Source organism: Euphorbia lathyris, chromosome 2 (genome assembly GCF_963576675.1).
Source record: "Euphorbia lathyris chromosome 2, ddEupLath1.1, whole genome shotgun sequence".
Lineage (NCBI taxonomy): Eukaryota > Viridiplantae > Streptophyta > Magnoliopsida > Malpighiales > Euphorbiaceae > Euphorbia > Euphorbia lathyris.
The window spans coordinates 36,729,925-36,788,136 of NC_088911.1; the positions used below are offsets into that span (position 1 = coordinate 36,729,925).

At 36.3% G+C, this 58,212-nt stretch overlaps 2 protein-coding genes across 2 annotated transcripts; both read left to right on the forward strand.

Annotated features, from left to right (window-relative positions):
* Positions 1-28,338: 28,338 nt before the first annotated feature.
* Positions 28,339-29,644, forward strand: LOC136220576 (CASP-like protein 1B1). The gene is made up of 3 exons (XM_066008391.1): positions 28,339-28,594; positions 28,857-28,980; positions 29,340-29,644. Exons 1-3 carry the CDS (start codon positions 28,344-28,346, stop codon positions 29,544-29,546), a joined length of 582 nt encoding a protein of 193 aa, XP_065864463.1. The 5' UTR covers positions 28,339-28,343; the 3' UTR covers positions 29,547-29,644.
* Positions 29,645-51,516: 21,872 nt separating this feature from the next.
* On the forward strand, positions 51,517-54,550 carry LOC136217793 (cell division topological specificity factor homolog, chloroplastic). Its single transcript, XM_066004450.1, has 2 exons — positions 51,517-51,752; positions 53,788-54,550. Exons 1-2 carry the CDS (start codon positions 51,660-51,662, stop codon positions 54,388-54,390), a joined length of 696 nt encoding a protein of 231 aa, XP_065860522.1. The 5' UTR covers positions 51,517-51,659; the 3' UTR covers positions 54,391-54,550.
* The last annotated feature ends 3,662 nt before the right edge of the window (positions 54,551-58,212 follow it).

Here is a 58,212-nt window from a genome sequence, read left to right on the forward strand (position 1 = left end):
CTGATATAACTGCACATGGTAAAGGGCCTCCATCCTTTTCTCGTCCACCAATGCTAACTGTTCATGCCGCTTCTTTACCCATTCCGTCTCGGGAATCTTTGCTTCTACTGCGATTCTCAACAATCGTTTTTCAATCTCAATTGGTAGGACTGCTTCTGCCCCATACACTAAGGAGAACGGCGTTGCCCCAGTTGATGTTCTAACCATCGTGCGATAAGCCCATAAAGCGAGCGGAAGCTGCTCGTGCCAATTCCGGTGCGATTCTGCTGTCTTTTCGAGAATCCTTTTAAGGTTCTTATTAGCGGCTTCTACTGCCCCATTAGCTTGCGGTCGATAAGGAGAAGATCTATGATGCTCAATACCGTACTCCTGGAAGAGACTTCTTACTTCCCCCTGAAACTGGACCCCGTTATCCGTAATCATGTGATGAGGCACTCCGAACCTGGTGATCAAATGTTTCTCAATGAACTTTCTCATCTGCTTGGATCCCAATTTGCTAAACGACTCTGCCTCTACCTACTTGGTGAAGTAATCAATGGCGACTGCAATAAATTTGTGCCCGTTCGAAGCATTAGGCCTCACCTCTCCGATGATATCAACGCCCCAAGCCGCAAACGGCCAAATGGGTGCCAATACGTGCAGTTCCATAGCTGGTAAATGATTATAATCTCCATGGATTAGACAATCATGGCATTTCTTCGCATATTCGTTACAATCTCTTTCCATGGTGAGCCAATAGAAGCCTTGCCTTATAATTTTCTTTGCTAACACCGCTCCTCCCATATGGGCTCCACAAATTCCCGAGTGTACTGATTCCATTGCCTCGCGGGCTTCTCCCGCATCCAAGCACCTTAGTTGTAACCCATCGATGTGCCTTTTGTAAAGCAAGTCGTTGTGAATGACGAACTGCTGAGCTAACCTTCTAATCACCGCCTGATCCCTGAGTTCTGACTCTGTCGGGTATGTTCCACTCTTCATGAAGTTCATGATATCGAAATACCACGGCTTTTCATCTGCCCCTAATAGCATTACGTCTTCGTAGCATGGTTTGTGAGATCTCCTCAATACCAAAGGCTTCGAGGCCAAGTTCCGAGGGTTGTCCCAAACGGACACCAAAGTGGCCAAAGCATCCGCTGCCTGGTTCTGTGCTCGAGGAATGTGATAAAAACGACATTCATTGAATCTTTGTGCCAACCCTTCTAGCTGGTCTAGATATGGACGTAATCTTTCTTCCCTCACTTCCCAGTTTCCTTGTGCCTGTTCGATGATCAGCTTTGAGTCACCCCAAATTTCAACATATGATGCTCCTAGTGCTGCTAATGACTCCAACCCATAGATGCACGCTTCGTATTCGGCCATATTATTAGTGAGAGGGAAGGACAACTTCTTTGCCATCGGGATCCTTTCTCCCTCTGGTGAGATAAGTAGCACTCCTACACCGGCTCCATTTGAATTAACCGCTCCATCGAAGAACATTTTCCACGGTATAACTTCTATTGCGTTCAAGTGCTCATCGGGGAAATCATAATTTATCTCTTCCTCTTCTGCGTTCAGAGGTTGGTTGGCCAGGAATTCTGCTACGGCCCTCCCTTTGATGACCTTCTTCGTTACATATTCAATATCAAATTCAGACAAAAGCAACAACCATCGGGCTAGCTTCCCTGTTAAGGACGGGATTCGATACAGATACTTCACGGGGTCCATCCGGGAAATAATGATCACTTTATACGATTGGAAATAGTGCCGTAGTTTCTTTGTCAACCATACTACTGCCACACACGTCTTTTCGATCATGTTATACTTAAGCTCGTATTCCAGGAACTTCTTACTCAGATAATATATCGCGTGCTCTACACCGGTGTCCCCTTCTTGGGCCAACATCGCCCCAATAGATCGCTCCTCGATCGCCACATAGAGGAGAAGCGGTTTTCCCAGTTTAGGCGGTCTCAGAACTGGCGGATTAGACAAGTAGTTCCGGACGTTCTCTAAAGCTTGCTGACACTTATCATTCCAAATGGTGGGTTGATCTTTCCGTAGCAACTTAAAGATTGGCTCGCAAATTGCGGTGAGTCTTGCTATGAACCGACTGATATACTGAACCTGTCCCAAAAATCCTCTCACTTCTTTCTCATTCTTTGGTGCCGACATTTCCCGTATGGCCTTCACTTTGTCGGGATCTACCTCGATTCCCTTGTTACTGATCACATAGCCTAAGATTTTCCCCGATGAAATGCCAAAGAAGCACTTCTTCGGGTTCAACCTCAGCTTGAATTCGGCAATTCGGGCCAAAAACTTCTCGAGTGCAGCGAAATGCCCCTCTCTTGTCTCCGACTTGACCATCATGTCATCCACATAAACTTCTACTTCCTTGTGTATCATATCATGGAACAGTGCTGTAGCCATTCCCTGGTAAGTTGCCCCGACATTTTTCAAACCAAACGGCATCACCCTATAGCAGTATGTTCCCCACTCAGTTGTGAACGAGGTTTTCGCTTTGTGTTTCTCAGCCATCTGAACTTGCATGTAGCCCATAAAACCGTTCACATTTGTGTGTAAGACGCTTGATGCTGCACTGTCGATCAACACGTCAATATGAGGCAACGCGAATTCATCTTTGGGGCACGCCTTGTTAAGATCTCTATAATCGACGCACATTCTCACTTTGCCGTCCTTCTTTGCGATGGGCACTACATTTGCGACCCAAGGGGGATAGTCGATTACTTCGATGAACCCTGCTTCTAACTGCTTCTTCACTTCCTCTCTGATCTTATCTGCCCATCCCGGTCTCATGCGTCGGAGTTTCTGCTTCACGGGCTTCGAGTCGGGGTATGTTGGAATACGGTGAGTTACGATTGATTGATCAATTCCTGGCATGTCTTCGTATGTCCAAGCAAACACTATTTCGTATTTTTTAATTATTCTCTCAAATTCTTTCCTCTCTTCAATAGTTAATTCTTGAGCAATTTGTATAAGTTTAGGATTTTCATCAGTGCCAAGATTGAAAGTCGACATTTCTATTGTCTTGATTTCAAATGTAGGCATGTTATATGAATGAGAATGCATGGAATGATCATGATCAACATCAATCAAGTAAGCAAAATCAGAATTCATTTCATTGATAGTGTTGGCGAGTACATCGTCAGATTCAAATAAAGCAGTAATACAATTTTCATCATCGGGGTTCTCGGGTTTCTCATAAGCTTTGGAGGTACTGGGCTCGTCCACCGCTCCCGCAGTTGCTTCAATAGTAATGACCTACTCCTCGGCATTCAAATCTAACATCATAATCTCCTCGACGAAGCAGCTTGCCTTTCCTTTGCCCCAGTCGGCAACATCATTGAAGATCTCAAAACCTGGCAGAATCTTTACTTCGGTGCTAGTCCATGACTCGGGAGTCCCTGAATAAGCCTTTCCGTGCCCCTCATTCACAAAATACTTCTTTAGGCCCACTTTTCCTTCACCCCCTGTGTTGGACGGACCTCCCAGCTCATATCCTAAACCCCTCCGGGTTTTTTGGCTCTTGAAATCCGGAAATTCTGGCAACCCTTGATGGTGTGCTCCCAAGCCCATACCGGGAATGAAACCCCCCTTCATCATCTTCACCACATCGGTGGTCATGCTAGACTCGTAAATCCCAGAAACTTGGAATCCGGAGAAAAGCTGAGGCTCAATTCCCAATGCCGCCACCGAGCTCAATTTTTCTGCTCTGATCGTCACTATCTCCTCCCCGAAGGGGAATTTGATCATTTGGTGGAGCGTGGAGGGCACACCTCCCAACTTGTGGAACCATGGGCATCCCAACAATACAGCAAAGGTTACCGGGATATCCAGCACCGTGAACTCTGTTTCTTCTTCATGCGGCCCCACTTTCAGCTTGGCCTTAAAAACTCCTTCGATGTGCCTACGGCTATCATCATAAGCCCTGATCACAGTTTCCGAGTCCGTCAGGTCTCCTCTTTCTACTCCCAATTTAGACAAGAGTTTCAGCGGGCAAACATTAGGCCGATCCATCATCGACCATCACACAGCTAGTCTTCTTCCCGTTAATCTCAGCTCGGATGTACAAAGGCTTGTTGTGAGCCTTCCCCTCTTCTGGGAGATCCTCGTCAGTAAACGTGATTTCGGTTTTCTTTCGAGCCATAATTGCCCCCACTAACGCTGCCGGCTCAGTATCGGTAGAAATAACCAAATTCTGCAGTTCTTTCATCAGATTTTCACGGTGGTACCTGGAATGGCATAGGACTTCCCACACCGTGGACTTAGCTTGTGTTTTCTTCAACTGCTCGAGGACTTGGTCATCTGGCTTGGGAGCCGATCCTTCTCCTATCTCAGTGTCCACCATAGGTGCCTTTCCCTCGGCCACTCGACCTGATCTTGTCATGACGGCGATTTTCGGCTCATCATCAGATTCATCCCAAATATTGATAGGAATCCTCCGATTAGCATCCTCCTCGTCCGAAGAACTTTCCCAAATGTCTACAATCATTAGATCCATTACGTGTGGGACGTTCGGATTCAAATAGAAGGGATCCGCTGATCCATACAAAGCCCAGCCTATCAAATCATCATAATCCCGGAGGGACACTCTACTCATCCTTCTTGTCGCCAACGGAATAGCGCCTCTCTGTATGCACATAAGTTGCACCTTATCACTCATTGTTTCATGACACTGCTCATAGTGGTGCCTCCACCTCCTAATATAATCCACGAATGGTTCCTCGGGGAATTGCCTGATCCTATCCAGATCCTCCAAGGATCCCGTCCATGGAACATACATCTCATATCTCGCCACAAAAGCATCCCTAAGCGGTATCCAATGACCCATTTCCTCCTCTGATAGCCCTTGGTGCCATAACAAGGCTTCTCCCATGAGGGTTCCCAGGAAATGTTCATGTAATTCACATTGAGGGAACCCGGCATCGTACATATGGTTGCGGAATATCCTCGCATGCTCAATAGGATCACGGTATCCCCCATACCTAGGCATTGCTAACACTGCCTCAGGTGTTTCATAAGAGGGTGAGTTCGGGGTTTGCTCTGCCAGCATCCATACCGTATACTCTTTGATAAACCTCTTTGTCATTGCCGCCCAATCGGTCTTGACATGCATCGGAAGTGACATATACCACATCAACGGCTCACCCATCAATGAATTACAGAACAAACTGGTGATCTCTTCTTCCTTAAAGCCCAAAGGCCCTATGGCCGACAAGTAGAAGTGAAGGTGTTCCATGGGATCTTTGTTGCCATTGTACTTACTGACCCTCGGTAGCGGACGCTTGATAGGTCCGATCTGCATCGCGAAGCACTCTACAGTCCTGTCTTCAGCTCTTTGGTACTTTTCTAGAAATAAATCTGACAATCGATCCCAATCATGCTTGCAAGAGTCGGGTAATGATTGGAACCACCCCAAAGGCTCGCCTATCAGCGAATGATGGAACCACTGAGCAATCTCGTCCACCCCGAAGGATTCAACAAACATATCACGCATATATTCACGCAAGTGCACATCGGGATTCTCCCCGCCACTAAACAGACCCAATTCTGGCACAATAGTTCGAGACGACCCTTCTCCGGTCTCTTCGGCACTATCTTCATCATACGGTGCTCCACCGTCCAAACCTTCATCCATCGGTTCACCTTCCTGTTCCTCACCAAGGAAGGACACATATAGACCATTTCCTACATTGCTCTTTTCGTCGGAGTCCAACAACTCCTCTTCGTTTTCCTCGAAGGATTCCATCACTACACTTTCTTTCAGACCGACTCCGATCATGCTCACCCTATGATTAGGCAATGGATTACGCCTAGTGGAAGGGTTTGCTGACGAAGGATCAGCTATCTTCTTCTCCTCAATCAAATCTTGGATCTCGTGCTTCAACCTCTCACAGTTCTCAATAGTATGCCCATAACTGCTGTGGAATTCACAGTATCCCCTAGTTTGTATCTGTGGAGAAGGTGGAGCTTTGTTATAAGGAGTAAGAGCTTTCAGCAACCCCTTTTTCTGCAATCGTTCGAAGACTTTTCCGTAGGTCTGATCAAATTTGGCGAACTGCCTCTTTTCGATAGCATTAAGATCAAGCACTTTCACTGCTGCAGATTCTGCACTCGCACTTGGCCCTCCGGCACTATATCCCGACTTCGTCCACTTGGTATACGCCTTTTTCGGTTCTCCATCCCCCTCAACTGTCAAGGCGCAGCTATACATTTGGTTGAAATCGGTAAAAGGCATGTACCACAGCTCATTCTTAATATACGGCAATGTGTTACCGACTACCATTCGGATCTGATCCTGCTCAAGCGGCTTCTGCTTCATAACCGCGGCCTTGGCCCTCCATCTTCTTACAAAATCGGAAAAAGATTCCTCAGTCTGCTGCTTAGTGCTCTCAAGTTCCTTCAAAGTGACCTCAAGCATGGTGTTGAAGCTATACTGAGCGATGAATGACTTCGCTAACTCTTTCCAATCCCTCTTCGTCACCATTCGCAACGCGTGAAACCATGTGAGGGCAGCCCCCTCCAGATAAGTGTTAAACAGCCCCAGGACTTGATCCTCAGTCAGGATCGTGTGCTTCATCACAGCAACATACTGATTCATGTGGGCAGTGGGATCCCCAGTTCCGTCGAACTTTTTCATGTCAGGGAGCCGGAATTTCAAAGGCAAAGCCGTTGCCGATAAACAATTCTTCAAGTTATAAAAGTCCTGACTCCCGGAACTTCCCCCACGTAGATCCTGCACCTCCTGAGTGATGTGTTGCTTCCACTCCTCCTCTTTAGCTTTCTCTTTCTCCAGCTGCTTTCGGATATAATCCTGATAGTCATCCTCATTCCCAAAGCGAGGACCATCGTTCACCTCATTCTCAGCGTGCTTACTGCCACTCTTGCCATCCTTCATGGCCAGCTTAGCTATCTGGGCCACTATCGCAGCTAACTGCTCATTAATGTTGTTCACAGAGTTTTCCAATCCGGCCACCTTTTCGTTGGTCGCAGACATGCTGACGGAAGAATGAGTATACCCGGATGAAGACGAATCAAAAGCCACAATTGCCGATTCAGAACTGTCAATCTGTAGCTGATCAAACTGCCTGACTAGCCGACTGCTCTCTTGGTACCACAACCGCTTAATGATGACGTCTGCGTGAACGGTATCCATTAGTATGTATGCATGATTTTATATGCATGATTCGTGGTGTGTGCGTTTATTATTTACGGATATATAAGATAAGAAGAACAAACGTTAGTCTAATTACACGTATCACAGCATCTCTCTTCCACCCTTATTCCTCCACCCACTCGATGGTCCAAGTCTCTTTCCTAGGATTTTGGTTTGGGGCTCAAATTACGGTCTAGGGGATGCGTGATGCCGTCGATTATTGCAAAAAAGTAAATCATTCATCAGACAATACAGTTCGTTTTAACGTATCAGCGTTTGGTGACTAAGATATCGACCAAATGGATTGTCCTGTCGGAATAACCCATCTTTTGTCATTTTGCGAGATGCATTAGCTCGGGTTTTGACTCCCTTTGAGCACATCTCGGTTTTTAGACATGGTACGAGTTATTCTTTTAGTCCAATCGTTCGTTATTGACAATGATTCGTTCCCTTTTATTCGCGTGGGTTCGTGTCTCGATTTTTGGATTACGACGGGATCTTTTGGATCTATCGAGAGACGTAATCGCATGCTTATTCAGTGATGAAAGCACTTTTTATTTTAAGGAACGGACTCATCGCGTAACGTGTTTGTTTCTAGCGTTAAGAACCCGTTTGCTCTTTTTGGCTACGTGAAAAGACGGCGAGTCTTATTTGAGCGCACGGTACGCTTTCGGCTAACAACTCTTTATTCGAATCTACGGGATATATCACCTTAGCGTGGTTATAGAAAATCAATGTTTCGTTGAATCGCATGTCTATTCGAAGCAGGGATATTACCGTCCTTTTCACTTTGGCATGAACTGAACAAACACGCAGGTCGGGCCATATTTCTTGTAGTTTTGGTAATGGTCGAAATGATCGAGCCATTAGTCAAATCCACAGTCTCGTCCACATGGCGCAATTATGCGGTTTGGTTTAATTCGGCTTTGTGATTTTTAAGCGGCGTATATACCAGTTCGAGACATGTATTTAACGACATTGGTTCATTTTCTTTAACTACCCTCGGGATGGATATATATCGTAGATACATAATGACTTTGGTCGTTTGTCTATCTTTGCTTTTCTTTTATTTTCTTAGTCACTTTTGCGGACCCGTCCATTTCTCTTAAGAACGACACAAGGCATGACGTAAGAGCTCGTCTTTTATTCAGAAGGGACGGGCCACGTTTGCGAAACTCTTTACGTTACAACGGGGTCATTCGAAACAGAAACGTTCTTTGTTTTCGTTTTGTCATAATCTCGCTTTATCCCAACCTATTTAAAGAATGTGAATAACGGCTACTGTTAATATAATCTTTTGAATCGAGATATAACTATCCTTAATACCAAACCGATTCATACTAATACGTGCTTACATCATAACGCATTTCCTGAACATGTGCCTTCTTTGGGACACAGGAAGGGACCAGGCGGGTCGCACAAGTTCATTCATACGAGATGACTAAGTCGTCTTTAGTTCGAATCGTTTCGATGTTTTGGGGTAGTTTGTATATCGGTTTAAGAGTATATATTAACGCATCGTTTCTTTTTCTTTGCATATTTTAGGATTAGACACGTATCATGGCAATTTGAAAACACGAACTGATTCATTTATCACATCAAAAATGGTAACAGGTAATCCTATGGCAACTTCTAAGGCTACTATATGCTGACACGGCTGATCGCAGGACCTCACAGGACCGCACAAATTTGCCCCTAACGAATGGATGAGGACCCTTTGGCGCCTTACTGTAAGGGGGAACTTACACTAGCCTCTTTCGAGCGACGAATGGACTCTCGCTAGAGGTTTCGCGGAAATTACCCAAAAGGTTTGCAATAATGCACATGAATGCATACGAAAAGAAATAATACGATCCGTCCCCGTTAAGGGCTTAATACACGCCTTCCGGAATCAAATTTCTCGCTTCCCCAGTAGAGTCGCCACTTGTTAGACGAGGTGCCACGGCCTAATCTCCCGGGCGGACCGGGGGGTGGACACCTCATGGCGACGTAAGCGGTGATTGGCGCCGAAAGCAACCAATCGTGGAATCAAACTGCTCGGCAGGATCGGAGCTCGGAGTATGGAAGAGTCGCCACCCACGAATGGGAAAATGAACACTGATCCCTTGCGGGAGACCGGTGAGGGTTCGAGAAACTTAGGTACGAGCCGAGAAGGCTAGCTCCTTTCCGGAGAAAGGCTACTAGGCACCCCGACATCGCCCGGTTATGAACCACCGGCCTCCTACTCAGCGTGTTAGGCGATAACGGACTAATCGCATATTTCTTTAAGTTTAAAATTCATTTGAAACCTTTTCTTTCTCGTTTTGAAAACCGTTTTGATCATATATTATTGAAAGCCACTTTGGTAAAGAATCACTCATTTATATTGATGCTAAGTATAAGAGAGAGAGGGGGAGAAGGAAAAATTGATTTATTTACAGTGTGTCTTATGCCTCGATTCGTATGTTAACTCTACACTAAACTCACTCCCCCAAAAACGAGTTTATTTACATGGTTCGTACCTTAATTGCCGTTGGAACGATTTAGGTACGTTTCAAAACCCCGTTAATTTACATGGCATCTACTCGAATCGCCGTTGGAACGACTCGAGCGTTTGAAGACATGGAATAAAGAATTTTAACCCAAAAACGTGGTTAGACATACAAGTCAATTTATTTTGTACAAATCATTTAAGGAAACGATTCAAAACTTTATTATTTACAATAAAAACGATTTTAATTACAAGGTTCGCCTAATCCGTCGTTGGAACAGATTAAGGTTTCAACATGTGATATTTTGGAAATAGTTTAAAAAGGTCAAGAAAAACGTTATTTACACTTTAAGAATGTCTAGAAAACTTAAGTTTAAATAAACAAATTAAAGTCTCTTTTTGTGATTTTATTTTCCCTTTTTTCACTCAATTAATCCTTACTTGAATATAATTACAACAACTAACAAATTAAATTCAACTTCACCCAACCAAACATGTTTAAAGAATATATACCTATAGGAAATCCAAATGGAGAATGAATATACATATTTATACATATATGTAAGAATAGTAAAAATGGTAATAATATATATATATATTAAATGTAGGATAAGGAAAGTAGTAATACATATAATACCTTTTTATCCTAATTACAACTATGTAAAAATAAGGGAGACTATAAAAACTAAAAATATCATTTAATTTCCAAAATAGTTTTACCCTATGATAGCTAATATAATTCAAATGGCAAAGAAAACTATATATATACATATATACTACTTTAAAACATTAAATCCAAACGAATTAAATTTCAACATGAAATAAATAAATATATAGTACATAATAAATAGTTATAGGATTAAAAAAAATAATTTTTATAAACATATTACACAATAATATACATATATATACAAGTAGAAATGTCAAAAAGTGGGGAAAGGAGGGTAAAAATGGTGATTTTCGGTTTCCAGCAGATTACCGATGGAAAATCCGTCGCCAATCTGCTGTTAGTGACAGAAAAGGTAGAATTACAGCAGCACTCCAAAACTTTCCAGATTCGTTCAAAAGCTTTAAATTAAATCTAATTCGATCGTTTGGGATCTCCGAACTACCAAAAATGGATCATAGTCTATAACGGAGTTTCCTAAAACGACGTTTTTATTTTAAAACGTTATTCGGAAATATCTTTTCCAAACTTATAATTACAACGTTTTTAATACCCGAACTACCTTTTAATCGGATCACGGTTCGTATTGGGATATTAAAACGAGGTTCTTTATTTTAAAACAAAACCGAATTTTTATTTAACACGGGATGAAAATAAATAAATACGAAGAATTAAATAAAACGTGATAAATAAATGAATAACTAAATAAATAAAATTATAACATAAAAATAAATAAAGAAAATAAAATAAATGAAATAAATAAAACGAGTCTAGTCCTCGGATAATACCTCAAGTTCGGTATTGACGGTTGAAGTCGGTTGATTCCACGAATCGTGCTTTTCCGGTGTTTTTGGTAAAATTTTAACTTTTAGGAAATTTGGAATTTTTAGGAAAAAAAATGTTTTTTCCCAAAAAAAAAAGATTTTCTCTCTCTAAAAATGTTTAGAGTGAGAAGCTCCTCCCAAAAGTCCCTCTCAAATGCATGGGGATCCGTGCCTTACATAGACAAACGGATCCCCGGAACTTTGGGTGACGCGCGAGTAAAATTGGGCGTCGCCCAAAGGGGGTTGGGCGATCGCCCACCCTATGTTGGGCGAACGCCCAACCATCGTTGGGCGTCCGCCCAATGTCGTTGGACGCCTGCCCAGCGGCCGTCGGGCGCTCGCCCAACGGCTGTCGGGGGTGCGTGCCCGACGGCCGTCGGGCATCCCACGGACGCCGAGCGCACGCCCTGCGCTGCCGGACGTGCGTCCGACTGTCGTCGGACACACGTCGGCTGCCGCTAGGCGCTCGCTCTACGTCGCGGAGCGTCCACGAGCCGTTCACTCAACGACCGCGATTCTCGTTGACTCACCGTTTTATTATTATACGTTTTTCTCTTTTAAAATTTTCCCGGAACCAACCGCTTCGACCGCTTTGTTAAAGGTTTTCGTCACAGGTCCTCCGACTCGGTGTCTACAACTGTCCTTTGTGCTGACGAGAATGGTAAGTCGGTAGACAGCAAATTGTATCGAGGTATGATAGGCTCTCTACTTTACTTAACAGCGAGTAGACCGGACATTCAGTTCTCAGTATGCTACTGTGCTAGATATTGTGCTAGATATCAATCTAACCCTAAGGAATCTCATTACATAGCTGTAAAAAGAATCCTTAGATATTTGCAAAGCTCAGTGAACGCAGGTTTATGGTATCCCAACACTCATGATTTTACACTCGTTGGATACACTGACGCTGACTATGGACGAGACAAGCTTGAACGAAAAAGCACCTTTGGAGGATGCCACTTCCTAGGAAGCTGTCTTGTATCCTGGTTCAGCAGGAAGCAGGCATCAGTAGCCTTGTCTACCACTGAAGGTGAGTACATTGCTGCTGGAAGCTGTGTTGCTCAAGTCCTATGGATTAAGCAACAGCTTGAAGACTATGGTGTTCAAACAAAGACAATTGAGGTCAAATGTGACAACAAAAGTGCAATTGATCTATCAAAGACCCCAATTCAGCACAGCAGGATGAAGCATGTCAGCATCAGACATCACTTCATTAGAGACCATGTACTCAAAGGTGAGATCAAGCTGACCTATGTCCAAACGGATGAGCAGCTTGCGGATATCTTCATGAAGCCACTGGGTCGTGAGCAGTTCAGCATACTGAGAGAAGCCATTGGTATGTTTAATCCTCTTCAGTAAATTCCAGTTCTAAATATAAATTCATGCTGAGTAAATTACCATGCTGAATGCTATTAATTGTTGAGTGGATAGATGTATGCTGAGTGTTCAATGCTAAATGAATGAATGTCACATACTGAGCAAATATGCGCACTGAGTAGTTATCTCAAACTGAGAAACCAATTACTTAAACCATCCGTTTGTGTAAAAACTGACTACTCAGAATATAGAACGATTAGAATTCTAACACTGAGTAAAAGACCCGTTGCACTTAATGCTAAAGTGTTGGTCCCTTATAACGTTACAAGTATAGTTCCAAGGGGGGGTTAGGAACTATTTAAACTTTTTATAAATTTAGGGCAGACTTCTTTTCTTAGGAGAAAAGGTTTTAACAGCGGCGCTGAGTAAACAACAAGATACTGGCTTAGTCAACTGGTGACTAGGTCAGTTTCTTAACTTGAGTCAGGAGATAGCACTTAAAGTCTATTCCTGAGTTCAGATGTTCGAAGCGCACAACTCAGCTTGACCTCTTTACTTGGTCAGTTTTTGGTTATTTAAGCAAGCAATATATATAAGGAGTTTAAGGTAAGAAATACATTACTCAGCAGATTTATCCAGGTTCGGCTTCTAAGCCTACGTCTTGTCCCCGGAACATGTTCCGAGATTTCGAATCCTCTACTGAGCTCTTTAAAGGTAGAGCCTCAAACCTTTTACAATCTTAGCAACTGAGTATAACAAGAGTACCTTCCTCTATACCTCTACTCAATCCTAATCTCTCACTGAGTACTATAACCGAGTACTCAGCCTCTCATTTCTAATCTCTAGAAATGATAAGTGTTTGTCCTAAACAATGATTGCTAAGACACATTAGATGATTGAATAATCACTCTAGACTTTTACACAAAAGATATGAAATTTAGTGTAAGATTGCTTTGCTTCTTGCTTGCAGAACTTGCGTAGAAATTTGGTCAGCGTAATGGCTTGATCAAGTTCTGTATTGAATGAAGCTTCTGATGGCACTATTTATAGAGACGTCTTGAGGCATCGGTCATTTCGAATTTCGAAATAACCGTTGGAGGGAAACGGCTTCCTATCGTTGTCATCCTGACTTGCTCAGAGCTCTCGGCCAATCAGATTTGAGTATCTTCTGTCCTCGGTCAGCTTTTGGTCAGCTCGGCAGAATGTCTCTCATTTTATGGTAAAGTCAACTGGACAGCATACTGTGTCGTCTGAACTTTACCCAAAGTGGAAACACTTTGTCTGGAAGTTTTCCTTAGCCAACTGCTGTCTTGTACGCTTTGTCGAATCAACTCAGCAGCTTCGTTCCGAAGTTGTTCCCTGAAGATCTTCTAGATCCTTCTTCCGCTGAGTTGCGTTTTGTCCATAACGACAACGTTTTGACATACGCGGGCCGAGTTGTCTTGAACTGTTTGACTTGGGCTTTGACTCTTGTATTAGGCTTGGGTCTTTTAATCCTTATGTCTTATAAGCAATTTAACTCAACATTGAACAAACACATTAGTAGAATAAATCAAAGCATTTAAACTTAGTGTGTTTAGAATATGTTTTTAATTATATTTAAACAATTTTGTCAAATCAAAATTATGTGGAAATGTGTTTCAACATAAAGCACGCGAATAGCCACCTAGGATGACGTATGCGCCGAATGTGTCATAAATGTCAGGATCCTTATCGGTTGACAATCCCAAGGACAAACTGACACATGGATTCGATAAGATCCACCTCTCACCTCTATAAATAATGGGCAAATCCCCATTTTTATCTCTTTACGCTTACAGAATTCTCTGGCATAAATATTTTCTCTCTCAAAAAACTTCAAATCATTCATATCTTCTCTGCGAAAATGACGAACGATTCTGTAAACATCTCCGATGTCGGTCACCTATCTGCTGGAAACCCTAAGCCTCCTACCCAGCATGATCAAACCAAAGCTACCACACCGAGTAAGAAAAACCAGACTGACCAAGGTAACTCTTCTAAGACGAAGAAACCTAAGCAACGAACCTACACCAAGGTCTATGAGAACGTCAGGGAATACAAGATTGACTACTCAAGGTGGTTCTCAAAAGAATTTGTGGAAAAAGAGCAACCATTCTGTGAGTGGATTTCGACGAATGGCTGGACCGAGCTGTTCTCAATAAGCTACAATACCTACCCTGACTTGGTAAGGGAATTCTACCACAACCTGTGTGTCGCTGATGACAACCAGGACCACTTAGCTACCAAGGTGAAGGAAAGAACCATCTTCATCAATCCCACCTACCTAGCCAGCCTTCTGAAACTCAAGAATGAAGGAGCCATTCTTAGGAAGTCTGGAGATCAGGACATCACTGGGTATTCCACTATGTTCTGCAAACCTACTGGCCATGCTGGAGAAATCTCCAGTACTTCAATGGGCCAACACCAAAAGATGGCACACTACCTGCTGACTAATTACATCTACCCGAAGATAAATTGCACCAGCTCAGCAACAAACTTTGAGCAATGCTTCATATGGCATATGCTGATATACAAACCCATCAACATGCCAGTATTCTTGATTGCTGGCTTTTAAAGGAGCACTGGCACTCTAAGGCTGGGTTCACTCATTACCAAAATCCTCCTTGACCACCGAGTAGACCTAACGCAGGAAACCAAAGCCAAAGGATCAGAGATTACTGTCGCTGCCCTATTTGCTTTAAAGTTTAATCAGCCAATCAAGAAAGCAAAAGGTGCTGCTGACCCAAACGCTGAGGGGACGGTAATCAAAAAGGGCAAAAAAACTAAGGCCCTTGCTGACAGGAAGAGGAAAGCTGTGCAAAGCACCTCTAAGGAAGCTGTTCCCGCTCCTAAGAAGATAAAGATTGTGTCCAAAGGAACGACTGCACAAGCTGAGCCCAAGTCAGCTGAGAAAAGACCTAGGCAAGATGAGCCTGAGGCAGATGAAAGGGAAAACGTTGACGACGAACCTCTGAGTAAGAAGCAGAAGAACTCTTCAAAGTTAAGTCCAATCGATGCCATTCCTGCTGGCTTCTTTGTTCCCGACAACTCTCACTATACTGAGAGTCAAGGTGTTGTCGCTGAGCAACAGAACGATGAAGTTGAACTGGATGATCAGTTCATTGAACAGTTGGAAGAAGAATTAGATGAGGAAGATCAGGATGATGAGCAAGAAGAAGAAGGAGAAGAGAGTGGTCAGGATGACACTAAGGAGACAGCAAGTGAAGAAGATGCTGAGCCAACTCACACTGAGTTGACTGCAGAAGAAGAAGCTGAGCAAACTGAACAGCAGGATGCTGATGAAGGAATAAATTCTCCATCTCATTCAATTCAATCAATTCACGCTGATCCCACTCCTCCAAGGACCTAGGGAAAAAGAAGAAGACTTGTCAAGGCACACCCAACAACTATGCTTGACGTCATGGATGACTTAACGCAGAAAATACCAACCACCGATCCATCGACTATAAAGCTAAAATTCTTCAAGAAATCTTCTACTACTCTGCCAGAGCACACTGAAAAGCAAGCCTCTATTTCTCTTCCACAGGAACAAGCCGACTTAGATGCTTTTGAGAACCCAACTAACACCGAGCCAATTCTCAATGCAGATGCTGAACCTAGCCCTCTGCCGGCTAAGGAAATTCCTGCTCCAGTCAGCACTGAACCTATCCAACCTTCAACAGAAAGTCAGCTTCAGCCTGACTCTGAACCTGCATTCAATGTTGCTGTTCAATCACCTCTCCATTCTACAAAACAAGTGCAGGGTGAAACACTAAGACCAGTCACTGACCCCACTGGCACTACAAATGATGCACTGAATCTCACTCATCCACCAGCTGGTCAAACTAATGAAGACTCATACAACTACCTCATTGCCACTGAGTCTGGTAGAAGGATAATTAACTCGGCTCAGGCCTTGATCCAAGACCTTCATCAAACTTCAGACACTGCTGCTGGGTCTTCCGATAATGAGTCCACTCAGCTTCCACAAGTCACTCAACTTCTCAACGAGGTTCGAGGTCTAAAAGACTTGCTGAGTGTAATGATCAATATCCAAGCCCAACAACCAAAGCAGGAGTCCAAAACAAAGCTGGCTGAACTCTAGCTGACCATGGTTCAACATATCAACTCCCTTTAGGGACAATTTCAAGTCTTGTCAGCTGCGAACTCAGGGTATGCAACTTCTGCCGAAGTTCATCAGTTATTCACCCAGCTTCAAACTGAGCAAGAGAAGACAAACCATCAGCTTTCCTCTTACTCCCAATGCTCAGTAGAACAGATCGGCGAAGCTGTTCGTCTTCTGAATCTAAACAAGGCAGAGATGGACACTGACCAGATGAAGCAGAATGAGATTCTCCAGTATACACATCAAATCTTTACCCATGTCTGTCATTCCAACATTCAGCGTCAGTTCTATGACTCATCTCTGCTCAAGATGTTTCATCAGGCTTATGCTGTGCTGACTGATACACTTACTTGGATGGGTAAATCTCAAGCCTACGCACTGAGCATCCTCAGCGCTGCTGAAATTGGTGTGCCTCAAGAGGTATTCGACGATGGTGTTGCTATCTTTGATGACATAAATAAAAGCACCAGCAAGCTGAAGGACTTCTCAGCTCGCATATCTGAAGCTGCTCAAAACAACACCATTAGGCCTCCTCCTCCTCCCGATGCTGCCAAAACGGGGGAGAAAGAATAAACAGGAAGAACTCAGACTCAGCATGAGGTTGCTGGAAGTAGTCAGCTTAAGGGAAAGGGAAAACTGATACATAAGAAGAAATAGCTTAGTTTGGATAGCTAGTTTCTAAGTCTTAAGTATCCATGTTATGTATAATGCTGACTACTTATTAATACTATGCTTGCATCAAATTTTTCAACTTGATTAAAATCTTATGTGATGCTGAGCTATTATGTTTTGCATACATCAACTATGTTTATCATTCTTAATGTCTTCTGATTATATGCTGTTAACACTGTCTTGTATGATTAAAACATTGTCTTATAAGACTCATTAAACAACAATATACTCAGCGCTCTCAGATAGTTAAATCTTCCGCTTAAAACTGAGTTAATAGAATATGTTTCATGAGCTAACCTTTATTTGAAAACTGACCTAGGACTTACTCGATTAAACCTTAAAATGTTTAGAGTAAAACTATGTCAGTAGCTCAACCCTTACGGGGGAGTTTATTAAGTTATAAAAGGTCAACTATCATGGGGGAGCTCAAAACTGAGTTCTTCACTGAATAGTTTTGCCAACATCAAAATGGGGGAGTTTGTTGAAACACCTTTCCACATGATTTTGATTTGACAAAATTATTTAAGTATATGATTAAAGAATATTCTAAAACACACTAAGTTTAAATGCTTTGATTTATTACACTAATGTGTTTGTTCAATGTTGAGTTAAATTGTTTATAAGACATAAAGACTAAAAGGCTAAAGGCCCAAAGGAAAGTCAAAGGCCCAAGACAACTCGGCCCGTGTAAACAAAACGCTGTCGTTATGGACAAAATGCAGCTCAGCATGAAGAAGGATCTGGAAGACTTTCTTTATCTACTTCGGAACGAAGCTGCTGAGTTTGACGACAAAGAGTATAAGACAGCAGCTGAGCAAGGAACAACTTCAAGACAAAGTATTTCTACTTTGGGTAAAGTTCAGAAGACACAGAAAGCTGTCTGGAAGACTTTGCCATAAAAGGCGAAACATTCTGCCTGTCTGTCTAAAAGCTGCTCAGCACTGACCGAAGACAGAAGATGCAATAATCTGATTGGCCAACGGCACTGAGCGTGTACTGAGTGACAACGACATCAAGACATTTCCCTCCAACGGTTATTTCGAAATTTGAAATAACCGATACCTCAAGTGTCACTATAAATAGGCCTTTCAGTTGCTTCATTCGATGCAGATCTTCACCAAGCCATTACGCTGACCAAATTTCTACTCGAAGAATCTGTGTGAAAAAGCAAAGCAAATACTTACACCAATTTCCATATTACTGTGTAAAAGTCTAGAGTGATTCTCCAATCATCTAAAGTGTCTTAGCAACTGTTGTTTAGGACAAACTTATTATCATTTCTAGAATTAGAAAGGAGAAGCTGAGTACTCGGTTATAGTACTCAGCAATAGAATAGGAGTGAGTAGAGGTATAGAGGAAGGTACTCTTGTTATACTCAGCTTCTTATTGTAAAAGGTTTGATGCTCTACCATTAAAGAGCTCAATAGAGAATTCGAAAGCTCGTAACGTGTTCCGGGGACAAGACGTAGGCGTAGAGGCCGAACCTGGATAAATCTGCTGAGTAACATCGTTCTAACCTTAAACTCCTTTAATATATATATTGCTTGCTTAAACAAAACTGACCAAGTAAAGAGGTCACGCTGAGTTGTGTGCATTGAGTATCTGAGTTCAGGAATAGACTTAAGTGCTATCTCCTGACTCAAAGAAAGAAGCTGACTTAGTCACCAGTTGACTAAGCTAGTGTCTTACTTCACTCAGCGCGCTGTGTAATTCCTTTTCAAAGTAAAAGAAGTCAGCCTCAACGTACAAAATTTTAAATAGTTCCTAACCCCCCCCTTGGAACTAACTTGTTACGTTATAAGGGACCAACAGGTTTTACTTGGTAAGGTTTTTAATGAGGCAGTGCCCTATTCGCATGGATGGACATCCAAGGGGGAGTGTTATAAATAATTACCATTAGGTTAATTGTTATTAATGGATCCACCATATTAAATGCATAACCACCAAATTAAATGCATGTACACCAACAACTAAACATGTATTAAATATACACATGTTATGCTTAAAGATAAATGTAATTAGGACCATTCATTTTGTAAGCCTACTACTATAAATATGTTTATACCCCCATTTGTAAGATACACCAAGATTAAGCTTTTATGCTATTATAATCTTTCTCTTAATCTAAGTTCTTCATTATAATATTATTAATCTCCATATATATTTAAATATATTTATTAATCTACATATAAATGTGGTTATAATCACACTATAATTTCAGTAATTTTATAAAATATTTTACTTATTCATTTAAATTATTTAAAAAACAATAAATATTAGCCTGTCATTATTTGTGTTTTTTTCACCGGAAACAATTAAAAAACATAATATATATATATTAATCTTTTCGCACAGAAACCACAATTTTCATATTATTGGTCATGGACCTACGAACTAAAAGCGGTTGTTGAGACTTAAAGGGAAAACAACACAAATGAGGAGAAGCAAGCTATAGAGTCATATCTAATAATGTGAATTGAGATTTCTCCATTTGAATTTGATTATGAGATGTGTCTATCTATTTATATCCACAAACTGGGCTTTAACCCTAGTTATCATTTAACATATATCTCGCTCATTTTCATTGCGGGTGGATTATATATGATTCATATTAAATATTTCCAACACTTTTAATTGAACATGATCTAATTTTCCAAAATACGGAAGGGAAATTGATATTCGGCAAATATAACTTTTTCACGTGGCGCTTGAGACCTGAACCAACTATTGGAGAAAGTGAACACGTGGTATCTCCTGAGTAAAATAGAGTGGTATGATTGCATATCAAGAAGCTTGACTCATGGAAAGTCTAATTAGATCCAACCAATGATCAAGTCGTTACTATGACCATGCCCAATCCCGAGAATCACGATCCAAGTGGGCTTGAGGAATATTAGACCCGATATTTGGCACACGTAGCATGCCCCGTTCCTCAACTCATAACTATGTTCTATAGTTCGATCATAGTATAAATAGAGTAAGCACATATCAAGATACACAAATCTATCCATTCTATTAAATTTACATTACAACTTTCGTTTACTGATTGTGATCATTATTTGGTCATTTCATAAACTGACATAGATATCGGAGCGGATTAGCTGGACAACAGTTCCCTTCTTATATTATTTATGTGCAATCATATTTGACAAGTGTTGGTCTCGTGTAACGTGATAGTATTAGTTCCAAAGGGGGGTTAGGAACTAATTAAACTTTTTGTTTTAAAGGCTGACTTAATTTGATTTTAATACTTTTACTCAGTTTCTAGGTCAGCGCCGCTGAGTGTGTTTTGAGACAGCTTTAGTCAATTTACTAACTAGAGCTGTTTCAGTTGTGAGTTGGGAGGCAACACTTAAGTCGATTTCCAACTCAGCACTTAGATTACTCAGCTTCAACGTGTACAGATTATTTTACTGAGCAATGTTAAGCAAGCAATACATATATAAATATGTCAAGAGAAAGGGTTAGAAGTTACTCAGCAGACTTATCCTGGTTCGGCCTCTCCGCCTACGTCTAGTCCCCGAAATCCTTCCGAGCTTTTTCAATCCTCTATTAAGCTCTTTAAAGGTAGAGCACAAACCTTTTACAATAGCAACTGAGTATGCAAGAGTACCGTCCTCTATTCGTCTACTCAATCCTATCAACCACTGAATACTATAACCGAGTACTCAGCCTCTCTCTACCACTGAGTACTATAACCGAGTACTCAGCTTTTCTAACCTTTTACAAATGATACAAGATTTGTTATCACTTAGTGAAGAACACTTTAGATGAATAAAATCACTCTAGACTTTTACACAATGATTGGAGTTTGGTGTAAGAGCTTGCTTTTTCTTTTCAGACAGCTTCTATTTTGTATTTTGCAAATGAATTGACTTAGTGAAGATTTGCTTGTCTGTCTATATCTCTTGTGTATGATCCAAATGATGAATTGGCCTTTTTATAGTGATCTTTGGGGAGCCAATGATTTGAATTCCGACATAGCCGTTGTGGGGAAACGGTCTCCTTTCGTCATCACTTGGTCAGCTTTCAGAGCTGCAGGCCAATCCTGTCTTCTGTTTTAGACAGGAGCCAGGTTTGTCTTCTTATGCCAGATTTGTCTTCTTACGCCAGGTTTGTCTTCTAGCAAAAGTCAGATGATCCATGCTCTTTCTCGAAAAAGTCTTCAAGACAGATTTCCGAGGCTTCTAATTTGTTTCAGAAATTTGTCAGACCTTGTCTTCCAAGTTGACGGATCATTGACGCTGACCTGACGACTACTCAACTTGACTCAGCGGCTTCGCCTTCAAGCTTTTCTGAAGAAGACATTTCTTTCGCAAAGTTGAGTTGCATTCTACTCAGCTTCTGCTGTGTGACTTGCTTTTGCTGACTTTGTCTTGTCTTTCTCTTATAGACTTTTAGTTCCTGTTCTTGTTACTTAACTTACTCAACATTGAACAAACTCTTTAGTACCATTAAATCAAAGCACTTAAATTTAATTGTTTAATCATGAGATTAACTTAAATAATTTTATCAAATCAAAATCATGTGGAAAGGTGTTTCAACAACAAGTTGACTATCAAGATGTTGGTAGTATTTTTTTTTAAGTACATATCATTTTATTAAAAGAAAAATTACAGCAAAAAAATAATAAAAGGAACAAAATCTATATAAGGGCCCGTTTGTTTCAGCTGCTCCTGTTTGTTGTTTGTTGTTGTTGTTAGCTATTTGTTGATTGTTGCTACGGATATGCAACATATATTAGTTGATTTTTATCTAAAAAGCAGTTGTTTCGAATTTTTACCAAACATTTTTTTGTCTTCTGTTTAATTTGAAAGGCAAAAAGCAGTTCCGAAAAATGAAAACAAACGGATCTATACTAAAGACGAAGAAATAAAAGGTAGTAGAAATCCACCAAAGAAAGTTGGATAGTAATTAAAGTGTTATTTATTTTTTAAACGAATTAAAATAATAAACTAAATGCATATTTTAAAGGGTAAATTCCAAAAACAACCCCTGTGGTTTCATGTTGTTAAAAAAAACCTCTGTGGTTTGTTTTTACAAAAAAAAAAGGACCGTGGTTTACGCCGTTACCCAAAAAACGGAAAATGGCTTAACAGTGTTAAAATAGAGGGGTAAAATTAGAAATTCCAGATTTTTTAATTTTTTTTTTATTTTTCTTTACTCTTCTTCTTCTTCTCCTCCTCCTCCCTCTCCTTCTTCTTCTTCTCCTTCTTCTCCTCCTTCTTCTTCTTCTTCTTCTTCTTCTCCTCCTCTCTCTTCCTTCTTCTTCTTTTTTCTTCTTCTTCCTCTCTCTCTCTTCTTCTTTTTTTCTTCATTTTTTTTTCTTCTTTTTTTTTAATTTCCATAATTCTGGAATTTTCCAGAAATTTTGGAAAATTTTCAGAATTCTGGAAAATTCCAGAATTCTAGACGTCTGAAACCCAGACGTTGATGTCTGGATTTCAGACGTTGAACGTCTGGATTTCAGACGTAACGTCTGGATTTCAGAATTTAAAAAAAATAGAATAAGAAGAGAGAGAGAGAGGAGAAGAAGAAGAGAGAGAAGAAGAAGAAGAAGAAGAAGGAGGAGGAGGAGGAGGAGGAGGAGGAGGAGGAGGAGGAGGAGAAGAAGAAGAAGAAGAAAAAGAAAAAGAAAAAAGAAAAAGAAAAAAATAAAAAAAATATTTTTCCAACTTTACCCCTTGCCACGTCAACAATTTTAACACCGTTAAGCCGTTTTCCGTTTTTCGGGCAACGACGTAAACCACTGTCCTTTTTTTTGTAAAAACAAACCACATGGGTTTTTTTTGAACAACATGAAACCACATGGGTTGTTTTTGGAATTTACCCTATTTTAAATTGTTATCGATATACACTAATAACATAATGATATATTTTCCATAAAAAAACATTTTTGATAAATTTTATAGTTATTTTACTTTTAGTAAATGAAGCATTTTTTTTAAGAAAATAAACATGAATCAGAAGAAATAAGATCCTTACAAAGAATAGTTGTTAATCAATATATTATAACAGGACTTGAAAAGTAACTAGCATTGGAACAAGTAAGTCTTGTAATTGCATGAGCTGTTGTATTCGAAAAATCTAGGTGCAAAAATAGAATTAAGGCACTGGGCCTGTTTGTTTGGGGAAAAATATTCTGCAGGAAAATATTTTTCCAATTTTCCAGTATTTGTTTAGACAGGAAAGGAAAATAAGTGGATAGTCAATGTAAAATGAAGGAGGAAATAAAGAGTAAAACATTTTCCCCAAATCATACGCGTTTAGAGAAAAATAGGGAAAACGTTAAAAAATATAAAAATATGAAACATGAATAACGTGAAAACGTTACAAAACACGAGAATATGAAAAAACCCCGCAAAAAATATGAAAATGTGAACAAACGCGAAAAACTCAAAAAACGCAAAAAAAAAAGCAAACACTTGAAAAAGCACAAAACATGAACAACGCGAAAAAGTGACAACACGAAATATACAAAAACATGAGAAATACAAAAAACACGAAAATGTGAAAAAACACGAAAACGCGAAAAATGCTAAAATACAAAAACGTGACAATACGTGAAAAACGCGATAAACATGAAAACATGAAAAATACGAAAACGTGAAAAATACGAAAAATATGAAAAAACGTAAATAACACGAAAAAGTAACAAAATGCGAAAAATAAAAAACATGAAAAAAAAGAAAAACTGAAAAACTAAACGTGAAAACACAAAAAAACTGAAGAAAAAATATCAAAAAACACAATAACATTAATAACACGATAAAACGTACAATTTATAGTAATAGATTTGAGGGTAATGTTGTATTGTGAATGAAAAATTATATATTATATTCTATCTTATTTCACCAACCAAACATATGAATAGTTATTCCTAAGGAATTTCTATTCTATTTTTTTTTGTTATTCTATTCCTTTGGAATAACAATTGTATTTCATTTCATTATATTCTGCGAACCAAATGACACCTTACAGTTTATGTGTATTTTTTGTGCTTAATTTGTGCTTAATATATAAATTTTTTTTGTGTGTGTATTTTATATATACAATTGAAAATAAAAAAAATACAGAAAATCTATATTTAGTGGTTGGAAAATATTTTCTAGTGTTGTAGCCAAATGCTGAAAAATATTTTCCAGAGTCGTTGCCAAATATAGGAAAATATTTTATTTTCCTGCACAATATTTTCTCTGCATAAAATTTTTCAGAACACAATATTTTCCCCCAAACAAACAGGACCTAACTAAATTTTTACATTGCTATATAATACTATCAAACTCAGTCAGATCACTCTTAGCAGAGTTAAAGCTACGCTCTACTAATTTTGCATCAACCTCAAAGATAATGTTATTAAGGCATAAAGAAATCAACCATTGGATAGAGGTTCTGAGAGCAATTGTCTCTGCAATCTTCAGGCTGTATAGACCATCCACACCCAAGAACTCATTCACCATACCCCTTCCCCGCTACTGTTCCGAATAACTGCTCCCACCCCACTTCTACCAGCTGCAGTGAAAAGAGCAGCGTCCAGATTACATTTCAGCTTCCCATCAGTCGACCGACATAATGGTAAACCTCATGTCTAATAAACGACCAAAAATACTAAAAGAACCTCGGGTTCAGGCCACCAGTGTCTTATCCGACTGCAAGAGAATTCCTTTGACGTGAACGGTGCCATCAATCCGAGATTCATCTCATCCGACATAAGGCATGGCAGAACATTAATCGTCTGATAAAAATTAACATGTGAACCTTGAAACAGACTAATAAAATAATTTTTCGCAATCAAAGTGATACATGCCGTGTCAGTGACCTCCACCCCGACATCAGTAATCAGTTTCGCAATCTGATTCCCCACTCTTCTACTCTAAACACTTGCATGAAAGAACTTAGTGTTCATGTCTCCATCTTTTAACCAAAATTGATGCGCTCTCTGTTTCCAATACGTATCCTCCACCTCCAACCAATGATTCAGATTCCTTTTTGCTGCTTCGGACCTTTTAACTGACAACATGTCCTCTTTCTCCCAAAAATGTCTCATAATTTATTCACATTTCCTGATCTTACCAGTCAAGCATGCTTTCAAATTTCTGCCCTAATGCTCCATTGATTCGGAACATGCTGACAGCTTTGATAAAACGAACTTGTACCCCTGTTTCCCATTGCCGCCAAACCAATTCGGTAAATCCTGCCTCCTTTAGCCAAGCTTGCTCGAACCTAAAGCATCATTGTGACAGCTGATGTTGACCGACTGTCCATTCCAACAACAACGAAGCATGGTCTGAATAGCTCGTGATGAGAATTGACAGTCGTACCTTTGTGAAACGATTAGACCATCTCGACGTAGCTAGCCCTCTGTTAAGTCATTCCCTGATCCACGCAGGAGTTCCACGACTCTTCTCCCAAGTGAAACATCCCCCTACAACTCTAACTTGCTTAGTCCCGCACTATCAAGCGCAACTACAAAATTATGCATAAGATATTGAGGATAAGTAGTACCGCCCTTCTTCTCCTCCTGTCGAAGAATACAATTAAAGTCCTCAATGTACATAGTAGGTAAAATAGATGATTCGATAATAGATGTCAATAATGCCCAAGATTCCTGATGTCTACTTCTGTCTGCATAACCATAGACGCCCATAAATCTCCAATTACCCCTCACAATATCGGCAATTTCAAGCTTAATATTATGCTTCGAATAGCCCCTCAATGCTACACTCACACTGGACTTCCAAAGAACTGCCAAACCACCATTCTGACCATTACAGTCAACCGAAAACGTGCCTTGAAAAGTAAAATTATGCTTCAAACTCTCCACCCTGTTTCTGTGAACCAAAGTCCCAATTAAAAATACAATACTGGGACTATGGATTTTTAATAACCCACCCAACGCCCGAACTGCTTGAGGGTTTTTCAAGCCTCGACAGTTCCAACTTAAGCAACTCATTGAGCCCATCGAGTCTGCATCTCAAACCTCACCGATGTAGCATTAGAGAAGTGAACTTCATCCTTTAGCAAAGAAGAAGAACCCTCATTCAGTGAACCTGTGACCTTTTGACCATTTGAATTTCCATTCTGACCTCCCTCCCCCCATTTGTAGTACCATGCTAATCTGCCCTTCTCGACGTCTCTTACGGTCATACTGCAGATCCAACTCCACTTCTGCATTTAGTTCATCCTCTACTTCTATGCCAGCACCTTCCGGAATAGCCAGACCTCCCTATGTGACCGGCTACCCTAAATGGTGTAGTTTAATACTCAGAGACCCAGCGCCAGTTCTTTGTAAAAAAAAAACTCCTTGGAAATTTGGATTTTGAAAATCTCCCCCCTAATTTCCCGACTTCTCAAAAGCTCTACTATTACTACTACTCGGCTCACGGAGCCATTTTGAATTTGCCTGACCCCCACCTCTGTGCATCGGTGCCTTGAGCTAGTCTCCCTATTCTCTCCTCTAATCAGTAGCTGGAAACCGAAAGTTAATTTCACATGTTCGTTCCATGTGTCCCATCAGTCCACACATATAGCAAAAATTAGTCAGGCGCTCATACTTAAAGGTGAGAAAGGACCATTCTGCTTCAGACCTTTTAACTTTCTTAACTCGCTTCAAAGGGATTCTTGTATCAATTTTGACTCTGATACACATGAACTGTCTGCAAATACCCGTATTGTTCTATATATCATACTCTAGAAACTGCCCGATTGAATTTCCTATCTGTTTACCTTTACTTCAGACATCATGCTAACAAGTAACTCATAAATCTGAATCCAAAAATCTATCCACTCCAAATTGAATGCTTTTGGCAATGTCCCAATCGGCCACTCGTGCAAAACGAGAAGATGGTTATCGAACGACCATGGCCCCTTGCCAACACTCGGTCACGATCAAACACGTGGAAAAACTCAAACACGAACAGATTACTCTTCAGCTCAGTAATCGTGATACCTTTTCAAGGTTGCCAGAGGTCAGCATAGGGGTGTGCATCGGTTCGGTTTAAACCACATACCGAACTGAACCGAGTGAATTCGGTTCTTCGATTCAGTTTTTTTAACAATTCGGTTTGACATCGATTTTAATCTTAAATGTATTTCGGTATTCGATTCGGTTTGACAGAAAATGTAAAAAACCCGAACCGCATCGAATTACACATATTTTATATTCTTATATATATATATATATATATATATATATTTGATTTTACAAGTTTATTTTTTTTATTATTGTTGAGATAATAAGTCAATGTAGATATATTTTGGAAGCATTTCAATTTTTTGTTGTTGTTGAAGTAAGTTTATTGAGAAAATATAGTGATTTTTATTTTTTATTTTTAACTTAATTCGGTTTAAACCGAACCGCATATTTCGGTTTCGGTTTAACTTATTATTCGGTTCGGTGTCGGTGTGAATTATGTTGACCATTTCGGTTTTTCGGTTCGGTTTTGTACCGATGCCCACCCTTTGGTCAGCAAGTTTCGGCTTCATAGCCAGAACATTAATCTGTCTAGTAGTGAGGAATTTACCAACGAGAGAAACATCATTATTCCTTTCATCCACTGCCACTGTGTCTCCAGAAAAATCAAGCGGGTCGCTCTGTTCCGTCCAGTAGCGATAACTGCAGTAAGTCGGCCTCCATGGCAATGACTCCACGGCCACAGATAGGACCGACATAGAACCAAGGAGAGAAAAACGGCCGGTGACACAAAAACAAGATCAATCCGAATAAAACCCTACTCCGATGAGAGGAGACAGATGCACAACTGCAACAAAAACGTGACGCAAAAGTAATTTAATGATAATAATAATAATGCTAGAATATTAGGACCAGTAATGCATAAAAGTTATGTATTAAAATTATAAAATATGATTTAACATGAAAATTGAGTTGTAGTAAGTTAATAAAATGATTAAAGTGTGTGAATTATTTCAGACCAAACATAGCTAAAAAAAAGGAAGATGAGTTTGGTCTCAACAACTTAAACCAATAATAATTAAAGTAAAGATGGTTAGAGCAGCCAAAGAAAGATGAGATTAGGCAACTAATATAAATACTTAAAAAAGGTGCAATTATCCATAATAAGTGTGTGTTAGTGAAAATGGCTATAGAAAATGTTTCAAAAAATACAGAGTACAATGTTTGTGTTCCAGCAGTGAGATCAAAATCAAAGGGAAGAAGAATTTTCTGGGTAGTAATTGTGTTACGAATTGTAGCGTTAACAGCAACAGCAACGGCTACTTTTGTAATGGCACTTAACAAACAAACCAAATCTTTTGTTGTTGCTACCGTTGCTACTACCCCTATTACTGCCACTCTCACCGCCAAGTTTCAAGATACCCCTGCTTTTGTGTAAGCATTCTTTCTTTCGTTTTCTCTATACATACTATTGTTGTTGACTTTCGATTCATTTTAACAGTACCGGAACATAGGATTTTATATTGTATTTTGGAAAAGATAGGAATCTAATCGTGTAATATGACAAAACCTGAGAACTATTAAATTATTTATCCTATGGAAAACTTATTCGAAATGGTAATTTATATTCGTTGGAGACGTGTAAATAATAGAATTTGAATGAGATATATAACGAGAAACATTAAAAAATGTGCAGGTTGTTTGTGATAGCAAATGCAATGGGTAGTTTCCATAACTTGTTGATGATTGGAGTTGAAGTATTTGGATCAAAGTTAGATTATAAGGGACTTCGTGCTGTCACAATTTCCATTTTCGATATGGTAATCAAACTTTAATTTGTTTTGATAGGTTTCAAGAGTAAAAAGACCGAAAATATGATGTAGTTAACTTTCACCGCCGATCGAAACGATACATAGCTGCCACCTAGCTGGTTATGTACATGTCGTTTCGGTCAGCTAGGTGGCAGTCATATATCGGTTAGCGGTGAAAGTTGACTAATGATATTCAGGTTACTCTTCTTGTATCTTTTTGCTTTGAAGTTGCTAATGTGATTTTATTAACATAAAATTCAAAGTTGAATGATTTTATTAAGACAAACTGAAGTGGAATAGCTATTTTAAGATGATATTTGACAATGCTAATTGATTAATTGTAAGTGTGATGTATAATTGATGGGCAGTTGACAGTGGCAACGATATCAGGAGGGGTAAATGCAGCAGTATTCATGGCAGAATTGGGTAAAAATGGAAATTCACATGCTAATTGGAATCAAATTTGTGATAAATTTGGGACTTACTGCGACCATGGTGCAGCTGCCATCGCGGCATCCTTTGTCGCCCTTCTTCTAATGTTGATCATTACCATCATCTCTATTATTCATCGTTAATTCTTTCTATTTCCTTCCCACTTTATTTACTTCTTTTCCCATCTCAAGTACTAAATAACATTAATATAAATTAAGGAATTTGTGTGTTACCTACTTGCCTTTAGTTACTGTTGGGGTTATTTTATTTTGTAAAATTTATAAAATTAAATAGCCTAAGTTATATTTATATTATATAGTTGATGAAATAAAATAAAAGAAAAATGACAAAACGGAAAAAAGTGTTATTTTAAAGACCAACTCAAACTGCAACTTTGATGCATTTTCTGAGGTATTAGATAATAAAACTAGAGATAAATGAGCTATTTCATAATTTAATTACTTTTCATTTAACCTTATTGCAAAGTATCTATTGATATGTACTTTCTACTTGATAAAGAATTCAAATAATTTAGTAGATGTAGCATGATTTTTGAACAAATGATGTGCCTAGGAAAAAAGTATAGACTCTTATGACCATCTTAACATTGCAGCGAATAAAGTTATAAATTGGTGAATAAAAGATAGTTAAACTAACTTAGTAGGACTGTCCTCTAGCTCTGCCTATGTTTCATCCCTCATAATTTTACTTGTATTATTGAACACAATTCAGTTGGAATTTCTATTACCGAATAAAAGGGCGAAAAGTAAAATTTAATCTAGAAATAGTTTTCCACGGATCAAACATATAAATATAAAGTAGAGGAATTTAATTATCTTACACCAATGTAGAGAGTCGTTTAACAGAGATGGAGAGCTAAAAGGGTAGCTCTTCCAAACCACACACATAAAGACATGATCTAGAACACTCCGTGTGCTAGCATCTCGGTTCAATTCTGAACCGAAACGAATTCTCAAATTCGGAGAGAGAGGAAACAACGACTCCAAAGGGGGAGAGAGGGAGAGAGTGTATTTTTGTGTGTTATGAAAATATGCACTAATGAATTCTTAGGGTTAAAAGGTTCCATCATTTTCTATTTATATTTTCATAACTAATTAGAATTAATAATAATCCTCTCTCGCAAAAAAAACTTAATAATAATCCTATTGTCATTTAAATTCTAATTATTAGTTTTAATTAAATAAGATAATACCTAACATTTCTTCCCAAGAACTAAAAACCGACTTTTAAATAATTAATGTCGTGGGTCATGCTCCTCTCCACTAGACATTAGCATCCTCGTCACTAAATACACAACTCGCTTTTCGCCATCATCATCACCTTCATAGGTATTTTCGTTTCGGCTCCACTCAACGTCCTCCAACTCATCATCATAATGGAATCTATCTTCATCATCTTCATAAGTAGCCCACAGTTGATTCCACTCAATGTGCCGAAGCTCACTCTCATCATGATATACCCCATATTCGTCATCTTCATAAGCAGCCCCGAGTTGATTCCACTCAATGTTCTGAAACTCATCCCCATCATAGTAAACTCCATCATTTTCATCATAATCAAATTCATTTGCATTATGATAGAATTCAACATCTTCACATACCATCCTCACATAGCTCATCCTTAGAATTGTAGTCTCTCTTCAACCTCATCCCCGAACTCCCTCTCATAATAGTCAAGTTCATCATTTCTTTCTAGCTCATTCTCGAGTTGGTTCTCCTCTTCGAGTTCATCTTCTTCATGATAATATTCGAATTCGTTACCCTCTTCATCAACAACCCATTCTTTCACATGACCTCTCGTTTCCTTCCACTCCTTCCCATAGTTCAAGCTGATTACTCCATTTACCAAGTTATCCGACTCGAATGACATGCTACATAAGGTGATTTCATCATCTCCCCAAAGAGATTATCAAGTCCAAAATCACTCTCCACTTTTTCAAGATTAAGGCTCTCACATTCCTTAAGTATACAAGTGAGCATTTCATCAAACACAAAGTGTGCACCCCTTGCCACTTAAGCTTCCTCAAATTACCCACATACTAACACTCATTCCTCCTCATTTGTACATGGATTTAATCCTCATTCACAATTTCATCAACAAGCTCACTATGAGAATCTAAATCACCATCCACATCACAAACACCTAACTTCTCACTAGTAATTTGATTATCCATAACTCCAACATGAGAAATTGAAAGTGTAGGAATTACCTCTTGAATGTGTAATGGGGAAAAGATTGGTGATGAATCTTTAGGAGGAAACATTAGGTTTTCTTCATTTCTTCTAGGAACGACCCCCAAGGTTGGTTGGAAGCCGTTTCAAATTTCTAGCTTGAAGCTCTTCATAGAGGCTCTCAACTTTCTCATTTCCTCGACACGCGCCCGATTTTTCCCCATAAAAGTCTCTCTAAGACCTATTAAGCTAGCTTTCACACTTTCAAAATGCTTATTTATGGATTCCATCGTCTACTGGGGTAGTCGAGGTTGAACTATCGCCAAAAAGAAATCTCCGGAAAAGAAAACTATCAGCTCTGATATCAATTGATACAGATCCGTGACGAACGAGTTGATTTTAATCTTAAATCAATAAAGAGATTTTTTCTCTAGCTAAACTAGGAGTTAATCTCAATATTCAAGAGTTAAACCCGTAGGAATAAAGGATCCCTATTATAAAAGGGATGAACCCTAACACAAGCTCTCAAAGAGAAATATAGTTTGATTAATAAAAAGTTAAATTGATTACAAAGAAAAAGATGAATTTATATCATCTCAAAACCTAAAGAGGAAATTACGATAACGGGCAAATGCATACAATTAAATAGATAAAGCTCAAAATGGTAAAATGAGGTAGAGGTAAAGGGATGACATGAGTTATAAATAAGAGGGTGGCAAATTTATAATTAAAAAGGAGCTGAAGTGAGGGGTAAAATTGATATTGTAAGACATTTTAAAAATCCGCACGACACGTGGTTTTTAGATTCGAAATGTAGCTGTTGATTTTGGTAGTCCACACGGTGTGTGGAATTCCCACACGACATGTGAGGTTGATTCTGAACTCTCTGATGTTCTTTCAACAATCCACAGGACGTGTGGGACCTATTTTCACACAAATACTCTTCTCTTTGCTTCGGTGTGTTGCCTCTTTGATCCGACTACTTCCACCACTTGTTACCTCTCTCTTCTAGTCTACTGGATGCCCGTACCAATAATCAAATTTAGGTTGTATTGTACTTCTAGGATTGATTTGATTTGGTAAAAAAATGAAGTGTTTGACTCATTCAATACCTAAATATTGAATTGTGCTCAATTCACTTCCCATATGCCAATTTAAAGGGCGAATTTAACCCTTTATTTTTTTTATAATATATATATATATATATATATATATATATATATATATATATATATATATATATGGGTGAGATCCAGCGTGACAAGGGCTTAAGTTGTGACAATAAGCTTATTGTGTGACACAACAAAACTATGTCGTTTTGGCAATAGAATTCTAACAAAAAACACGCGTCAATTCTCCTCTGTTCCTCACAGGAAAAACGCGCGAATCAAACTCATTCTTCAACATTCTTGATCGATTTTCTTCTCTCACAATCATCGATCGATTTCTAATCTGAGATTAAACTCTGATTTTCTTCTACGTTGAATTATCGATCGATTTCCTACTATCAACATTACCGATCGATTCTCTTGACATCAACAATATCGATTGATTTCTCATCTATATTCATATAATTCAATCTGAATATGGAATACGAACACCAAAATATGGAATCTGAAGACAACAATCAGTGCAATATGACACAGACCACAACATCATCTGCAGGTATTTTGCTGTTAGCTGAAACTTTACATTTATGTGATATATATGGATTTGTTGATAATAGATTCATCCGAAATTTATCTGATATATATGGATTTCTTGATAATAGTTGTTATAAAATTATTTTCAGACTTGATAATAGCTTTCTTACAGTAATAAGCAAACAAAAACTGTACTGTAAATTCTAACAAATTGTAATTCTTGTTCCATGTGAATATATCATTTGTTCAATATTAATATATTATTTGTTCAAACTAGATATACTAATTGTTTCGAACTAATGTAACATTTGTTCAAAATACATATTTGTCCTAATCTCAACTCTCTTACCTGTTTTGTAGATTTGCTTTCGCCTAGTTACTCTTCTACTGCAATTGTACCTTACACACCAGAAGTAATCACAAGACTCAGCCCTAACGGAACAAAAATATGGATTCCTAATTGTTCAAATGAGTTAAAACCTGCTCTTGGAATGATATTTGAGAATTATAATAAAGCTCAAGAATTCTACAAATCATATGCTTGTGCTGCTGGATTTAATAGTAGGATATCAACTTCAAGAAAGAAACAAGGTGTTATAAAAGAACAATTTTTTGTATGCAATAAAGAAGGTTACAACTATCACAAAAGAAAAGCAACATCCAGTGATACAAAAACCAGAAAAAGGACACTCAGTCGCGTAGGATGCAGTGCTAAAATGATTATCAAACTTTTCGACAATGGAAACTATGAAGTGACACAGTTTAAAGAAGAACATAATAATCTTCTATACACTCCAGGATGTGTACAATATCAAAAAGAGGGCAGGAACATGAATCTTCTACTGAAAAAGATGGTAGTTAATAATGCAAAGGTAAAAAATCTTCTTCATAATTGTTATGCATTATAAATAATGTATTCTGTTTACTTATAGAATTTTACTCATTTCATCTAAAAATAAATGAATTCTGATTTGGTTGAACAAATGAATGTTGTCCTCTAAGAACTTATAGACAAGCAAAGGAACTTTATGGAGGATATGAAAATATTGGTGCATCGAAGATAGATTTTAAAAACTTCCAGAGAGACTTGAAAGCATATATTAAGGATTCAGATGCACAAATGTTTGTAGATAATTTTCAGAAAAAAAAGGAGTTATGGAGTGCATTATTTTTCGAATTTGAAGTAGATCAAGAAGGCAGACTCTGTAGAGCTTTATGGACAGACCCTGTATGTATCAAAAACTACGCTCTTTATGGCGATATGGTCTCATTTGACACAACATATAGCACAAACAGATACTACATAATAATCTTTGACATAAAATTTTAGCTTTCTGCATTTCATATACTGATTTTGAAACACAAAAATTGTATCATGTTCTTCAAATAGAAAACTTATTTTTATGTTACAATGAACAGGTATAATATGATATTTGGACCATTTACTGGGGTTGACAACCACAAAAAATGTATTAGATTTGCATCTTGTTTCGTGGCTAACGAAGATATTGCATCATTTGAGTGGGTTTTTAAAACATTTCTGAAAGCAATGGACAACAATGAGCCGACTTGCTTGATAACAGACCAAGATCCAGCAATGATAGTTGCAATAAAAAATGTTTTTAAAAAAACAGAACACAGATTTTGCATGTGGCACATTATGAAGAAGATGTCAGACAAAATAGGTACGAAAAATAATTCTATACTATTTATTTTCTATTGTCCCATTCAATAAATACAATGTTCAAATATAATACATGTGTTGTTCAATATGAATACATAAAATGTTCCAAAATGATATATGTGTTGTTCAATACACATACATTAATTTTATTCTAAACTCTATTTTTACAAATACAGGAAGACAAATAATGCAAGAAACAGATTTTATTACAAAAATAAATTCTTGCGTGTGGAGTGTAGAATTGGAACCAGAAGAGTTTGAACAAAAATGGATGGAAATTATTTTGGAATTCAATTTACAAGAACATGGATGGCTGAAACACATGTATGATATAAGATCAACATGGATTCCTGCTTATTTCAGAGACTCATTCCTAGCGGGCTTAATGAGAACAACCTCAAGGTCAGAAAGTGAAAATCACTTCTTCACTTGTTTCACAAAAAGTCATTTGACTCTCATTGAATTCCTCCTCCGGTTTGAGGGTGCAATGGATGCACAAAGACATGCACAAGGAAAAAATGACAATGATTCTAAACACTCAATACCTATGACTCAAACACCAATTCCTATCGAAAAGCATGGATCAGAAGTATTTACAAGAACAATTTTCTATGAATTTCAAAAACAAGTGATAGATGCTTCATTTAAATATGGCGCTGATGATATACAGAAACACACTGACAAGTGAAGAATCACTGTAAGAGAAAAAGGTAAAAAAAACAATATATCAGGTTGTTTATAATACAGACAACAGTGACACAACATGTTTGTGCAAGATGTTCAATAGAGCAGGAATTCCCTGTAGACATATGGTGCTTGTATGGAAGGATAGGATGCTGGAAAAAATTCCTGACCAGTATGTGCTAAACAGATGGAAAATATTACCAGAGATAACATTGCAAAATAATGTTATAGAAGAATGTGCTAGAACAATGGGAAAGAAAATAATGTTGAATAACTTATGGAGTGAGATTCACATGACTGTGTGTTTGGCTGAAGGGGATGAAGAGGACCTAAATAATCTCACAAGAAACATTCAAACATTGAGGACAGAGCTGGAAGCAAAGAAAAGAAAGAACATCAACAATTCTAGTAAAATTCAAGACATAGAGATGTTGGTTGGAACAAGTCGGCCCTCTGAAGTTCTAATCAAAGAACCTAAAATTTCTAAAAACAAAGGAACTGGGATTCGGCTTACAAACAGTGAGAAAAGATTGAAGGGAGAAAAAGAGAAAGCAATTGAACAATCACAAAAAAAACAAAGGATGTGCAAAGGATGTCACCAATTGTGCAACCATGACATTAGAAACTGCCCAGAAAAAGCAAAAAGATAAGGTAAAATCCATATATCTAAACTTTCTTTACTCTAACATTATATTTTGTTATTTCACTTCACTTTGAAATCTGTGATTTTTAATAAGAACAACTTGTTATTATATGTCTTGATAATACATTTCTTACAAAGATCAAATAAGATCATTATTGCAACCTAAAACATCATTGTTACATTGCTCATACTTGTCTTTCAGATTCTTCTTCACTTCCTTCAGCTTCTCCTTCAATCCACTTTCTTCTACTCTTGTTTCAGAATAAAACACATCACAGACACACAAAATAAAGAAATAAAAGCGTTTATGCCCTTCAGCTTCACCATAATGCAATCAACATTCCCCTCCATAAACGTTTCCTCCATATCAACAATGACCTTAAAAAGTTCATCAGGAATATAACTACATGCTTTACGTACTGAACATGTGTGTTAATTTCAAACAACATATCTTTACACTAACAATATATGAACATCAATAATATATAGCAGTATAAAAAACATAACAAAAAAAATATATCATTAAATAAAAAAAACATACAAACATAAACAGAAAAAATATAAAAACATAAAAATAAAAACAATTTTTCACAATTATAAAAAAACATTAAAATAAACCATCATTAGGACCCGTAATATCATTGTTATATTTCTTAATCTGGTCCTTCAGATTCATCTTCACTTCCTCCAGCTTCTCCTGCAACTCCACCTACTCCTCCACTTCTTTCTCAATGAAACACATCATTGAGTCACAAAATAAAGACATGAAAGCCTTCATGCCCTTCAGCTTCTTTATGATGGAGTCAATATCCCCTTCCATAAAAGTTTCCTCCATATCTTCAATAACTTTAAATAACTCATCAGGAATTTCACTCCGTTCTTTAGATACTAAAGGTTGAACAGGAGAAGAAGACCTCGATCTCTTAGACGAACTGGAACTGCTTCCTGACATATTTCCTTCAATCCAAATTGTACTAAAAAATACGATCAATAAAGAGAGCAATACTATTTATAGAATTTTATTTAGTCTCTTCAACTTCATACTATCAAAACACGCTTTCATTCATTCAAATGATTATCCATTGGGAAACTCAAAAGCTTTTATTAATTTAGACTCTTCAAATTCTACTTTTCCTGCAATGAAACACGCATTACGTACATGAATATTGTAAGTCTCAACAGTATTAAGAATATTACGTACATGAATATATTTATTAAATGCAAACTAAATTAAACTGTGAATCACTCTCTTAAACTATTGGTATTATTTCCTATATAAATATGTAAATCAGTCTCTTAAACTATTCGTATCAGAATCAATAAGTATTTCCTCATTTATTTATTATTGCAAAGGGTATGAATTAAAATCAAATTAAAATAAATCTGTATTCATTTTATTAACAATTATTCATTACAACGAAAGTATTTCCTCATTTATTCATTAAAACTTTAATGAAACATATACCATGTATTAGTTATATTCAAACAAACAGTGATTACTTATTGATCCCTTATTATTGAAAAAACGTAACTATATCATTTCATTTTCTATTTTACAGGGTGAATCCTCAAAAGCAAACTTACTGATCAATTGGATATACTCTTATATTCTTCCAACGGTATACATACTATGTTCCATTCCATGAACTTTATTGTTCAATACGAATACATATGTTGTTCCGGAATAAATATTACATTGTTCCATCAGAAATAGTTACATTCTTTTTATTTACTTTAATGTGATCTAAACTCATTTCCCATTACAACATAATTAGTACTTTGTTCCAACACAATTTGTTATATAAAATGATGTTTATTAAATGGCTAATGTATATAAGGTGGTTGAGAGTGTGAACCATTGGATATGCTCTTATATTGATCCAAAGGTATACCAAATTGTACCACTTGTTCAATGTAACTATATCATTTGTTCCATTCAATGAACTGTATTGTTCAATCTGAATAAATATGTTGTTCCGGAATAAATATTACGTTGAGTATTGAAAAATGCTGTATACTGAATTCTACAAATTCATTGATAACTTTGTATCTTATAGTTAGTTCCTCATATCTAGGCCTGTATCTTAGACTAGTCATTGAACACAACTCAAACTGTATTCTTGTATAAATAGACACTTTGTCAACAATAAATTGTACAAATTCTTTAATATAACTATATCATTTGTTCCGAATTAATGAACCATTTGTTCAATTACATGAACTGTATTGTTCAATCCGAATAAATATGTTGTTCCGGAATAAATATTATGTTGATCAATCAACAATATTTAAATTCTTTTTATTTACTATAATGTGATCTAAAATCATTTCCCATTCAAATATAATTACTACTATGTTCCAACACAATCATCTAAAAATTTATATACAAATTCTAAAGTATATTTACAAATTCTAAAATATATTTACAAATTTAACATAAAAAATATGCTATTCTAAATTTAATCCAGCTCCAACAACCCATTCTTTTGACTTCTCATCAATTTCTTCAATAAGTTGATTTATTGGATTCAAAAGAATTCTCCAGCAATAAAAAATTCTAAGCTTTCTAAACTCTTTTCCCTGCAAAAAAAATGATATAATAAAATAGAATAATAGTAATACAAACTGTTAAAAAAAGAATTTACAAGATATACCTCAGAATTCTTTGTCAAACCAATATTTCATTCATTCACACTCTGACCAATGTATGTTTCCATATGTTTCAAAAGAAAAATACCACAATCATTGTGGTTATTATTGCTTCTCCACTTCATCCTCAGGATTCGCACTTTGTATGAACACATTTGTTTTAATGAAGAAGCATCATTTTTGAAAACAAAATGAGCATATGATTTTAACTACAACAAACAAATCAGAAAATATGTTATCACATATACAAAAAAAACAAAGAATGAAATAAATCAAGTTACAACATACCAATTGTTCCGGACAATCATCATACTTATCAGAACAACTGATTTTCCGAGGGAGTGTCATATTATCCAATATTTCAACAGTCTTTGAAAGATTGTTGGCAACAATCAGATAAAAATGTCCATGAGCAATAACAAGGAAAAACACCTAATAAACACCAAAAAACATTAGTATATCAACACATTTAACAATATTCAACAGCTGCTGTTCCACCATAAAACTTACCAATTCAACATCAGCCAAGTTTTTAAATTTGAAAAAAGAAAGTTCATACTGAAGCCTTTCCGTAAAATTATATTCTCTTGATCTACTAGCTCCAGAAAACAGAAGAGTCTACAAAATAATCAAAACAACATTTAGCACAACAATTATTAACAGAATGAAAACAAAAAACAAACTTACAAAGTTAGGAAACATACAAAAGGATATGTACTGAAAAAAAATCTTTTCGGTTTTCCATTATATTTCTTCAATTCTTTAGTGTTCAAAATTGAACTCCAAGCATCCGCAATATTATTGACAATATGATCATGACCAGACATTGATAAAATCTTCCGTTTATTAATAAAGGTGTGTCCATCACTGAAAAATACATCACTTCAGAACAAGAAAAAAAACTATCAGTATATGCCAAAATAACATATAAATTCATATAACAAACATAACTTGAACCTCTTACCTGCTTAAAAAAGGACTCAGTGCAAATTCAACAATCCTCCTTTTACGACTATCCATGTTATCCAGCAACTTTGGATGCCGAGAAATAAAAGGAGAACGGAGGTACTTTGATTCCTTAACAATCCTCCTTATACGACCTCCTCCACCATTTTCATTATCAAGACCATATCTCAAAATAATATCTCCCAAATCTCGTCTTAATTCATTCATCACATCTACACCGTAAGATGACCTCCTAGCATACTTATCCCACTAAAAAACATATCACAATTAAAATCATGAATCAAAACTATAACTTCAAAATGACATATATTAAAACTAATTGTTCCAAGAAAAACACAAATTTTTTAAGAAGAAAAAACAATTGTTAAAAGAATAAACACTTACTATATTGTCAATATTCAAAACTTTTTCAGACACAATGTCATGCATGTACTTCATGACATAATAACCACAACTTTTAGTATCTGTCTGAGAAGGAATATTCTGCAAAATAAAATACAAACAACTTAAAAAACAATACAACAAAAAATACACAAATATATATACAAATTAAACACGTACCACAGGGCGAATCCATTGTACCGTAAACTTCTCATGATAAAAAGAAAAAATAGATCTGCAAAACAAAATCATATATATATCAAACTATTACATTCAAAAAATAAAATAAATTATAAAAAACCATTTGATTATTAAACATACTGATCAACAACAAATCTCCATTCATCATTTTCCAAGGGCAAACGAGATTTCAGTGGATCCAAAAGAAAAACACGTTTACCCTGAAGATCAACCACAGTCAAAGTCCAATGAAACCTAAAGAAAAGAAACACATTAGTAAAACTATAATACATTATTAATCAAATAAAAAAAATCATCAGTATAGACAAATAATGCATACTGTTTGTTTCTAGGTATCAAATACAAGTATTTGTTGCTAGACTCTTCGTAAGATGACCTCCTAGCATACTTATCCCACTAAAAAACATATCACAATTAAAATCATGAATCAAAACTATAACTTCAAAATGACATATATTAAAACTAATTGTTCCAAGAAAAACACAAATTTTTTAAGAAGAAAAAACAATTGTTAAAAGAATAAACACTTACTATATTGTCAATATTCAAAACTTTTTCAGACACAATGTCATGCATGTACTTCATGACATAATAACCACAACTTTTAGTATCTGTCTGAGAAGGAATATTCTGCAAAATAAAATACAAACAACTTAAAAAACAATACAACAAAAAATACACAAATATATATACAAATTAAACACGTACCACAGGGCGAATCCATTGTACCGTAAACTTCTCATGATAAAAAGAAAAAATAGATCTGCAAAACAAAATCATATATATATCAAACTATTACATTCAAAAAATAAAATAAATTATAAAAAACCATTTGATTATTAAACATACTGATCAACAACAAATCTCCATTCATCATTTTCCAAGGGCAAACGAGATTTCAGTGGATCCAAAAGAAAAACACGTTTACCCTGAAGATCAACCACAGTCAAAGTCCAATGAAACCTAAAGAAAAGAAACACATTAGTAAAACTATAATACATTATTAATCAAATAAAAAAAATCATCAGTATAGACAAATAATGCATACTGTTTGTTTCTAGGTATCAAATACAAGTATTTGTTGCTAGACTCTTCGTATCTATCAGTCAAAAACTTGATCTTCTCCCTAATCGTATCAAGTCTTTCAAAATGATTAGTTATGCTTGGATCAACAAGGGAGAAGCTGGTATCAACTCTAACATTCTTCACAATCAAATCATAAAGGTGCCTGTACAAAACACACACGAAACATATACAGTAAATGTGCCATTTAAAAAAAAAATAAAACAATATAATCACTAATACAAACATGGAATTATGGATAAAAAAAATACCTCATGTAATACAAAATTGGGCCACACCCTATTGGATCTAAATCAGCCAATAGACGGATATCCTTCCTCAATATAACTGCTTTCACAGGATGACCAAAAATGTAATCTTCAAATGTAGTAAAAACTGTCATCCCATTACATAAATAATTGTTAGCCCATCTACACATATCGGCATATTCATCTGGAACATCTCCAGGCAAAGACTCCAAGTCGATATCATCATCAGAATCAGAATCATCATCAGAATTAGACATGTTTGCCTTAATTTCATCATCAATATCACTGGTGAAAATATAAAACAATTCAAATATATAAGAAAAAATAGTTCCACACATATACAAGAAAGGTTCCAAACAACTGAACCATTTGTTCAACAAATAATAACTTACACAATCTCATCAGTACAATCAACCTCATCCACTTAATCTTGATTTAAACAAACCAAAGCACCAGCACTAGAAATAATATCACCAGCCCTACAAACAAAAAAAAACATCAATTAATCCACAAATATTAATTGAGATGTTCCAACACAAAAAACAGGAATTATTCAAAAATAATAAATTACATTTCAGATGAAATAGGCTCATCAGCTAAAGACTGGGTTAACAACTCAAATTAAGGAGCAGAACTCATCTTTATTTTCAACCTCACTCCTCCAGATGACCCTACTTTCCCTGTAAATTTCTTCGCTACTCCTCTCTTCTTCTTCTTATTCTTTTCCTTCTCTTCTCCTCCTCTCTCTTTTTCTGAACCTTCAGCTACCTTTTTCTGAACCTGCTTGTTATATTCTTCATTAACAGCATTGTATTCTTCCCAAAAGCCAGGCAGATTAAAAAAATCATTATCATCATCACATTCTTTAAATAAACTTCCCGAATGCTCACTTGTTGGCATTCGGTCAGAACGCTGGCTCATCCTCTCTTCCTTACTGACCCTGTACTTCGTAAAAACATTTTCAACAAATTTATTCATCCTTACTGGAAAGTCACTATCCTCAAAGATATTTTCAGCTTCATCCACCAACTTAAACATCTGAGTTACAGCATTAGCTAATATCTCACCCACTGATTTAAACATTCATATGAATTCCTGCATTTATAAAAACAGTATTTAATAACTTATCAAAACAAAACAGAATCTTCTATGTAAAAGATAAACACAGATGCATACCATGAAGTAACTGGGACAGCCAGAAACTCCTTGTTGACTATCTTCTTCTTCTCCTTCTACATGCTTCTTCTTCTTCTGTTCTTCTCTCTTCTTCTTCTTCTCTTCTTCTCTCTTATTTTTCTTCTTACATTCAACATGGGGCCCTTCACATTCTAACTCTGCTTCAGATTTAACTAATCTCTTCAATACAATTCCCTTGCCAAAACCACTGGCTTTTTCCAATCTAATTCTTTTAGAGATTAGAACATTATTCCACACAGAGGTTAAAGGAAACGATCGGGGCCTAAAATCAACCCCACGTTTCAATCGATCAAAATAACATATCTACAATAAAAAAAATGAGAAAAACAAATTAAAAGCAAATACAAAAAATTATTAAAAATAAATTGCAACATATTCAAACAATTACCAGTATAAATGGTAGAGGGCCTGTGAAAAAATACGGATTATTATCGTTCTTGAAAGAACGAACAGAATTTATAAGATGCCTAAAACTAAACCGGCACCAATCCAACTTTGAAATTTCAGTCACATCCATGCAACTGAATAAAAACTTATTGTACAAGGCCCTATTCTTGTTTGACCGAATGCAAGAATTTACAACAATAACAAGAAGTTCCAGATGAACTCATCACAAACATCCACTTTCAACAGATCTTTCAGCCTATGAAGCACATCTTTATCCTTAGGACTGCCACTACTTAGACCAAAAGAATTCCTCCAAGTCTCTAAAAATTTGGTCCAACTATCCCCACTGTTACTATCCGCTTCCTTAATTTCCTTTCCTCCATATGGCAGGCCATAAACACAATGGAAATCCTCTTCACTCAAATCAATCCGGTCATTACCAGGAAGAATAAAACAGCATCTGTCAGGATCAACAGAACACACAACCTTGGAACAAAACAATCCATTTAGCTTCCCAAGATCGAGACACAAAAAACCACCAAACCCAATCTTCCTAATGGCAGCTTTGTGTGTCTCTGGCATTGTTTTCACAAACTTACTAAATGCTGTAGGACGCACCCTCTGATTCAATACTACACCAGATAAATCTTGCTCCATAACAGAATAGCAACTATCCTTCTTCACAATCCTTCTTTTACAACCACGGTTCACAGATCTAGAAGAACAAACTCCTTTCACAAACTCAACCTTATTCCTCTTCAATCTAGAACCACCAGATACTTTCACAACATCAACATTCTTCCTCTTCAACCTAGAAGAACCAGAAACAACATATTCATCATCTGCTTGTTCTTCAGATGGTGTACTCGCACTGATAACAAAATCAGGATCATTCATATTTTCACGAGCGTCAGAAGAACTTTCATCAGCATCAGAACAACTTTCTACATCCTTCAAAGCATTAGAAGAACTTTCATCAACAGGAACACCAATATTTGATGACTTATTCTTCAAAGCATGAGATTTCTTCACAAATTTCTGTTTACTTCCTTTATCACTATTCTTCTCACATACCCTTCAAACATAAAATATAACAAAAAATTAACAACAATACTGAATCAACAAAATACATATATAGTTACAAACAAACTTATAAATTGGTACAAATGAATAAATAAATTGTTCAAAAGGAAAACATATATTGTTCGAAACAAAAACATAAATTGTTCAAAACGAATACATATATAGTTCCATACAAAAACATATACTGTTCAATACAAATACAAATATTGTTCCATAAAAACATAAGTAACAAAATAGTACCTCTCGTCATCACCTTCCATATAATCAGAGTTTATAGCAGCAAGCAACGCAGGCTCAATAACATGCTCACTCGAACAATCTTTCCTACTAGAAGTAGCTTTCGACATTCTAATATATACTGAAAAACAAAAAAAAAACATATATACAAGTCAAAAAACTAACAAATGATAGACGATAACAAAATGAAAAAATGAAAAAACAAAATGAAATGACGAAGAAACCCTAAAAAATCAAAAAAACAAAAAATAAAAACAAAATACAAAAACTAAACAAAAATACTAAGAACATGCATAAAACAAAATCTAAAATGAACAAAGAAAACACAAAGAAACTCACCGATATATTCAAAAATACACAAAAGCAGAGCGAAACCTACAAATAAAAAAAAGTTACAGGAAATGAGAGACAAAAGTGGAACAAAACATTCAACAAAAAAACGAACGGAAATGAAAAAACAACAAACAGAAATACGATGAAAACGAAAAGAAAAACATAGAGACACTCACCGATATCTTCCAAAAAACACAAAATGAGAGCCGGAACAAAGTAATCGACCGAAAAAATCCACAAAAGAACGATCGGAAATGATACAGCAATCGGAAAAAACCCAGAGAAAGATCGGAGAAGAACCGGAGAAGAAAGAAACAAGACAAACAAAGGAGATTACAACTATACCCCTGACTTAACAACTATTTATACTACGCGCGGAAAATTACAAATATACCCCTCCGTTTTTTATACAATTACTAAAAAGCCACTGTTGTCACACAATAAGCCTTGTCACACCGTAAAGAATGTGTCACACCTGATCTCTCCTCTTAATATATATATATATATATATAGAATTGTTGATGTTCTTTCTTTTCTTTGCTTCCAACCAACATCTCTATGTCTTGTTCCAACCAACATCTCTATGTCTTGAATTTTACTAGAATTGTTGATGTTCTTTCTTTTCTTTGCTTCCAGCTCTGTCCTCAATGTTTGAATGTTTCTTGTGAGATTATTTAGGTCCTCTTCATCCCCTTCAGCCAAACACACAGTCATGTGAATCTCACTCCATAAGTTATTCAACATTATTTTCTTTCCCATTGTTCTAGCACATTCTTCTATAACATTATTTTGCAATGTTATCTCTGGTAATATTTTCCATCTGTTTAGCACATACTGGTCAGGAATTTTTTCCAGCATCCTATCCTTCCATACAAGCACCATATGTCTACAGGGAATTCCTGCTCTATTGAACATCTTGCACAAACATGTTGTGTCACTGTTGTCTGTATTATAAACAACCTGATATGTTGTTTTTTTACCTTTTTCTCTTACAGTGATTCTGCATTTGTCAGTGTGTTTCTGTATATCATCAACGCCACATTTAAATGAAGCATCTATCACTTGTTTTTGAAATTCATAGAAAATTGTTCTTGTAAATACTTCTGATCCATGCTTTTCTGATACCGTATTGAGTGTTTAGAATCATTGTCATTTTTTCCTTGTGCATGTCTTTGTGCTTCCATTGCACCCTCACACCGGAGGAGGAATTCAATGAGAGTCAAATGACTTTTTGTGAAAGAAGTGAAGAAGTGATTTTCACTTTCTGACCTTGAGGTTGTTCTCATTAAGCCCGCTAGGAATGAGTCTCTGAAATAAGCAGGAATCCATGTTGATCTTATATCATACATGTGTTTCAGCCATCCATGTTCTTGTAAATTGAATTCCAAAATAATTTCCATCCATTTTTGTTCAAACTCTTCTGGTTCCAATTCTACACTCCACACGCAAGAATTTATTTTTGTAATAAAATATGTTTCTTGCATTATTTGTCTTCCTGTATTTGTAAGAATAGAGTTTAGAATAAAATTAATGTATGCGTATTGAACAACACATATATCATTTTGGAACATTTTATGTATTCATATTGAACAACACATGTATTATATTTGAACATTGTATTTATTGAATGAGACAATAGAAAATAAATAGTATATAATTATTTTCTGTACCTATTTTGTCTGACATCTTCTTCATAATGTGCCACATGCAAAATCTGTGTTTTGTTTTTTTAAAAACATTTTTTATTGCAACTATCATTGCTGGATCTTGGTCTGTTATCAAGCAAGTCGGCTCATTGTTGTCCATTGCTTTCAGAAATGTTTTAAAAACCCACTCAAATGATGCAATATCTTCGTTAGCCACGAAACAAGATGCAAATGTAATACATTTTTTGTGGTTGTCAACCCCAGTAAATGGTCCAAATATCATATTATACATGTTCATTGTAACATAAAAATAAGTTTTCTATTTGAAGAACATGATACAATTTTTGTGTTTCAAAATCAGTATATGAAATGCAGAAAGCTAAAATTTTATACCAAAGATTATTATGTAGTACCTATTTGTGCTATATGTTGTGTCAAATGAGACCATATCGCCATAAAGAGCGTAGTTTTTGATACATATAGGGTCTGCCCATAAAGCTCTACAGAGTCTGCCTTCTTGATCTACTTCAAATTCGAAAAATAATGCACTCCATAACTCCTTTTTTTTCTGAAAATTATCTACAAACATTTGTGCATCTGAATCCTTAATATATGCTTTCAAGTCTCTCTGGAAGTTTTTAAAATCTATCTTCGATGCACCAATATTTTCATATCCTCCATAAAGTTCCTTTGCTTGTCTATAAGTTCTTAGAGGACCAACATTCATCTGTTCAACCAAATCAGAATTCATTTATTTTTAGATGAAATGAGTAAAATTCTATAAGTAAACAGAATACATTATTTATAATGCATAACAATTATGAAGAAGATTTTTTATCTTTGCATTATTAACTACCATCTTTTTCAGTAGAAGATTCATGTTCCTGCCCTCTTTTTGATATTGTACACATCCTGGAGTGTATAGAAGATGATTATGTTCTTTTTTAAACTGTGTCACTTCATAGTTTCCATTGTCGGAAAATTTGATAATCATTTTAGCACTGCATCCTACGCGACTGAGTGTCCTTTTTCTGGTTTTTATATCACTGGATGTTGCTTTTCTTTTGTGATATTTGTAACCTTCTTTATTGCATACAAAAAATTGTTCTTTTATAACACCTTTTTTCTTTCTTGAAGTTGATATCCTACTATTAAATCCAGCAGCACAAGCATATGATTTGTAGAATTCTTGAGCTTTATTATAATTCTCAAATATCATTCTAAGAGCAGGTTTTAACTCATTTGAATAATTAGGAATCCATATTTTTGTTCCGTTAGGGCTGAGTCTTGTGATTACTTCTGGTGTGTAAGGTACAATTGCAGTAGAAGAGTAACTAGGCGAAAGCAAATCTACAAAACAGGTAAGAGAGTTGAGATTAGGACAAATATGTATTTTGAACAAATGTTACATTAGTTCGGAACAATTAGTATATCTAGTTTGAACAAATAATATATTAATATTGAACAAATGATATATTCACATGGAACAAGAATTACAATTTGTTAGAATTTACAGTACAGTTTTTGTTTGCTCATTACTGTAAGAAAGCTATTATCAAGTCTGAAAATAATTTTATAACAACTATTATCAAGAAATCCATATATATCAGATAAATTTCGGATGAATCTATTATCAACAAATCCATATATATCACATAAATGTAAAGTTTCAGCTAACAGCAAAATACCTGCAAATGATGTTGTGGTCTGTGCCATATTGCACTGATTGTTGTCTTCAGATTCCATATTTTGGTGTTCGTATTCCATATTCAGATTGAATTATATGAATACAGATGAGAAATCAATCGATATTGTTGATGTCAAGAGAATCGATCAGTAATGTTGATAGTAGGAAATCGATCGATAATTCAACGTAGAAGAAAATCAGAGTTTAATCTCAGATTAGAAATCGATCGATGATTGTGAGAGAAGAAAATCGATCAAGAATGTTGAAGAATGAGTTTGATTCGCGCGTTTTTCCTGTGAGGAACAAAGGAGAATTGACGCGTGTTTTTTGTTAGAATTCTATTGCCAAAACGACATAGTTTTGTTGTGTCACACAATAAGCTTATTGTCACAACTTAAGCCATTGTCACGCTGGATCTCACCCCTATATATTAAATTGTTAAATATGAACAAAAAGTGAAAATAGAATATATTTGAGCATACTTCATTGGTACGTTTTGGTTCATAATTAGGTAAATGTACATTACTCCATCGGTTTCATTATATAAGTCATTTTAGGATATGTTACATAAATTAAGAAATAAAATTAATATAGAGTTAAATTAATGAATTTATATTGGTTAACTAAAAAAATTCTATAATGTAAAGATTGGAGAATAAACCTTTGGAATGTTCAAAACCACATGACGAAGACAAAATTTTTGATGTTTAACGGCATAATACATCACAAGCTCCCTAAACTTGTCCATAATAATAGATTGACTTCTTGAACTTTACAAGTGTCTCATCAGCTCCTTAAACTTAAACTTGATTATTTCATATCACCAATTGCATGAACTTATCCATAAAAGTAGATTAGCTCCTTGAATTTTATAAGTTTCTCACCAACTCCCTAAACTTGCTTATTCCGTAACAACTAAATACAAAAACATATTAAGCCGAAATTCTAAAACTACATCTTCATCTATTCGAGTTGTAATTTTTTCTTTTCTCATACCTTTCAAGCTATTATAAGAGTTAGTGTTACATATTTGAGAGATCGAACATATGAGAATTGAGAGTTAGTATTATGATTTTGCATTTAGTTGTTACCGAATAAGCAAGTTTAGGGAGTTGGTGAGACACTTATAAAATTTAGGGAGCTAATATACTTTTATGGACAAGTTCAGAGAGTTGTTGATACAGAATAATCAAGTTCAATTAACGGGTGAGACACTTGCCAAGTATAAAGAGTCAATCTACTATTATGGACAAATTCATGGAGCTGGTGATGTATTAGGCCATGTTTAAATTTTGAAAAACTAGCATGCCTTATAGTATTTAGAAAAAAAGGCTTAATACATCATTTGCCCCTGAACTTATCCAAAAAATTTGATTGACTCCCTAAACTTTTAAAGTGTCCCAATAGCCCCCCTTAATTTGCATAAAATGTTCATTTAGCCCCTTGAACTTGCGTAAAATGTAATCAATTGATCACTCGGTTGTAAAAAAGTAAATTAAATGCGGAAAATATATTCCATGCATCTTAGAATGTTATTACTTAATTAAAAAAAAATTAAAAAAGAAGTTATTACTTGTTCAACTATAAAACTTATCTTCGATAATATTAAAACTGTATACCCCCGATCTTGGTCGTTTTATTACACTTTGCGCAAGTTCAGAGGGTTAACTGAATATTTTATGTAAGTTGATGAGACTATCGGCACACTTTGAAAATTTAGAGAACCAATCAATTTTTTTTGGACAAGTTCAGGGTGCAAATGATGTATTGAGTCTAGAAAAAAAACTAGGATTACTCGTAGTAGAACGGATGGAATAAAAATAGTAATATTACTTTCTATTCAAAAGGATATAGTAAAAAAAAAAAACTAAACATCCATGACGTAAATTTAGTTTAGTAGGTAATGTGTCATTTTTGTATTTGAGTTTAGTTTAGTAGGTAATGCGCAATTTTTGGATTGACATGAAACTGACACGTACATTTTTGGATTGGGTTAGGGTTGATGTGCTAACCCGAAAACGACACGAAATGACATGAATTTTTAAATTATTGTTATATTCTCTCGTATTTTTACATGTGACTTTATTAATAAAGATAATAAAATTATAAGGGTAATTAATTTATTAGTCCCTATATTTTGACAAAACATACTGTTTAGTCCCTGTATTTTTAAAAACACATGGTAAGGTCCCTAACCTTTTCCTCAGTGAACCGTTTAGTCCTTCCGTCTGTTTCTTAGATTTTTACCGTTTATGACTTCGAAAATGACTAAATTACCCTTTACTATTTACCTTCAAACTTCAGAGGAGGAAATCCAATTTAGAAGAAGAAGCTATTTGTATGGAGAACAAGAAAAAGAACAAACCCAACGATTACGAATTTGAACAATTAAGAAGAAAATCAAGAAGAAGAACACTCAAAGTTGATTTCAGATGCATTAGAGTGAAAATAAAAGAAAAGAAGAACGCAAATCCAAATTGACTAACAGAATCTTCATGAGAGTCCAACAGCAGGGACTAAACAGTTCGTCGATAAAAACGTTAGAGACTAAACAGTTCACCGAGAAAAACGTTAGGGACTTTACCGTGTGTTTTTGAAAATACAGGGACTAAACAGTGTGTTTTGTCAAAATATAAGGACTAATAAATTAATTACCCAAATTATAATTATTACTTGCAAATATGATTCGATCATTCTAAATTGTTATAAACACATTACATGACTCCCTACCATGATATTAACATAATTTTCTATGGTTAGTGTTGATATATTAATATAAAATTGACATAAAGTATATAAAAATAATATTATATTTTTTAAAGTTACCATCAATATATATGCATAACAAAATTACATGTAACCCGAAAACACGATACGAAATCGACACTAACCCGAAAAATATTAACACGATTGTGATACGGAAGTTTTTGGGTTGGGTTTGTGTTTACTATTTTTAACATGAACCCAAAAATGACACGACATAAACACGAAATTGACAGATCTAGTTATTTTATTTTGTTAAACTAAATACAAGCTGCACATCTTATTTATTATTTTTAGATGATTTTCTGATTTTATACCTTAAAAAATTAATTAAAGATAAAAAAACAAAAACAGAAAGGGAGAAAATTACGTCAATTTGCAGGTGAGAAGGATAGGACGAGACCTAACTGCTTATACGACATCGTTCAAGCAGTGGCACGCCGCATATCAGTCCCTGAGAAGTAGTGTTGGTGAGAAGCCGCGAGAGCAGCAGAAGTGGGTAAGAAAGTGAAGGAGATCGACTGAGCGAGCAAGACCTTCAATCAGAAAATGGCGATATCGGGAGATCTAAGGGTCTCTGCAACATTTGTATCTTACCATAAACACGCGCTTCGAAGCTCTTTGCCTCTTTCGAGTTCTAAGGTCTCAACTCTTTCACCATTTTTTCAGCATCTCAAAGCCACTTGCATTAGCAAATTGTTTCGATTTTCACTTCCTTGTATATGGTTATTTTATAGTTCTCTTTTATTTATGTTATGGGCACAAACTCACTTTATCTGCAATTTACCCCCCAAAAAAGGGAAAATGTAATGAGCAAAACTGGGATCTAGGTAAATGGACGGTTGTTGGTTTGCAATGAGATAGAGCTCGTGTTTTTTTTTTTTTTTTACCTATATTAAATTGGGTATATCGACAGACCAATCATGGGTGTACTTTTTGCTGTTCGCATTTGGTGATATGGGTTGATATTATTTTTTAATTACCTAGTTCGGTGTTTGTGTGATTGCTTATATGGATTTGACAGTACCTTATCCTTAGAAAAGTTTAAATTGAACTTGTTTGCTCGATCGAATTTCCAGATTAGGATTACACCTCATCCAAATAGGGTAAAAGCAATTCCAAATTTAGGGAAGACAACTGAATAATTTGGTGTCCAGGAGACATGCTTTAAGATTGAAAGTTGATTACCCTATTTGTAGGAAACATTCATCTATGTGGTGGGATACTTTTTGTCAAAAGATGACTTAGTGAGCCAAATGAGTTGGATTCGTGATATACTTCCGTCCCTTTCAGCTGGGAAAGAGATGTGTTGAGTTGATATGTGAATTTCTCTAATTGTCTTTTTGGACTGGTTATCATAGAGCTTCCCGCTGATGCTATGCATTATTTAGTTTACTGCATGCTGCTGATAATTCGTGCTTCCACATGTCGCTTAGCTTCTCTTATTCTTGATTGTACTGTTGATTATTGATTTTTCGTTGTACATTTTAGCCGGTTGTTTCTAGATTTAATCTGTAAGAAAGAGGTGTCATATTTGGTGATTTGTTACTGATTATGTAGTTAGTACTCTTTTCATATTCTGTAGGTGGATTTTTTAGTGATTGTGGAGTTAGTACTCTCAAATTAACATGTTTCTTTCTTTGTATGTGTCTTGCTTGTGTTGAATTGCAAAATCCCTTTCTACTATGAATTCAGTCATGAAAATTTTAAAATCAACGTTACTGATTCTTACCATCCTACCCTCTTCTCTTCCAACTGATTAAATATAAAGGACATTGGTTATGAATTATTTGGTTTTACAATTATTGGTGGTCTTTTAGATTATTGTTTGCTTTTCGACTGAACATGAAGCATGCTTCATGGTCTCCAACTCAATAATTGCAAATTACAACCTTGTAGTGATCATTGCTTTTCTTATACTACTGAATATTAAAACATGAAATAGCAATAGGGGTTCTCTTTTTCTGCTCATGTCAGGTCAGTTGTAATGATATCAGGTTTGATTTTAAGGGGTTTATTTGGAAGTGATAATGCTTAGCGATAATGACATTATCTGATTGCCACTAAGTGATGATGGTTATGGCACTCAGAAGACAGTAGTTTTACAGTTGCAGGAGTAATATAGGAAAACAGGGTTGTATGTGCTTATGGTGCAAAATGGTGTGATGATCAACTGGTGCTAATTAGAATATCTGTCAATTATTTGGATAAGTAGATTAGCTACCTTGAGCTATTTTTCTTATGCGGCTGGATGCGGTTTTAACAGCCTTTCCAGTGAGTTTCATGGCCTGTTCATCTACTGAACAAGTATTGACTGAAGCCTTTGGATATAGCTAATGACATTGCATATGTGAACGGTTCATACTAAAGGGTTGGATCAAATTATATCTTTGCAAAGTTTCTTGTCATCCCAGGATAATTTTTAGTATATAGAGTCATTAAACATTTGATGAAAGATGTGGAGCAGCTAAATGTTTCGGTGGTAATTTTCTTTTACTTGGTTCTGCAGTAGCCTTCGGTCTAGTTTAGTAAGGAGCTCATCTTCATTGCATTTTTTTTTTCTGATCGTATATGTACAATTATTGATGAGTTTTTGGAAAATTTCCACATAAATAGAGCTGTATGTTAAAAGTAATGTATATAATATGCTTCACTCATTTTATTCTGTAATGTATAGGTAGAGCTCAATGGTTTCCCCAGTGGAGGATCTGGCACTTACCCAAAGAATCACAAATGGCCTGGCATCATGCTTGATAGATGTAAAACACATGATCACACTCGGCGATTTTCTGGGATTACTGGAGATTATAATCTGTCTGCAACTTCAGTAAGTGAAGAAGCTGAAAACTTTCTCTTGCATGCCATAAATATGAGTTTGTTTGAGCGTTTAAACCTTGCCTGGAAGATAATATTCCCATCCCCAGCACGAAGAAGGAGCTCGAATGCAAGGATTGCCAAACAGCGTTTAAAGATGATTCTTTTCTCTGATAGATGTGCTGTTAGTGATGAGGCAAAGCGGAAAATCGTAAACAACATTGTGCATGCTCTATCAGAATTTGTGGAGATAGAGTCACAGGATAAAGTCCAGCTGAATGTCACGGCTGATTCTGATCTTGGAACTGTGTACTCTGTGACAGTGCCTGTAAGACGAGTGAGGCCAGAACATCAAGACACAGAAGAGGCTGGATCGATAATGAACATAGAGTACAAGGATACCGGAGAAACTTCTGGTTCTGTAGATGTCCGATTTGATTTCTTCATCCCAGATGAAAGTAGGTGATTTCCAAAAAGTCTTTTATATTTACTTGTTTGGATCTTTATTTAAGTGGGGGATAACCTTATGCTTATTTGTATATATGAAAGTATTGTTTGACTAAAATTGTACCACTCCTACTAAGGAAGAAACCTGGCTGCAAGTGCAACCGGAGCTTTTCTACTCATTTTTCACCTCTTTCCATTTTTTAGCAACCAGTGTGCAGCCTCAGAGTGGATGTCATTCGTTTTTACCCTTTTTTACTTTCGTTTGTAAATCTGCGAGAAATGATCAAATTAACTGAAAGTCATTGATAATTTTTGTTTACATTGCAATAACTGGGAGTACTTCCCATACCAAATATCCAACCAGAAATGCGTGTTACTACCATTGAAAATAAGTCTACCATCTCCTTTTGCAATCACAATAGAACCCGCCACAATGCGCTTCCATGTGTAAGAGTTCGAATAATTACTCTGGAAGATGGCGAGCCCTTCACAATTAGAGTATTTAGCCTTAATGATTTTAGCCTGAAAACTCACGATTAGAGGAGTATTTAGCCTTAATGATTTTAGCCTAAAGAGAATTCTTTTCGATTAGAAGGCTCCACCCCAATTTTGCAACCATGGCCAAATTGAACTGTTTGGTACTACTTATGCCAAGCCCACCATCTTTTTCTTAAAATTACAAACAATCGACTAGTTGACCAAATGTTGTTTTCTTGAATTTCCCATGGATTCCCACAAAAAACTTCTATTGTAAGCATCCAAATGCTCAATGGCAGGAGAGTAGTTTGCATCGTCTAGTTAGGAATAGTTGACATATTGAGGAAGTGAAATTAATGATCAGCTCTCAAAACACAAACAAGAAAAAGAGTAAGAATAAAGTATGAGCTACACGATTCATAGATTGGCTAACAAATTAAACACAACAATTATGGATAGCCCTTACAAGAGCTTTATAGTCATTAACAATTAAATCAAACATATAGATCGAATTCTCCTAATCATTGATAGCTTGAACTAAAAGTTGAGAATCTGATTAAAGTGTGGCATCTTGAAACCTATTTGCCTTCAATTAGCTTAAAGATTTCCTCAGCAATCAACACATCAAAAGTGTAAGGAAGCCTACCATTTCTATCGGACACAAAACCAACAAAGTTTCTCAAGATGAAATCATATCCAACATGTTGAGACAACGGAAACACATCAGCATCGACATTACAACTCGCGAACTAGGGGCAGGGGTTAACCAACGAGTTGTCGAGCTGGGGGCAGTAGAAGCAATAGACTAATGGGTATGACACTAGTTCCACCGAGATAAAAAAAAACTCCCACCGGCAAAGAAGAGTTACTCCAAACAAGCTGATTCTGATTACGCCATAGACCCTAACGGATAATCGTTGCAACAACAAAGTTCGAGATAGATTTCTTAGCAAAAATATACACCAAAAAATCAGCTAATTAAATTGGTAAAAAGTGAGTTGATATCCCCAATATTAGAGAAACTCCAAACATGTGTTGCAGTGTACACTCAACAAGAACATGTGAAACATTTTCATTAAAGAGATCACATAGAGGGGAAACCTCCGAGACTGGAACTTATCAGGCTTTAAGAGTTGTTCTAGTTGGAAGACAAGAAGAGGTAGAACGCCAAATTAAATCTTTAACTCTAGGATGAACAACTAATTTCCACACTTTTCTCTAGAAACCTGAATTATCAGCTTATTGATTATGAGCTTGGGCAGAGAGGATTTTGTATCATTCCTTCACCGTATATCGTTCTCTCCTGTCACCGTGATAATACCAATTATTAGTAGGGACACCTCTACTCAAAGAAATTTGACGGATAAGATCAGCTCCCATTGAGAAAAAACTTTATAACTTCACATCATCCCAAGAAAGACTCGTGCTATAAAAACGATTAGAAACCATAAAGATCTCATTGAGGGGAGGGATAGTTGGTGCATATTTCGTAACACTACACCCATGAATTTGTCCCATCTTCTCAAGCTCAGTAAGAGATGTCGAAAGACCTTCTGCACAAATTAGAAATAAGTGATCACATTGGCGAAGCCCCCTCTGAAGTGTAATCCGTCCAATAGAATGTCCATTGCTAGTAATAACATAACTAACCTTATAAACACATTGCATGACTAGATTAACCCAACTTTGAGCAAAACCAAGCTTCTCCATCATATTTTGCAAAAAAAAAAAAAACCATTCAACTCGATCGTAAGCTTTGGACATGTCCACTTTTAGAGCAACTGTACCCAGCGCTTTTGTAGTATTTTTCTGCAAATAATGATTCAATTTGAAACCCAACATGATATGTTATTAAACGCCTTGTGAGAAAAGCACTTTGAGATTGAGAGATAACACTATGCAGGACATGTTTCAAACGATTAACAAGAACTTTTGACACAATTTTGTAGATGATATTGCAAAGAGGAATAGGTCTGACATCCGAGACTTTAACCGGGGGATTATTTTTGGGAATTAGGAAAATATTGGTACTACTGATATCATCAAGAACGACTCCGAAATTCAACCACTGCAATAAAAAAGAAGTAACATGATTGCCCATAATATCCCAAAAACATTGATAGAAAAAATGTTAAACCCATTAGGCTGAGGGCTCTTATCATGATGCATACTAAAAATTGCAATTTTAACTTCACTAGTTGTGTATGGATGAAGCAAGTCAGCATTTTGCTCGGTCGAAACTTTTGCCTCCACATTTGCAATAATATTATAAACATCACAACTATTAGACTTGAAAATATCCTCAAAATAATTAGATATGACAATATCTAAATTTGTGTTCCAATCCCTCCAGATATCCTGATCATCTTTCAATTGAACAAATGTATTTTTTAGTTGACAAGATTTAAACATTTAATTTTACATACTATTAGTCTAGCATACATGCGGTCAACCACATATTTGTAAGTTTCTTTAGTCACCCTTCTGTGGAGAAGCAACATCTTTAGATACATACGAGATACTTGGTCTTTGCAAAACACATCACATCACATATACCATTACTAATAACTTTCGAGACATTCGAAGAGAAAAAGACCATGTATTTCTAGAAGCTCACATGTTGACAAGAACTTTCATAGAAATTATGGAGAACATTTCGAAAAAATGCAAACTCGGTACCTGCCTAAATAAGAAGCACAATATCATCAGCAAATAAGATATGTGATAGCAGGGGGCCATGCCGAGAGATACGCATGGGGTTCCATCTCCGACTTTGAATAACGTCTAAAATAAGATGATTCAAACGCTCTAAACATAAAACAAAGAGATAAACGGCTCCATTGATGCAAACCCGGAGAAAGAGTAAAACCTTGGAGCTGTTTGCCATTCCACATAACCTACATAGCAGTAACCGACACACAGTTCATAAATGTGTAAGGGTTTTGTATTGTTTAAGTGAAATTTTAAATTGAATTCTGTGTGATAAAAAATGAAAGAGTTGAATTCTCAAACACAGAAAATTTTACTAATTGACTCGAGTTATATTTTCAAATATACTGACTTAACTTTAATTGAGAGAATAAGATTTAAAGAGTGTCTTCTTTTTAATTTATCCTCATAGAACTTGAGATTTTAACTTAAACTATTTGAGAACCTTAATGATTTAAATTAATTTGAATTAATTGAGTACTTGAAGGTGTTTGATTGATTAATGTGAGCCGATTAATTAATCTAAAAAATGGTATGCATAACAATAGGATAGGAGCTGCACAACTTCTCTCTTCCTCTCTTTTAGTTTCACAACTTTCTTCTTCTGCATATCTACTTTGAGGAAGAAGAACATTCATTCTCCTCCCGTTTATTT

What these genes read in the sequence shown, in the direction of transcription:
- LOC136217793 (XM_066004450.1), top strand. Translation starts at nt 51,660, where the DNA reads ATGGCGATATCGGGAGATCTAAGGGTCTCTGCAACATTTGTATCTTAC. An exon ending in TGCCTCTTTCGAGTTCTAAG is followed by an intron (nt 51,753 to 53,787) that starts GTCTCAACTCTT and finishes TGTAATGTATAG; the next exon opens with GTAGAGCTCAATGGTTTCCC.
- LOC136220576 (XM_066008391.1), top strand. Translation starts at nt 28,344, where the DNA reads ATGGCTATAGAAAATGTTTCAAAAAATACAGAGTACAATGTTTGTGTT. An exon ending in CAAGATACCCCTGCTTTTGT is followed by an intron (nt 28,595 to 28,856) that starts GTAAGCATTCTT and finishes AAAAATGTGCAG; the next exon opens with GTTGTTTGTGATAGCAAATG. An exon ending in CAATTTCCATTTTCGATATG is followed by an intron (nt 28,981 to 29,339) that starts GTAATCAAACTT and finishes ATTGATGGGCAG; the next exon opens with TTGACAGTGGCAACGATATC.